The 55161-nt window shown below is 48.4% G+C and overlaps 1 protein-coding gene across 1 annotated transcript; it reads left to right on the forward strand.

Annotated features, from left to right (window-relative positions):
• Positions 1–7448: 7448 nt before the first annotated feature.
• Positions 7449–42311, forward strand: LOC146338612 (UDP-N-acetylglucosamine transferase subunit ALG13-like). The gene is made up of 4 exons (XM_084814150.1): positions 7449–7648; positions 35420–35582; positions 38133–38271; positions 42083–42311. Exons 1-4 carry the CDS (start codon positions 7568–7570, stop codon positions 42189–42191), a joined length of 492 nt encoding a protein of 163 aa, XP_084670276.1. The 5' UTR covers positions 7449–7567; the 3' UTR covers positions 42192–42311.
• The last annotated feature ends 12850 nt before the right edge of the window (positions 42312–55161 follow it).

Genomic DNA, 55161 nt, shown 5'->3' on the forward strand with positions numbered 1-55161 from the left:
TCCTAGTATGCTGGCTGGGGAATGCTGGGTGTTGAAGGACGTTTTTCTGTCTAAACATGCATAGGATTGTGCCCTAAATTGTTATATGGTATAGGTGAGGTGGGGTGGGGTAAACCTTCAATATAATTATTGCTGGTTTGATAGATACAAATGTTCCTAGGAAATTATTGTTTCTGATTAACCATTGCAGTGAATATGCTTCTATATGTCTAAATTACAAAGTGGCTATTTTTGGAGTGGCTGTTCAGACAGACATGGTTAATTGCCCCGTTGATTTGCTGGCCTGACCAAGCAGTGCAGGGTGGCCGACATGCGGCCGTGACCTAATTTCAAAAGTCCTCTGCATGTGGTCAGTTCTGATTCTGACCTCTGACAAAAGCCATCTGCCCTTTCCTTGGCAGCCCTCTGGGCGGGAAGGAAGGAGGAGAGGGAGAAAAGAAAGCGGTAGAAAGAGAGAGAAATGGAGATGAAAAGAAAGGGGAAAGGGGAAAGGGGAAAGGGGAAAGGGGAAAGGGGAAAGGGGGAAAGGGGAAAGGGGAAAGGGGAAAGGGGTGACCCCCCACCACCACTGGTTTTGGCTCCACCCACCACTGGCCCCCGTCCCCCGACAGATTACCCATGAGGGAAGGCATCCCTCAACTTAAAGAAGGCGGTGTCCACCCCTGAAACAGTGGATGTAAAATTTTATATGGCTCCAGTGTTGTGTTAATGAGTTTAGGATGCTTGTTTTATTTGCTGCTGACATGGCCTTTAATTCATTTTATTTCGTTCCTGCCTTTTCTCCAAGAAGCTCATGGTAATGTAGTTCATCCCCTCCCCCTCCATTTTATCCTCAGCACAACCCTGCGAGGTGGGTTAGCCTGGAGATAGTGACAGACCCAAGGCTCCCCTGCCCAGTAGGGGTTTGAAGCCCCATCTCCCCAGTCCTAGTTGGACATTTGTATCACTACATCCAACAGTAAATATTGGGGTTGGCTGGCTGGTTGATTTGATTGCAATAAGGACAGTCAAGGGATTCTGCAGAACCTGGCAAGATGTTCTGGCACTGAAGCCAAACAGAAGCGTGGCTGCCTTCCATTTTAGCTGGAAGGCCATTTCCGCCCCCACCCACCCCCGCATGTTTTTCTTTGAGAATGAGGAATGCTGCCAAACCGCCAGACATGGGATCCCCTTGAATGTCCTCACGGGGATGATGATTAAGAAACATCAGCCGTGATTAATGCAACCTGTCACAGCTTCATCTCCAGTTGCCCCTCAGACAAAGTTCATTCGCGGTGAGCTTCATCTTCCAGTCCTGTATTTTGAACTAGAAATGCTTTCAGACTATCCCCCCGTCAGTTTTAAGAGTCCTCTCACAGGGAGCTTCCCAATGCCCCCAGCTAAGGTGGAAGCAGCCTTCCGCAATGAGGATGCCAGTGTGTCCTCCTTTACAGACGAGAGTCCTCCATCTGAAGGGCTGTCAGAGGACACTCATCTTTTTGAAGGTATCCTCTTTTGAAGAGTTGTCCTGTCTGTTGTTTAAAGATAAAGCACCATAAGAAAGGTGTGCAGGCAGGGGATTTGAAGTTTCTTCACACAGCTCATAGTAAAACTGTGCAACTCACTTCCGCAAGATGTAGTGATGGCCACCACGAAAGTGGTGGGCCTGAAAAGAGAGTTAGACAAATTCCTGGAGGAGAAGGCAGGAATGCTGGACTAGGTGGACCCTTGGCCTGATCCAGCAGGGCTTTTCTTCTGTTCTTAAGTTGCTGATCAAGAGTTATAGCACCTGGACAGCAGGTTGAGCAAGGCACACAGGCCACCTGGTCAGTCTTCCTCACTATGGTGAGATGTATGCTATTTCTATTATATTTATTACTTCCAGAGACATCACCTTGCCGACAAAGTTCCGTCTAATCAAAGCTATGGTTTTCCCTGTAGCAACGTATGGCTGTGAGAGCTGGACTATAAGGAAGGCTGAGCACTGAAGAATGGATGCCTTCGAACTGTGGTGCTGGAGAAGACTCTTACGAGTCCCCTGGACTGCAAGGAGGTCAAATCAGTCCATCCTAAAGGAAATCAAACCTGAGTGCTCAGTGGAAGGACAGATACTGAAGCTGAAGCTCAAATATTTTGGCCACCTAATGCGAAGAGAAAACTCTCTGGAAAAGACCCTGATGCTGGGAAAGACTGAAGGCAAAAGGAGAAGGGGATGGCAGAGGATGAGATGGCTAGATAGCATCACCGATGCAATGAATATGAACTTGAGCACGCTCCGGGAGAAAGCGGATGACAGGGAGGCCTGGCGTGCTATGGTCCACGGGGTCACGAAGAGTCGGACACGACTGAACAACTGAGCAATAACAACAACAGGACTGCACTCTAAGAAGAGAGAAGAAAGGAGGGGGTCTTGAAGCTGCCCGCCCACAGCAGGCAGACAAGTCACCAGGTTGCAGGCTTCTCCACTATAATGAGATGTATCCATTTATATTCAAATTATAATTATTAGTTCAAAATTTGCATATGTGTGTATGTGTGTGTATGTGTGTGTGTGTGTGTGTGTGTGTGTGTATATATATATATATATATATATATAAAGAATATGCAAATTTCATGCAAACTATGTGTCCTCTCTTGTCCTGTTTTTGGGGGGTGAGACTCCTCCTCCTTTTTGGCGATGCATAACTGGCCGCTTATCAGGAGCTAGAGCTGTTGTTCCCCATCCTCCGCTTCTCGCAAACATGCCATTTGCCCTGCAATGGTTCTAAGTTCCCGAGGTTACGGGGCCCCCATCTAATCTTGCAAACTTCAAGGGCAAATGGAGGGTAGACTGCTATTCTCTAGGCAGCTCAGAAATGATGCTGCAAGAGAAGCCTGGTGCGGCTCTTTCTGATGCCCTCTTTTCACCGTAGATTAAGATCAAACCTGGAGCTTTTAGGCAGGTTCTGATCATCAGCGACAGAGGCCAGACAAATCAGGGAGCGCTCAACAGCAAGGGACCCAGGAATATATTTCAATCAAAGAAGTAAATTATTATAGCTTCCCAGAGAACTGAGTGGCAAACTAGGTTTCTAAATTAGAATTTCCGGCATTCCAGGTTTATTTTTAAAGTGCGTAAGACTCAGATCTTGCACACACAAAATCCTGCCCCTTGTGAATTTATGCATGCCCCTTTCCTGAACATGCCTCTTCTGAAGGTATTATACAGTTCTGTGCATCTGTGGCTGAGGTATTTTTTCTTATTGCTGTTTAGTTCCAAATTTTTACTCTAAATGTTTTGGGTTTTATAAGATGAAGGCTTAGTTTTGCTCAAGATATTGTCGCTTTAAAAGGGAGTTTCAGCCACCCCCTCCTGCTTTGTTTCTATGAAAGGTAAGGATTCACAAGTTTTCCATAGCCAACCATAGCTTGCCCTGGTGAAGAGAAGCAGGTCCAGGGGGCTCTTGTCAGTAAGACCCTTGCTGGGATGTGGGCCCTTGGCAGGTGCCTGATCATGCCAACCCTTACACTCCATGTTCAGCCAGGAGATTGCAACGTTTGTGTGCTTTTTATGAAGCTGTGCAAACATTTGTCTCCCATCCTTCCGTCATGGGGCTCACAATAGCAAAAAGAGGGCCCTTCCCCATTTGATCCTCCCAATAACCCTGCAACATAGTTGGGATGATATGTAATGATTTGTTCAAGGTCATTCAGGCAAGCTTCATTTATTCAAGCAGAGATTTGACCCCAGGTTCCCTGGTCCAAATACAACATTCTACCTAGTCAGCATTGGCTCTAGGTTTTGGGGGGCTGCACTGGTACCCCGGGCAGGCAGAGATTCCCTCCCCCCAGGCCTGAGGTTCAACACCTCTGAAAAAGGTAGTGGCATCTAGTGCTTCTCTTTTACAACACCACCTTTGCCTGGGCCAGGCTGAGAGGAGGGTGAACAAGCAGGTTGCAGTGGTGAAGAGGAACAAGCCCAGGAGGCTCTTGTCAGTGAGACCTTGCTGGGATGTGGGCCCTCGGCAGGCGCCCAACCATGTTGACCCTTGACTCCGGCCCTGTACCTAGTATACCACATGAGTTCTCATTTTTTTTCTGGAGAATGATGCAAGCCTAATGCTGTACCTCTGGGGAAAGAGGGGATTTCAACCCACAACCCCAGAGGTGCAACCTAAAGGAAATTACTTTGACTAAGCCAGTGAGGTTTTCACACTTGGAGAAAAACAATCTGGCCCTGCAGAGAGCAATTGGTTACATGTACAGTACAGGAACTGTGGAAATTGTTATTGAGAGTCTATTCAGAAACTGATCCAATAATCCTAGCTTATTGATTGATAAGATTAAGCTGTTTGTAAACCCACCATAAAATCTATTTCTCCCTCATTAAATAGGAAATAATTAGACTGTGGGGGGAAACAATCAATGCTCACCAGAATCCAGTCTCTCTCACTCTCTCTCTCTCTCTCTCTCTCTCTGGGAAATTGCTTAGTTTCAGGCACAATCCTAAAATAATGTCCTACTAAAATCATTGGATATGCCTGCAAGTACAAATTTAGTAAATGACAGTAAATGAGTGCATAAGTGTGATCTGCTCATTGATTTTATGCTGAGCTAAGAAAAAACATACAAAATGTTACATGCCAGCAAAAGCTGCATTAATTGTGGCGGACTTTTTTGTAAAGACGCGTCACAATGTGAAACACAGATGGAACAGATTAAACAAAATCCAGACATCCCTAGAAGACACTGGAAACATTTCCATGTCACAATGGTAACCATCCAGTGTGAGAGCTGCTCACCCCTGTCACACAAATTATTACTACAAGAATACAGTACTGGTGAAGATAAGAAGAGTTCTGCTGGATCAGACATAAGGTCCATCTAGTGCAGGGTTCTGTTTTTCACACTGGCCAGCCAGATGCTAACACAAACAGTGCATGAAACTGACAACCCTTTCTTGATGTTGTCTTATTTGCTTATTTATTTATTTAGGGTGCAATCTATGCAAGTTTAGACAGAAAAAAAGCCTACAACTCCCAGCATGCCCCAGGCAGCTTTACCTTCTGGGGCATGCTGGGAGTTGTAGGCTTTTTTTCTGTCTAAACTTGCATACCCCTTCGATTGTGTGGATCACAACAAACTGTGGCAAATTCTTAAAGAGATGGGGGTACCAGATCACCTTACCTGTCTCCTGAGAAACCTGTACAAGGGCCAAGAAGCAACAGTAAGAACCAGACATGGAACAACCGATTGGTTCAAAATTGGGAAAGGAGTATGACAAGGCTGCATATTGTCGCCCTGCTTATTTAACTTATATGCAGAGTACATCATGAGAAACGCCAGGTTGGATGAATCACACAGGTCGGAATTAAGATTGCCGGGAGAATTATCAACAACCTCAGATACACAGACGATACCACCCTAATGGCAGAAAGCGAAGAGGATCTAAAGAGCCTCTTGTTAAGGGTGAAAGAGGAGAGTGCAAAAGCTGGTTTGAAACTCAACATTAAAAAAACGAAGATCATGGCATCTGGCCCCATCACTTCCTGGCATATGGAAGGGGAAGAAATGGAAGCAGTGGCAGATTTTATTGTCTTGGGCTCCAAGATCACTGCAGATGGTGACTGTAGCCATGAAATTAAAAGACGCTTGCTCCTTGGGAGGAAAGGTATGGCAAACCTAGGCAGCATAGTAAGAAGCAGAGGCATCACCTTGCCAACAAAGGTCCGTCTGATCAAAGCTACGGTTTTCCCAGTAGCAACATATGGCTGTGAGAGCTGGACTATAAGGAAGGCTAAGCGCCGAAGAATGGATGCTTTCAAACTGTGGTGCTGGAGAAGACTCTGACGAGTCCCCTGGACTGCAAGGAGTTCAAATCAGTCCATCCTAAAGGAAATCAACCCTGACTGCTCATTGGAAGGACAGATACTGAAGCTGAAGCTCCAATATTTTGGCCACCTAATGCGAAGAGAAAACTCTCTGGAAAAGACCCTGATGCTGGGAAAGATCGAAGGCAAAAGGAGAAGGGGACGGCAGAGGATGAGATGGCTAGATAGCATCACCGATGCAATGAATACGGACTTCACTCCGGGAAAGAGCACAGGACAGGAAGGCCTGGCGTGCTATGGTCCATGGGGTCACGAAGAGTTGGACACGACTGAACGACTGAACAACAACAACAGAGTTGCATAAGTTTGCACCCTTAAAGTAGTTTTACCCCACTGCCCAACCAAAAAGCCTCCTGGAGTGACTTACATGCAATAAGAAAGTCCCTATCCACAGGTTTACAATTTAAAAAGTCACAACACACAAGGAAAAGGGGATGGGGAGGATAGAGGAAAAAAAATGAAGTAGTCTTTCTGCAGGGCTGGCCCCGCTTCCCCTCTTATCTCCTGCTCCCACCTCCCTCTGTATAGCTTGCTTCCCCTGCTTATGTATATGCAGCACAAACTGCAGAGAATCAGAGTAGCCTCAAGGTTTGCAGGACATCAGTCATTATCACCATCATCTGCAGGGAATAAAAAAACCTACACCACCCCCCAACCCCCCTGCTCCAATAACAACTCAGTGGCACAGAATATTCATTCTAAGCTGTTGGATAAGCTCAGTTTTTTTGGTAACTTTTTATTTAGTGTTGGATGAATTGGCCAACACTTTTATTATGTATGTACTTGCTTGTTTCTATTCTGTTTTTGAGGTGTGTATGTGTTTTTAATTGTTATATTTATTGCTGTTAATCTAATATGTTGCAAACTGCTTTGGGCACATGTATTTGGGAAAGCAGCACACAAATAAACAGGTGAGGAGGAGGCATACTGCCTCTGTAACTGGAAACTCCATTAGCTGCCCTTGGAAATCAATGCAGAAATCCAAGATTTTTACCACAGTTGTAACTGGACATCAGCATTCCCTCTCCCACCCACATTTAGCAGCCCTAAAAAAAACCCCGATCTTTCCAACTCAGGCTTTATTTTGTGTGAAATTTATTTATTGGGGGTTTTAGACTGGACCAACAACAAAATAGGGCTTCTGCACGCAACTGTGCACTGGATTCTGTATGGGGGCTTAAGGGGGCAATTTTAGTAGACTCCCCTTTGCTGCAACATGATGGGGGGGTGCATTGGTGGGGATATTAGAAAGCAAGACCAGCCTCAGCCCCACCTCTAAACCTGCAAATATTATTACTGGACTGCACTGCAGGATTGTTGTAAACCACTCGCTCCACGGGCAACATTTGCAGGGCTATTGTAAACCACGCTCTCATCCTCAGCCAGCAGCGTAGATTGCATTGGCATCAGAATTTGCATGCGCTATTAAAAAAAAAAAGTTAAGAAACTAAAACAAAAATTAATGTGTCCGTTGCGACATTAAAGTCTATGACAAAATAATAACTTCCCAAGTGAATTCGGAATTTCCCCATTTTGGTCAGTAAACGCATTACTCTAGAAGTCCTATTTCTAGGGCTCAGAGCCTCGGCGGACTACAGTAGATATTTCAAGTCCTAGAGCGACGCCGCGCGGCTTTTGTTTTACACCCAGAAGCGCAGCGGCGCGAGTGCCGCTCTAGCTTTTCTCCTCTCCATGATCGCGCCGCCTTTCCCTCGGCCATGAAATCCGCCTTCGTCACCGTGGGCACGACCAGCTTCGACGACCTCATCGCCGCCGTGACGGCTCCGGAGGCTCTGCAGGCGAGTCCCGCGCGTTCCGCCGTCCTTGCTGCCGCCATATTTCCCGCCAAGGCCCTCTGGGCCGCTGTCTCTAGGCAACCGGCCGGGCGAGGAAGGGCGGAAGAGGCCCGTGTCGCCGCGCGCGCATCACTTCCGGCGCCTTCCCCGGCCCGCCCCAGGCTGGACTGTCCTGCCCTTTCCAGACAGGGAGGCCCGGCCTTGGCCCCCCTGGCACGGGAAGAAGGGCGTGGGGCCGTGTGATGCGCGAGAGGCAGGCGTTCCCCGTCCCCGCTTCCCTGCGTGCTTACTCAGGGGTAAACCCCAGGTATTGCGTGGGGCTGACCCCTGGGCTTCGGCGTTCCCGCGCGGAGTGTTTTACTCACAGGTAAGCCCCACTTAGCTCTGTGGAGCTGGCTCCTAAGTAAAGGCGCCGGGAGGACAATGCCCATGTAGCGTGACCCTGAGTGTATTTAGGCTGAAACAAACCCGACTGCGTTACATGGGGCTGAGTGCTGGGTAAGCTGCAGCCTTCCAGCTCAGGCCAGAGCATTCTCCTCAGAAGTAAACCTCCCCCTGTTCCATGGGGTGACCTCTGGGTAAGGGTGCACAGAGCTGCAGCCTTCCAGTTCAGTCCAGAGCATTCTACTCACAGGTAGACCTCGCCCTGTTCCATGGGGTGACCTCTGGGTAAGGGTGCACAGAGCTGCAGCCTTCCAGTTCAGTCCAGAGCATTCTACTCACAGGTAGACCTCGCCCTGTTCCATGGGGTGACCTCTGGGTAAGGGTGCACACAGCTGCAGCCTTCCAGTTCAGTCCAGAGCATTCTACTCACAGGTAGACCTCGCCCTGTTCCATGGGGTGACCTCTGGGCAAGGGTGCACACAGCTGCAGCCTTCCAGTTCAGTCCAGAGCATTCTACTCACAGGTAGACCTCGCCCTGTTCCATGGGGTGACCTCTGGGCAAGGGTGCACACAGCTGCAGCCTTCCAGTTCAGGCCAGAGCATTCTACTCACAGGTAGACCTCGCCCTGTTCCATGGCGTGACCTCTGGGTAAGGGTGCGCACAGCTGCAGCCTTCCAGCTCAGGTCAGAGCATTCTACTCACAGGTAGACCTCGCCCTGTTCCATGGGGTGACCTCTGGGTAAGGGTGCACAGAGCTGCAGCCTTCCAGTTCAGGCCAGAGCATTCTACTCAGAAGTAAACCTCCCCCTGTTCCATGGGGTGACCTCTGGGTAAGGGTGCACACAGCTGCATCCTTCCAGTTCAGGCCAGAGCATTCTACTCAGAAGTAAACCTCCCCCTGTTCCATGGGGTGACCTCTGGGTAAGGGTGCACAGAGCTGCAGCCTTCCAGCTCAGGCCAGAGCATTCTACTCACAGGTAGACCTCGCCCTGTTCCATGGGGCTGACCTCTGGGTAAGGGTGCACACAGCTGCAGCCTTCCAGCTCAGGCCAGAGCATTCTACTCACAGGTAGACCTCGCCCTGTTCCATGGGCTGACCTCTGGGTAAGGGTGCACACAGCTGCAGCCTTCCAGTTCAGTCCAGAGCATTCTACTCACAGGTAGACCTCGCCCTGTTCCATGGGGTGACCTCTGGGTAAGGGTGCACACAGCTGCAGCCTTCCAGTTCAGTCCAGAGCATTCTACTCACAGGTAGACCTCGCCCTGTTCCATGGGGTGACCTCTGGGCAAGGGTGCACACAGCTGCAGCCTTCCAGTTCAGTCCAGAGCATTCTACTCACAGGTAGACCTCGCCCTGTTCCATGGGGTGACCTCTGGGCAAGGGTGCACACAGCTGCAGCCTTCCAGTTCAGGCCAGAGCATTCTACTCACAGGTAGACCTCGCCCTGTTCCATGGGGTGACCTCTGGGTAAGGGTGCACACAGCTGCAGCCTTCCAGCTCAGGCCAGAGCATTCTACTCACAGGTAGACCTCGCCCTGTTCCATGGGGTGACCTCTGGGTAAGGGTGCGCACAGCTGCAGCCTTCCAGCTCAGGTCAGAGCATTCTACTCACAGGTAGACCTCGCCCTGTTCCATGGCGTGACCTCTGGGCAAGGGTGCACACAGCTGCAGCCTTCCAGTTCAGGCCAGAGCATTCTACTCACAGGTAGACCTCGCCCTGTTCCATGGGGTGACCTCTGGGTAAGGGTGCACACAGCTGCAGCCTTCCAGCTCAGGCCAGAGCATTCTACTCACAGGTAGACCTCGCCCTGTTCCATGGGGTGACCTCTGGGTAAGGGTGCACACAGCTGCAGCCTTCCAGTTCAGTCCAGAGCATTCTACTCACAGGTAGACCTCGCCCTGTTCCATGGGGTGACCTCTGGGTAAGGGTGCACACAGCTGCAGCCTTCCAGCTCAGGCCAGAGCATTCTACTCACAGGTAGACCTCGCCCTGTTCCATGGGGTGACCTCTGGGTAAGGGTGCGCACAGCTGCAGCCTTCCAGCTCAGGCCAGAGCATTCTACTCAGAAGTAAACCTCCCCCTGTTCCATGGGGTGACCTCTGGGTAAGGGTGCACAGAGCTGCAGCCTTCCAGCTCAGGCCAGAGCATTCTACTCACAGGTAGACCTCGCCCTGTTCCATGGGGCTGACCTCTGGGTAAGGGTGCGCACAGCTGCAGCCTTCCAGCTCAGGCCAGAGCATTCTACTCACAGGTAGACCTCGCCCTGTTCCATGGGGTGACCTCTGGGTAAGGGTGCGCACAGCTGCAGCCTTCCAGCTCAGGCCAGAGCATTCTACTCAGAAGTAAACCTCCCCCTGTTCCATGGGGTGACCTCTGGGTAAGGGTGCACAGAGCTGCAGCCTTCCAGTTCAGGCCAGAGCATTCTACTCACAGGTAGACCTCGCCCTGTTCCATGGGGCTGACCTCTGGGTAAGGGTGCGCACAGCTGCAGCCTTCCAGCTCAGGCCAGAGCATTCTACTCACAGGTAGACCTCGCCCTGTTCCATGGGGCTGACCTCTGGGTAAGGGTGCGCACAGCTGCAGCCTTCCAGCTCAGGCCAGAGCATTCTACTCACAGGTAGACCTCGCCCTGTTCCATGGGGTGACCCCTGGGTAAGGGTGCACAGAGCTGCAGCCTTCCAGTTCAGGCCAGAGCATTCTCCTCACAGGTAGACCTCGCCCTGTTCCATGGGGTGACCTCTGGGTAAGGGTGCCCACAGCTGCAGCCTTCCAGTTCAGGCCAGAGCATTCTCCTCACAGGTAGACCTCGCCCTGTTCCATGGGGTGACCTCTGGGTAAGGGTGCCCACAGCTGCAGCCTTCCAGTTCAGGCCAGAGCATTCTCCTCACAGGTAGACCTCGCCCTGTTCCATGGGGTGACCTCTGGGTAAGGGTGCCCACAGCTGCAGCCTTCCAGTTCAGGCCAGAGCATTCTCCTCACAGGTAGACCTCGCCCTGTTCCATGGGCTGACCTCTGGGTAAGGGTGCACACAGCTGCAGCCTTCCGGTTCAGGCCAGAGCATTCTCCTCACAGGTAGACCTCGCCCTGTTCCATGGGCTGACCTCTGGGTAAGGGTGCACAGAGCTGCAGCCTTCCGGTTCAGGCCAGAGCATTCTCCTCACAGGTCGACCTCGCCCTGTTCCATGGGCTGACCTCTGGGTAAGGGTGCACAGAGCTGCAGCCTTCCAGTTCAGTCCAGAGCATTCTACTCAGAAGTAAACCTCCCCCTGTTCCATGGGGTGACCTCTGGGTAAGGGTGCACACAGCTGCAGCCTTCCAGTTCAGGCCAGAGCATTCTACTCAGAAGTAAACCTCCCCCTGTTCCATGGGGTGACCTCTGGGTAAGGGTGCACAGAGCTGCAGCCTTCCAGTTCAGGCCAGAGCATTCTACTCACAGGTAGACCTCACCCTGTTCCATGGGCTGACCTCTGGGTAAGGGTGCACAGAGCTGCAGCCTTCCAGCTCAGGCCAGAGCATTCTACTCACAGGTAGACCTCGCCTTGTTCCATGGGGTGACCTCTGGGTAAGGGCGCACACAGCTGCAGCCTTCCAGCTCAGGCCGGAGCATTCTACTCACAGGTAGACCTCGCCCTGTTCCATGGGGCTGACCTCTGGGTAAGGGTGCGCACAGCTGCAGCCTTCCAGTTCAGTCCAGAGCATTCTACTCAGAAGTAAACCTCCCCCTGTTCCATGGGGCTGACCTCTGGGTAAGGGTGCACACAGCTGCAGCCTTCCAGTTCAGTCCAGAGCATTCTCCTCACAGGTAGACCTCGCCCTGTTCCATGGGCTGACCTCTGGGTAAGGGTGCACACAGCTGCAGCCTTCCAGCTCAGGCCAGAGCATTCTCCTCACAGGTAGACCTCGCCCTGTTCCATGGGCTGACCTCTGGGTAAGGGTGCAGAGAGCTGCAGCCTTCCAGTTCAGGCCAGAGCATTCTACTCACAGGTAGACCTCGCCCTGTTCCATGGGGTGACCTCTGGGTAAGGGTGCACAGAGCTGCAGCCTTCCAGTTCAGGCCAGAGCATTCTACTCACAGGTAGACCTCACCCTGTTCCATGGGGTGACCTCTGGGTAAGGGTGCACAGAGCTGCAGCCTTCCAGTTCAGGCCAGAGCATTCTACTCAGAAGTAAACCTCCCCCTGTTCCATGGGGTGACCTCTGGGTAAGGGTGCACACAGCTGCATCCTTCCAGTTCAGGCCAGAGCATTCTACTCAGAAGTAAACCTCCCCCTGTTCCATGGGGTGACCTCTGGGTAAGGGTGCACAGAGCTGCAGCCTTCCAGCTCAGGCCAGAGCATTCTACTCACAGGTAGACCTCGCCCTGTTCCATGCGGTGACCTCTGGGTAAGGGTGCACAGAGCTGCAGCCTTCCAGCTCAGGCCAGAGCATTCTACTCACAGGTAGACCTCGCCCTGTTCCATGGGCTGACCTCTGGGTAAGGGTGCACAGAGCTGCAGCCTTCCAGCTCAGGCCAGAGCATTCTACTCACAGGTAGACCTCGCCCTGTTCCATGGGGTGACCTCTGGGTAAGGGTGCACACAGCTGCAGCCTTCCAGTTCAGTCCAGAGCATTCTACTCACAGGTAGACCTCGCCCTGTTCCATGGGGTGACCTCTGGGTAAGGGTGCACAGAGCTGCAGCCTTCCAGCTCAGTCCAGAACATTCTCCTCAGAAGTAAACCTCCCCCTGTTCCATGGGGCTGACCTCTGGGTAAGGGTGCACAGAGCTGCAGCCTTCCATCTCAGGCCAGAGCATTCTACTCACAGGTAGACCTCGCCCTGTTCCATGGGGTGACCTCTGGGTAAGGGTGCACACAGCTGCAGCCTTCCAGCTCAGGCCAGAGCATTCTACTCACAGGTAGACCTCGCCCTGTTCCATGGGGTGACCTCTGGGTAAGGGTGCACACAGCTGCAGCCTTCCAGCTCAGGCCAGAGCATTCTACTCACAGGTAGACCTCGCCCTGTTCCATGGGGTGACCTCTGGGTAAGGGTGCACACAGCTGCAGCCTTCCAGTTCAGTCCAGAGCATTCTACTCACAGGTAGACCTCGCCCTGTTCCATGGGGTGACCTCTGGGTAAGGGTGCACAGAGCTGCAGCCTTCCAGCTCAGGCCAGAGCATTCTACTCACAGGTAGACCTCACCCTGTTCCATCGGGTGACCTCTGGGTAAGGGTGCGCACAGCTGCAGCCTTCCAGCTCAGGTCAGAGCATTCTACTCACAGGTAGACCTCGCCCTGTTCCATGGGGTGACCTCTGGGTAAGGGTGCACAGAGCTGCAGCCTTCCAGCTCAGGCCAGAGCATTCTACTCACAGGTAGACCTCGCCCTGTTCCATGGGGCTGACCTCTGGTTAAGGGTGCGCACAGCTGCAGCCTTCCAGTGCAGTCCAGAGCATTCTACTCACAGGTAGACCTCGCCCTGTTCCATGGGCTGACCTCTGGGGAAGGGTGCGCACAGCTGTAGCCTTCCAGTTCAGTCCAGAGCATTCTACTCAGAAGTAAACCTCCCCCTGTTCCATGGGGTGACCTCTGGGTAAGGGTGCACAGAGCTGCAGCCTTCCAGCTCAGGCCAGAGCATGCTACTCACAGGTAGACCTCGCCCTGTTCCATGGGGTGACCTCTGGGTAAGGGTGCACACAGCTGCAGCCTTCCAGTTCAGTCCAGAGCATTCTACTCAGAAGTAAACCTCCCCCTGTTCCATGGGGCTGACCTCTGGGTAAGGGTGCACACAGCTGCAGCCTTCCGGTTCAGGCCAGAGCATTCTACTCACAGGTCGACCTCCCCCTGTTCCATGGGGTGACCTCTGGGTAAGGGTGCACAGAGCTGCAGCCTTCCAGTTCAGGCCAGAGCATTCTACTCAGAAGTAAACCTCGCCCTGTTCCATGGGGTGACCTCTGGGTAAGGGTGCACAGAGCTGCAGCCTTCCAGTTCAGGCCAGAGCATTCTACTCACAGGTAGACCTCACCCTGTTCCATGGGCTGACCTCTGGGTAAGGGTGCACAGAGCTGCAGCCTTCCAGCTCAGGCCAGAGCATTCTACTCACAGGTAGACCTCGCCCTGTTCCATGGGGTGACCTCTGGGTAAGGGTGCACACAGCTGCAGCCTTCCAGCTCAGGCCAGAGCATTCTACTCACAGGTAGACCTCGCCCTGTTCAATGGGGCTGACCTCTGGGTAAGGGTGCACAGAGCTGCAGCCTTCCAGCTCAGGCCAGAGCATTCTACTCACAGGTAGACCTCGCCCTGTTCCATGGGGTGACCTCTGGGTAAGGGTGCACACAGCTGCAGCCTTCCAGTTCAGTCCAGAGCATTCTACTCACAGGTAGACCTCGCCCTGTTCCATGGGGTGACCTCTGGGTAAGGGTGCACAGAGCTGCAGCCTTCCAGCTCAGGCCAGAGCATTCTACTCACAGGTAGACCTCGCCCTATTCCATGGGGCTGACCTCTGGGTAAGGGTGCGCACAGCTGCAGCCTTCCAGTTCAGTCCAGAGCATTCTACTCACAGGTAGACCTCGCCCTGTTCCATGGGGCTGACCTCTGGGTAAGGGTGCACAGAGCTGCAGCCTTCCAGCTCAGGCCAGATCATTCTACTCACAGGTAGACCTCGCCCTGTTCCATGCGGTGACCTCTGGGTAAGGGTGCACAGAGCTGCAGCCTTCCAGCTCAGGCCAGAGCATTCTACTCACAGGTAGACCTCGCCCTGTTCCATGGGGCTGACCTCTGGGCAAGGGTGCACACAGCTGCAGCCTTCCAGTTCAGTCCAGAGCATTCTACTCACAGGTAGACCTCGCCCTGTTCCATGGGGTGACCTCTGGGTAAGGGTGCACACAGCTGCAGCCTTCCAGCTCAGGCCAGAGCATTCTACTCACAGGTAGACCTCGCCCTGTTCCATGGGGTGACCTCTGGGTAAGGGTGCACACAGCTGCAGCCTTCCAGCTCAGGCCAGAGCATTCTACTCACAGGTAGACCTCTCCCTGTTCCATGGGCTGACCTCTGGGTAAGGGTGCACAGAGCTATAGCCTTCCAGCTCAGGCCAGAGCATTCTACTCACAGGTAGACCTCGCCCTGTTCCATGGGGCTGACCTCTGGGTAAGGGTGCACACAGCTGCAGCCTTCCAGTTCAGTCCAGAGCATTCTACTCACAGGTAGACCTCACCCTGTTCCATGGGGTGACCTCTGGGTAAGGGTGCACAGAGCTGCAGCCTTCCAGCTCAGGCCAGAGCATTCTACTCACAGGTAGACCTCGCCCTATTCCATGGGGCTGACCTCTGGGTAAGGGTGCGCACAGCTGCAGCCTTCCAGTTCAGTCCAGAGCATTCTACTCACAGGTAGACCTCGCCCTGTTCCATGGGGCTGACCTCTGGGTAAGGGTGCACAGAGCTGCAGCCTTCCAGCTCAGGCCAGAGCATTCTACTCACAGGTAGACCTCGCCCTGTTCCATGCGGTGACCTCTGGGTAAGGGTGCACAGAGCTGCAGCCTTCCAGCTCAGGCCAGAGCATTCTACTCACAGGTAGACCTCGCCCTGTTCCATGGGGCTGACCTCTGGGTAAGGGTGCACACAGCTGCAGCCTTCCAGCTCAGGCCAGAGCATTCTACTCACAGGTAGACCTCGCCCTGTTCCATGGCGTGACCTCTGGGCAAGGGTGCACACAGCTGCAGCCTTCCAGTTCAGTCCAGAGCATTCTACTCACAGGTAGACCTCGCCCTGTTCCATGGGGTGACCTCTGGGTAAGGGTGCACACAGCTGCAGCCTTCCAGCTCAGGCCAGAGCATTCTACTCACAGGTAGACCTCGCCCTGTTCCATGGGGTGACCTCTGGGTAAGGGTGCACACAGCTGCAGCCTTCCAGCTCAGGCCAGAGCATTCTACTCACAGGTAGACCTCGCCCTGTTCCATGGGGTGACCTCTGGGTAAGGGTGCACAGAGCTATAGCCTTCCAGCTCAGGCCAGAGCATTCTACTCACAGGTAGACCTCGCCCTGTTCCATGGGGCTGACCTCTGGGTAAGGGTGCACACAGCTGCAGCCTTCCAGTTCAGTCCAGAGCATTCTACTCACAGGTAGACCTCACCCTGTTCCATGGGGTGACCTCTGGGTAAGGGTGCACAGAGCTGCAGCCTTCCAGCTCAGGCCAGAGCATTCTACTCACAGGTAGACCTCGCCCTGTTCCATGGGGTGACCTCTGGGTAAGGGTGCACAGAGCTGCAGCCTTCCAGCTCAGGCCAGAGCATTCTACTCACAGGTAGACCTCGCCCTGTTCCATGGGGCTGACCTCTGGTTAAGGGTGCGCACAGCTGCAGCCTTCCAGTGCAGTCCAGAGCATTCTACTCACAGGTAGACCTCGCCCTGTTCCATGGGCTGACCTCTGGGGAAGGGTGCACACAGCTGCAGCCTTCCAGCTCAGGCCAGAGCATTCTACTCACAGGTAGGCCTCGCCCTGTTCCATGGGGCGACCTCTGGGTAAGGGTGCACAGAGCTGCAGCCTTCCAGTTCAGGCCAGAGCATTCTACTCACAGGTAGACCTCACCCTGTTCCATGGGGCTGACCTCTGGGTAAGGGTGCGCACAGCTGCAGCCTTCCAGTTCAGTCCAGAGCATTCTACTCACAGGTAGACCTCGCCCTGTTCCATGGGGCTGACCTCTGGGTAAGGGTGCACAGAGCTGCAGCCTTCCAGCTCAGGCCAGAGCATTCTACTCACAGGTAGACCTCGCCCTGTTCCATGCGGTTGTTAGATAAAAAGTCTTTGCTTTCGGTTTAGAAGAAAAGAATGCCAGGCAGGCAGCAGTGGATCCAACACTATTTTATTGAACGTTTTGCAAAACGGGTGCAGAGCAGTCTGGACCCCGAGACACGTGTGCAAAAGCCTTTTATATCATATCGCTTCTATTGTTCTCACCAGTAACCAATGAAACAGTTAGTACATCGGCTCACTAAGTTAATATCTAATAAACAGTCACTATCAGCTTACCAAGCCGTTAGTCATGAGTGCGTCAGTATGATTCTCTTTTTGCTCCGCCTATATTTTCTCGCCACTCGGGCTCTTACGTAACTTGAGACGCCAATGGTTATGGAGTCTCCTTTTTCTAACAATTCCCTCCTTTAAGTCTTTATTCACGTCTTAAAGCATTTAAAACGGAGTTTCTTTATCAGCACAATAAAGCAAGAGCATCTGTTTTGACAGAGCGGTTTCAATTAACCGCTGGGATAAGCTTCTAGCGCAGGGGATAATGCAACAACCAAATAACACTAAAACTCCTATCATCACTACAAGCGAAATAAGGATTGAGGCTGCTAGGTGTTTCCATTTTCCAAACCATCTCTCTAACTAGTCAGTCACGGGGTTGTTGATCCCTGAATTCTCGGCTAATTTTTCAGACAAGGCGGTGAGACCCTGCAAAGCCCTTGTTACCGTGCCATCTGGGGCAGTGTTGTTAGGGATGAAGGTGCAACACCGTCTACCTAGCATGACACAAACCCCTCCTTTTTCTGCTAACATCATATCAAGAACACGCTGATTTTCCCAAGCCATTTGGCTGGTGGCATCTAGCTGCTCAGCCAATCTTTTTACAGCATCTCGAGTATAGTTTATAAACCTCTGCTGATTATAATAAGCGTAATTGATCCAATCTACATTTTTGTTAATGGTCACCCACCAAAACAGGGTAGATTCAAATCTTGCAGAAATTTGATTTCTTCCTTTGAACTCATCTGGCACTCCCCTTGGTACTCCTATGGAGTCAATATATATTTGATCATCAAAAGGGGTTACTGATCGTTTCTGCCGGGGTTGGCCAGTCTTCTCTGCTGGATGGTATGCAATTGAAAAGGGGACTGCCAACTGAACTAACCCACAAGCTCTGGACCAATTGGAGGGCAATACCTCATACAACTCTAGGCCACCACAATACCACCAGAGATCAGCTCGTGGGATTGAAAGGGAATTATTCCTAAAGCGAGTAGAATTAACACATCTTACTTTACTCGTCAGGTTCCCTATACGCCCCTCTGTGTCTGCAAGGTTTCGGTGTATGCATCCGGTATGGTTTCTTCTTTGCAGGAAGACTGTGGAAGGTCTGACACGATCCTTTGATTTGAGTGGGGGGTATAATTTATTGAGGGTTTGGCATTCCTCCTCTCCCCATGCATCAGGGTGTTGGAACAAACGGATCACGCAGGTGAGGAGGGAAGGAGTGTCCCATCCCAGTGGAAAGGGCAGCACCTTTGCCACAGATCTCCCTGTGGCACAAACAAAACAGTCAGACTTATTTAAAGACTTGGCTGTATACTTTATCCACTCTAACCACACATTATCAGTTTCCTCTGTTATTGGGATCCCTAACCTGGTTCTCCAGGGACGCCTCTCTTTCTCAGGGATCTGTACCAGAAGTGGTCTGAGGGGTGTTGGTGTGACATTTCGGGGTTTTATCTTAAAGCTGTCAAGCCCAAGTCCTTGAGGTATCACCATCCACGTTAATATTTCTTTAACTAACATTACCAACACCACCCACAATACTTGCTTCATATTACAAGTTTTTTGTAATTCGAACCCGAGCTTTTCCCAGATGTTGTGACTTGTATATTACAGGCGATTGTGGCTCCTGGATGGCTTCTTCACCTGTGTCCTTGGCAGCTTCCAGAGGGGTGCCAGGGAGCAAAGGACCGTTGCCTGTGTCCTCCTGTTCTTTCCAAGTGACAGAAGGAAGCGAGGGTCGCTTAAATGGCTTTATCCGGCTGCAATGTGTCCATTTATTAGAACCCACAAGCTTTACACACGAGTGGCTGGTTGGTCTCACCAAATAAGGCCCCTCCCACCCTTCTTTTAAAGCTTCTTTATTCCACTTTTTCAGCAACACCTCGTCTCCCGTCTGGAAGAGATGGATAGGTGCATCTAACGGCAGTCTCTGAAACGGAACGGAATAAGCTCGTAGCTGTGAAAGAACAGACTGTAGAGAAGTCAACTGATCCCTTAGCATCTGATCACCCACCTCCCACTTGACTTCCTCCCTCCTTCCGCAGTGTACCCGAGGCGGGAACCCAAACATCAGTTCAAAGGGGGACAATTTTATGTCCTTTCTTGGCATCCTTTGAAGCTTCGTTAAAGCTATTGGCAGAGCCTCAACCCAAGTGAGCTTCACCCCTCGTTGGAGTTTGGTTAAAGTCTCCTTGAGGCTCCGATTGATTCTTTCAACCTGCCAACTTGCCTGGGGCCTCCAGGGGCAATGTAAATGCCACTCTATTCCCAGAGCTTGTGCCAGCCCCCGTGTAATAACTGAGGTGAAATGTGAGCCCTGATCGGACTCTATAACTTCGGGCAGGGAGAACCGGGGCACCACCTCCTGTAACAATTTAGCAACAACAGTTTTAGCTTGGCAGTTCCTACATGGAAACGCCTCTACCCACCCTGTCATTTGACATACTATTACAAGCAAATACCTGTAACCCCTACATGGTGGCATCTCAGCAAAATCAATCTGCACCCTCTGGAAAGGATAGTAGGCCCATGGTCGCCCTCCTTTTGGAGGAGGGGGTGCCCTGGGAGGGTTGGTTTTCTGGCAAACTTCACAGGTTGCGGCTAGTCGGTGGGCGCATACAGTTAAGCCAGGGGAGACAAACAGCCTCTTGCAATAGTCGATCATGGCTGATGCTCCAGGGTGTCCAAGAGAATGGTGAACTTGCTCTAGAACAACCCTCTGCAGGGTCTGTGGAAGAAGCAGTCTTCCATCTGTCATCTGGATCCATCCGTCATCACAGGGACTTATTCCGTGTTCTTGTGCCATTCGTAACTCAGCAGGGGAGTATGTGGGGCGCTCTTTTCTTTTGGGTAAAATGAGGAATGTTCCTTGGATTCCCTCTCTGGCTGCTCTTTTTGCGGCCTCATCTGCCTTCTGATTTCCCTGTCTCTATTTTTCCTCTTTTTCTTTCCCATGGGCTCGGACGTGGACAACAGCTACTTGTGAGGGTAGCTGGAGGGCATCCAGAAGATCCACTATTAGGCCGCCATTAGCCACTGGAGATCCGTTTGCTGTAAGGAATCCCCTCTCTTTCCACAGTTGCCCATGAGCATGCACAACGGCGAAGGCATTTTTGCTATCGGTATAAATATTTACTCGCTTTCCCTTGCTGGCTTGCAGGGCTCTTGTCAGGGCTACCAGTTCAGCGGATTGGTCGGAGAAATGTGGAGGCAGCCTTTCCTCACGCACACTCTCCTCTAGAGTAACGACAGCCGCGCCTGTGTAGCGCCTTCCATCTAGCATATAGCTAGATCCATCTACAAACAGATCTCTGGCTCCCTCTATTGGTTCATCCTCAAGGTCCGGTCGGCCTTTGGTGTCCAGGTCTAATACTTCAAGGCAGTCATGATCTGGGAGTCCTGATCCGTTTGTGCCCAGTAATGTTGGCAGCAGTGTGGCGATATTAAAGCTGGAGCAAGCCTTAAAAGTGAGGTTTTCGTTTGTTAGTAAACCTATTTCATATCGGGAATGCCGGGCTGGGTTGAGAAATTTGCTTCCTCCTCCTGATCCCAAAATTTGTGGCACTCCATGCGGCACCCAAATTTCAATGGGTCCTCCCATTGTCAATTTCTCCGCTTCAGCGCAAACCAGAGCCGTTGCCGCTACTGCCCTCAGGCAACTTGGCCATCCTCGCGCTACGACATCTAGGACCTTGGAGTAATATCCCACGGGTCTCCAAGAGGGCCCTTTTCGCTGGCAAAGCACTCCCGAAGCTATGCCCTTATTTTCATGCACATAAAGTCTAAATGGCCGGCTGGGATTTGGTATGGCTAGAGCAGGTGGTGACACAAGAGCAGCTTTAAGACTGAGAAAAGACTTATTCATTTCCTTAGTCCATTTCCATTTATCCAGTCTATCTTTCTGCAGCGCCTCATACAGCGGCCGCGCTGTCTCCCCATAGTTTGCTATCCATAGTCGGCAGAATCCGGTCAGCCCCAGGTAGGCCCTCAATTCGCGGGGGGACTTAGGGACAGGAGTGTCACGGATGACTTCAACTCTTTCTTGCCCTAGGCTCCGAGTCCCCTTAGTTATGTGGTAGCCTAGGAATTTTACAGTTGGTTGGGCCAACTGTACTTTTTCTTTTGACACTTTATACCCCCCCCCTGCTAGATAGTTGAGGAGGGAAACCATCCCACTCAGGCACGCATTCTTGGCCTTGGCTGAAATCAGGAGGTCGTCACAGTACTGGAGGAGATGCACCTCTGAGTGCTGCTGGACCCAGGGTTCGAGATCCTTTTGGAGCTGCTGGCCAAAGACCACCGGTGAGAGATTCAGCCCCTGAGGGATGACTGTCCATGCTAATTGAACTTTTGACCCCCCCCCCGGGCTTTCCCATTCAAAGGCGAACAAAGGCCTTGAATCAGGGTGGAGGGGGATGCTGAAAAAGGCGTCTTTTAGGTCTATGACAGTGAACCAGGCGTGCTCTTCCGGAATTCCTACAAGGAGGGTGTGTGGGTTGGGGACCACAGGATGGGGGGCCTCGATCTGCTGATTAATGAGCCGGAGGTCTTGCACTAAGCGGTAGCCCTGGCCCCCCCCTCCCCTTTTTGGCACAGCGATGATGGGCGTGTTATAGGGAGACATTATCTCAATGAGCCGGCCTTCTTCTCGGAGCTTTGTTATTACTGGTTGTAGGCCCTCCTTTCCTTGGCGGGAAAGGGGATACTGTTTCACATGAACAGGCCTCGCTCCCTCCTTGAGGGGAATTTTGTATGGTGCTGCCGACTTGGCACGAGAGGCCCCTCCAATCCCGGCCCAAGCTAGAGGGTTGACTCTGTTTTCTATTAAGCTCCAGTCCTCGGTGGCCTCTGGGATGGATTCTTCTGCAACCTTCAAAAGGGCCATTTGGTAGTTACTACTCTGCTGTTTAGGGAGCCGTATCTCCATCCTTCCGTCAGGAGTAAAAGCAATCTCAATTTGGAGTTTAGTCAATAAGTCCCTCCCTAGCAATGCCACCGGACAGGAGGGGGTACAGACAAATGCATGTTCTAGGTGTGTTTTCCCAACCTTGGTGAACAGGGGACGAGAGAGGGGCACTTGGGTTGCCCTTCCCTCGACCCCCATTATGGTGGTGAACCCCCCACCTCCCGTTGGGGGCTCACTGAGGGGGAGGACGGACAGGGCGGCCCCTGTGTCCACAAGGGCTTTGTAGGAGCGGCCCCCAACCTTTATTTTGACCATGGGGTCCCGTCTTGCTTCAGAGACGGCTAAGAGGGGGCCGGGCCCCGGTCTGTCCTAATCTCTTTCCTGTTCATACAGAACTCTCTGCGCTTCTCCCGTATTTTCCCCTCTCTCTTTCTGCTTCAAAGCCTCACAGTCACGCTTCCAGTGCCCCATTTTCTTACAAAAGGCACATTGATCTTTCCCCAGGGGAGATCCTTTCCTTTCCCCTTTCCTCCCCTTCCTAGCTCCCTCCTTGTCAGGTTTAAGAACCGCAGCAAGGAGCTTGGCCTGCCTTTTGTCTTTTTCTTTTCCTTCTTCTTCTTCTCGCCTCTCATAAACCTTTTGAGCTACTTCAACTAAAACTCCTAAGTCAGCTGCCAACCCTCCTTCAACTTTTTGCAACTTCTTTCTGATGTCCTGGCAGCTATTTCCCACGAACTGAGTCGTGAGGATCCTTAAATTATTTGGATCATTCAAGTCAATGTCTGTATATTTAGCGAAGGCTTCCCTCAGCCTTTGGAGGAACACAGCAGGAGGTTCGTTTTTGTCTTGCTTTAGAGTCAGGACTTTTTGCAAATTGGGGGCCCTTCTCGCGGCTTGCTTCATGCCTGCTAAAATGAGTCGAAAATAGTCAGCATGTAAGCGTCTATGTGCCGCTGTGGCCACCCCCCAATTGGGTCGCCCTGTGGGCAGAACCTCCACCGTCTCCTCCTCAGTTGCTTGGGGATTTTCCTCCCTATACTTGGCTCGTGCCCCTGCAAGGATGGTTGGCTTTTGGCTGAGAAAACAGGTGTTCAATAGCATTTGTGTATCGTCCCATGTGGGGTTGTGAGTAAGCCTCACATTCTCCATCAGAGACAGGAGTGGCCCGGGATCCTCTTCAAAGGAGGGGTTAAATTGTTTCCAATTATACAAATCAGATGTTGTGAATGGGACATAAACAAACATCGTCCCTTGAGGATGTTGGGCGGTAGGGTCGGGGACTTCTCTGATGGGGAAGGTGAACTTCACTGGTGGTTGGGGGTCCTTTCGCAGGTTGTAGTTAGGTCCCCCTTTTGCCTCTCTCTGTAGGACCTCCAATTTTTCCTCTAGGGAATATAGACGATCTTGGAGAGTGTCCTGGCGTTCAACTAGAGGGGTGGGGTCCTCCGGTACTATTTCATGAGAGGGGTCCTTCTCGGGGGCATCTAACCGCTGGGCGGGCCCCTCAGGAGAGGGTGGTGGTTGCAACGAGCGCCCTGCGACGGCTGTCCCGTAGGGAGGAGGAAGCAGTAGGTCCTCCGGTGCCGTGGCCACGACCCTGGGTGGTCCTTCTTTCGGTGGTTTCCTTTTGACCACCATGGGAAGGGCAAGGGACATGCATTTAACAACCCACGGAGCAGGCCTGCCGCCAAGGGGCACACAAGTTGCCCACGAATCAATATAAGGGAACTGGTCCCAACTTCCCCTCTGTGCTACTATTGTTCGCACATCAGATACCAAGGTTGGGTCAAAAGACCCCTCGGGTGGCCATTTGGGTTCTAATATTGGCCATTCCCGGGTGCAAAAAAAGACAAGACGATCCTTTGTCATCTTAGTTCCATAATCCTGCTTAAAATGTGACCAATTGCGCAAACAACACTCCAAGGGCGTATGGGACTTCTTCGCAGACTTAGATTGGGACCCGCCCATGACGGTGGGAATTTCAGTCAGCAATTCTTGCGCTTCGCCCTCCTCTGACCTAGCCCGTCTCCGGGGTAAGGAAATGCAGATCGGGGCTCCCCACTCGCTTCGCCCATAGGCGTCTCACACAATCACAAACACACCACCGTCCCGCGTTTATCCCCTGATGTAAGCTGTTTCACTTACCCCAAAAGCCTCTTCTGTCCCGCCCGCAGCTGCGTCCAGCTGCTTTATTGATCCACTGCCGGTGCCTAAAAGGAGTGATCACGTCTCCCTCTTCCTCTGGCGTTGGTCCCCAGGCACTTCTGCCGCCACCGTCGTGAGGAGAAGGCAGTATAAAACAACCGCCTGTGGCCACTTCTCCTCCGCGGCCCCTCGGCTCAGCGCGAAGGGGACGCGCCCCGAAGCAGGATCCGAGTCACGGCACCAAATTGTTAGATAAAAAGTCTTTGCTTTCGGTTTAGAAGAAAAGAATGCCAGGCAGGCAGCAGTGGATCCAACACTATTTTATTGAACGTTTTGCAAAACGGGTGCAGAGCAGTCTGGACCCCGAGACACGTGTGCAAAAGCCTTTTATATCATATCGCTTCTATTGTTCTCACCAGTAACCAATGAAACAGTTAGTACATCGGCTCACTAAGTTAATATCTAATAAACAGTCACTATCAGCTTACCAAGCCGTTAGTCATGAGTGCGTCAATATGATTCTCTTTTTGCTCCGCCTATATTTTCTCGCCACTCGGGCTCTTACGTAACTTGAGACGCCAATGGTTATGGAGTCTCCTTTTTCTAACACGGTGACCTCTGGGTAAGGGTGCACAGAGCTGCAGCCTTCCAGCTCAGGCCAGAGCATTCTACTCACAGGTAGACCTCGCCCTGTTCCATGGGGTGACCTCTGGGTAAGGGTGCACACAGCTGCAGCCTTCCAGCTCAGGCCAGAGCATTCTACTCACAGGTAGACCTCGCCCTGTTCCATGGGGTGACCTCTGGGTAAGGGTGCACAGAGCTGCAGCCTTCCAGCTCAGGCCAGAGCATTCTACTCACAGGTAGACCTCGCCCTGTTCCATGGGGCTGACCTCTGGGTAAGGGTGCGCACAGCTGTAGCCTTCCAGTTCAGTCCAGAGCATTCTACTCAGAAGTAAACCTCCCCCTGTTCCATGGGGCTGACCTCTGGGTAAGGGTGCACAGAGCTGCAGCCTTCCAGCTCAGGCCAGAGCATTCTACTCACAGGTAGACCTCGCCCTGTTCCATGGGGTGACCTCTGGGTAAGGGTGCACAGAGCTGCAGCCTTCCAGCTCAGGCCAGAGCATGCTACTCACAGGTAGACCTCGCCCTGTTCCATGGGGTGACCTCTGGGTAAGGGTGCACACAGCTGCAGCCTTCCAGTTCAGTCCAGAGCATTCTACTCAGAAGTAAACCTCCCCCTGTTCCATGGGGCTGACCTCTGGGTAAGGGTGCACACAGCTGCAGCCTTCCAGTTCAGGCCAGAGCATTCTCCTCACAGGTAGACCTCGCCCTGTTCCATGGGGTGACCTCTGGGTAAGGGTGCACAGAGCTGCAGCCTTCCAGCTCAGGCCAGAGCATTCTACTCACAGGTAGACCTCACCCTGTTCCATGGGGCTGACCTCTGGGTAAGGGTGCACAGAGCTGCAGCCTTCCAGTTCAGGCCAGAGCATTCTACTCACAAGTAGAACTCACCCTGTCCCATGGGGTGACCTCTGGGTAAGGGTGCACACAGCTGCAGCCTTCCAGTTCAGGCCAGAGCATTCTACTCACAGGTAGACCTCGCCCTGTTCCATGGGGCTGACCTCTGGGTAAGGGTGCACAGAGCTGCAGCCTTCCAGTTCAGGCCAGAGCATTCTACTCACAGGTAGACCTCACCCTGTTCCATGGGGCTGACCTCTGGGTAAGGGTGCGCACAGCTGCAGCCTTCCAGTTCAGGCCAGAGCATTCTACTCAGAAGTAAACCTCCGCCTGTTCCATGGGGCTGACCTCTGGGTAAGGGTGCCCACAGCTGCAGCCTTCCAGTTCAGGCCAGAGCATTCTACTCAGAAGTAAACCTCCGCCTGTTCCATGGGGCTGACCTCTGGGTAAGGGTGCACACAGCTGCAGCCTTCCAATTCAGGCCAGAGTATTCTACTCACAGGTAAACCTCACCCTGTTCCATGGGGCTGACCTCTGGGTAAGTGTGCCTGGGATTTCAGCCGTGAAGCATGAGCGGTTCATCCTACTGTGACTGAAGGGTCTGTCTTCCTGGTAAATGTGCATAATTGCCTCTGCACAATCCATTGTGTTTTTACTTAGAGGTAAATCCCACTGTGTTCCATGGGGCTGACTCCTAGGGAAGTGTGCATGAGAGTACAGTGCAATCTTCAATGTGTTTACTCAGAAGTAAAGCCCAGTCTATTCCAAATAAATGAATATTAAATAAATACACATAGGGATTGTAGGCTCTAAGTTTGAGCCTGTGTATGCTTATACAGAAGTGATGCCCGATGGGCCTTATGCCCAGGTAAGCAGCCTTACCATTACAGCTTTAAGGTGTTAGAAGTCAACCCCCACCCCTTTCTTCCTCCCTCATTTGTTTAATGCTCTTGTTTCAGAATATTGTAACCCCATAAAATTCCTGGACTTGTTTATATTAAGTACACAGTTGGTTACTAGGCCGACAGCTTGATCCATTCAGAGATGAAAGCGCCTAAGCCCATCTGAGTCAATGGGCTTAAGGGTGTAACTCTTCATAGGATCAGGCTATAAGAGGCCAGCAGGATTGCACGGCAAAATATGTTTCTGCTCCTTAGCTGCAAATACCCATATGTTTCCCCTGCCCTTTTTTCTCTTGCACCACAGACATAAGGTTCTGCTCATATAAGGTTCTATCTTAATATCTGGAATAACTTTCACCCGAACTTGCTGCTAACACCTTCTCCCATTCCCTCCTGTGCAGTGCAATCCTAAGCATGTTTACTCTGAAATAAATTCTGTTGACTTCAAGGGAACATCCTCTCTGCTCAGTGGGTAGTATCCAATGTTAGTTCTTTGTAGAGTAGAAGCATTGAAATGAATGGGACTTAAGTTAGTCATGATTCAAACCAGGTGATGTTCTCTTCCCAGATACTGAGATGTGGGACCTGATCCAGTCATGTTTTACCATTTCCTTATCCCAGAGGGGAAATTTGCAACATTATTTTCACATACTTTTATTTATTTATTACATTTATATTCCACCTTTCTTCCAAGGAGTCCAAAGCAGTGTGTGCTTTGCAACAACTCTGGGAGGTAGGTTAGGCTGCAGACACGGTGGGCTCCTCCCACTGCTTCCCCTGCTCACAAACTATATTATTATTTAGTCATTATTACCCCTAATTAGAAGGTGCAGTGCAGCTGGGAAGCTTCTGCTGTTATCAGCGATCTGCTGTCCCTCCAATTAGTCACTACTTTGCTCCAGTGCTAAGGAGGAGGGAAGCTTTTATGCATGTTCCACTGTCCTGCTCGGCACAGTTCTGATAACAAAGAAGGCATTCAGCAGGGTGCTGGAGAACACTGAACTCAGTAAATGCTATATAAGGGCTTGATCATCCCTCCCCCAAGGCATCCTCTTGAGCTGTCTTTCACTGCAGGAGAGGAAGCGTCTGGGCACTAGATCCATCACCCCAAAGCCAATTGCGGGTGGGTGTTTTGGTCAGGCATGCATGGAAGAGGCAGTAACCAATAAGTAGGGGAAGAGTGGTGGCCATATTCTGCCAGCACTGAAAGCAACAGCAGCAGCGAGGCAGGAGGACTTGGTTTTATAAAATAAAATACAAAGTGTGTGCGTTGCACAGCAGCAGCTCAGAACAGATGGATGATGATGATGATTCTTATTATTTATTACATTTCTATACCTCCCCATAGCCGAAGCGCTCTGGGCAGTTTACGAAGATTAAAAACCATCAAAAATACCATATACAAAGTTTTAAAAACCATAAAAACACACAAGAAAGACAACACACATCCAAAAACAACTTTAAGCAATCCACCATAACCATAAGACAAATATAGGCCCTGGTTAGAACTCATCATATGCTGCCAAATGCCTGAGAAAAGGGAAAAATCTTAACCTAGCACTGAAGAGATAACAGTGTCTGCACCAGGTGGGCCTCATTAGGGAGATAGTTCCATAATTGCTGGTGGGGACGGGACACCACCGAGAAGGCCCTCTCCCTTGTTGCTGCCTTCTGAGTTTGTCTCATAGGAGGCACCCTGAGGAGGACCTTAGATGCTCAGCATAGTGTATGGGTACGTTCATGTCGGGAGAGGTGCTCTGTCAGGTAAAGGATCTAATTCCAGACATTTTAAAATAAGTATTTATTCTCTTTTTGGGTTTTTTTTTTTAACCTCTTGGTTTTCCTCTGAGAAGCTCAATGGAGGAGTGGGGTTATATCCCCATTTGGGCACTTACTACAGCCAGGGCTGCTTACTTACAACTAAGAGCCACATAAGTTTCCTATGGACAGAATCTGAAGGTGTGAGGCCACTTTTCCTCACCCCTGGCAGGGCAAACTGTGACATATCACCCTTCCACCACCTGTGATTATTTTTGCCACTCCTCATAAATATTTTTACAACGCCAAGTACAAATTCTAGCTCCAGAATGTCAGTCCCTCTACATTCGCTCAACCTCTTCCTTGAGATAATACCTCAGAGCGACTATCACCTCAGCAACCACTGCTGTTGTGTTTTTCTCTTTTTCTTTTTTTTTTTTAAGAAAACCTTTTTATAAACCTTTATTAGGATGCTGCCACCACCCTCTTCATCATGAGAGACCCTTCCATTTTTGTGGGTGTAAATTCATAGGCTATGGCTTATTTCTTTCATGGTTTCATCGAACCCTTTTTCTGGTAACAAACAAGGCCGAGAATGGTATGTTTTGAAAGAACAGGTCAAACCTGAAACTTTTTACAAAGGATAAGACGTTTCAATGCAGTTTGAGTTTCATGTGGTAAAAATTATTGTTTCAAATGTTTATTAATTCCTTGCCTTCCCTACCCCTGCTGACAATAAGACGTTAAAATGATAAATATGCCTCCCAGGGGAATCTATCCCCCCTGCCCACCCGCCAGCCACTGGAGCCCAGCACCCTAATCCCACCCCTCAGAAAGCCAGTCCCCGTCTCCCCCTCTCAGAAGAACCACGAGCCTGTTGTTCCCTCCCTCTCCCAAGGGAAAAAGCAGCAGCCAATCAGGAGACACCATTTAAAATCTGAACAATCTAACTCTCCCCCCTCCATTACCATAGTTGTAAAGAGAAAGGACATCAAGCACTGTCAGGGTGGAAACCGAGCCCATAGAACCCCAGAGCAGTTCTGATTCTGAGGAGGAACAGCAATCCGTGGGAGAGGAGCTCGCTCATCCCTCACAGGCACAGCAGCTGGCAGAGATTCCTCCTCCTGGCATTCTTGGGATAGATAGTGACCCTGGCAGCGAGAGAGCGCTGGAGGGGGGCTTGCTGGACGCTCCGTGCAGACGCAGGGAGCAACGACAGATGGAGGGCGTGGAAAGGAGGCGTAGTGCCCATTTGGCGCGCAAGCAACGGTTGTGTCCCGTGGACCCAAGGGAAAGAGGGAGGAACTCTCCCTAGCCCATAAGTTCAGGGTCTGCAAGTGATTCTCCTTCAAACGGGGATCAACTGCCTACTCGGAGCATAGGCTACTCTGCTGTTCATTGCTTAGTCGCTGGTGATAGCATCTGAAAGAGTCATTAAGTTGTAAAAGGATTAAAGCCTTGAAAAGAATCCTTTTGTCTGTGTCTTGAGTTGGCTATTGGAGTAGACTGAAAGAGGCTGCTAGGGCGCTCCTGACAAGCACGCAAACAAAACTTTCGGTCACCATTAAACGACTAAACAAAATACCTTTTCATCCCACAAACTAAAAGTTCTGCATAGTTTCCCCTACCCTTGTGTCAATGTGTGTGCCCCGATTCGGATCGAGACCATGGTGCTCCAAGAGAGAAGAGGGGTTATATTTCTTCTGCATGCCAACACCTTTTTTTTTCTTTTTCTTTTTTTACTGAAATCCCCCTCCTGGGGGTAGGGGGTGGGGCGTTACACAGATTTTTTTTAAGCCTTTTTTCTTTAAGTCTTTTTTCCCTATTGTTTAACACCCCTCCGGGGGGGGGGGGGAATGGGTGTAAGCAAAAAGTTCAACCCCCCACCCTTCCCGGAGCACCATGGCCCTGATTCAGAACCTTTTCCTTTGCCGCCCCTCAGTGGTGGAAAGACCTGCAGGTGAAATGCTCTTGCTGACTTCCTTGAAGGTTTTTAAGCAGGCATTAAAGATGCTATTCTTCCAGCAGGCCTTCCCGTTTCAGAACTCCTGTTAGTTCTGCTGACTTTTGTATATTGTTTTAAGCAGTGTTGTTTTAAGCTGTGTTTTATTGGTGGATTTAAAAAAATAATGTTTTGAGTTCAAAGTTGTTTTAGTTATATGTTGTTGTATGTACTGTCCATATGTTTTTATGTAAATGGTTTTTAAAGTTTGTATATTGTATTTTAATGTTTTAACTTTTGTAAACTTCCCAGAGAGGTTTGGCTATGGGGCGGTATAGAAATATAAAAACATAAATAAAATAAAACAGGGCTGAGCTTGCTTACCCAAGAGTAGGGGAAACTATCTGGCTTTATCAGCAGACTAACAAGCAGGAATCAAAAGGTGGAGTTTTCCTGGAGATGCAGCAAGGGGGCAAAGCTTTCCCTGTTGTATGTCTGCCAGTCCTGCCAGAGAAAAAGATGGTTGTGGTGGAATCTGGGGTTAGATTGGGGTGCTGGCTCTTGAATGCAGAAGGCGTCGTCGGTGGGTTCCGCTGCAGCCCGGGAGAGAGGGAGGATCTTCTGTAGTGGGTTGGTTAGTGAGCAGAAAATGTGGACTTCACTGAATTCCTAAATACATAGAGACCTGTGTAGTTTAGTACAGTTAGGATGCAATCTTATGCATGTTTAGACAGAAAAAAGCCCTACAACTTCCAGTATAGCTGGCTGGGGCATGCTGGGAGTTGTAGGACTTTTTTCTGTCTAAACATGCATAGGATTGCACCCTTAGTAGACTTTAGCAGGCTTATAGAGGTAGGCCCCTTAATTGGGGCCCGTGGGTGGGGTGGGGACAATGTCTATAGTGAGCCTCTCACATACTTTTAATTAGTATCAAGCCAGTACAGTTTTGAAGGGGGTGTCAGAAAGAGAGAAGGGGTGTCGGGGGGGAGTGTCAGAAAGAGAGAAGCAGTATCAGAGAGAGAAAGAGAAGCAGTATCAGAGAGAGACAGAGAGAGGAGGGGGTGTCAGAAAGAGAGAGAGGAGGGTGTCAGAGAGCGAGTGAGCAAGAGAAGGGGTGTCAGCGAGCGAAAGAAGGGGTGTCAGCGAGCGAAAGAAGGGGTGTCAGCGAGCGAGCGACAAGTAGTGTTTATTCTTCTTTCCCTCTGTCACCAACATCCTGTCCTCTTTAGGTAAGAAGCCACAAGATAATTGTACTTTAGTTGTGAGTGGTCATACATGAGAACTGGTATAGTGCAGTGGTGAAGTGACTGAGCTCAGCTAGGAAGTCTGGTTTGAATCTTGCCTCTGCCATTAACTCATTAGGTGACTTAAGGCCAGCCACACACCCTCAGTTCAGTCCCCCCGCCCCCACCTTATGCAATATGGGAGGTAGTAACCCTACTTTACAGGCTTGTTGGAAGGATACCACTACTGCCGTATTTTGTAATGTTGTTGTATTTTTTATGAATTGTTGTAAACCGCCCAGGGAGCTTTGGCTATGGGGCAGTATAGAAATGAAATTAATAATAATAGTAATAACAACTGTGCATATGCCTGGCTATTTCACCCTTTTCTCATAGAGGGATGGCTTATCTCACCCATGGCGTGGGAAGATTTCACTCCTAAGTAGGAAGGCTAGTGGCTCTCTCTTAAAAAAAAGTAATTAGATTTCTAGGCTAAAATGCTGGAGGACCTTCGAGGGGGAGGCAGGCTCCCCCCCCCGCCGCCCCCGCTCTTTCTGGGAGGGGAGTATATTTGTGTGTTTCTCCCTGTCAGCTCCTAAGCTGAGGGAGAAAACTATAAAAGCAAGTGGGCGAGTTTTGATCTTCGGTCTCGCTCTAAAGAGAAATATGCATGCTACCAGCGTAGAGAAATGTGCAGTCCTGAGGAACAGCCTTAGTCTATCTTGGGGACTCAGGGAGACATTCAGGGTGTGGCAAAGATCTGGTTGCTCACCTAAAAGGAGGTGTGAACTTTCTTTGCATATGTATTCTGCATCCATTTTCTATCAGTAAGTTCTCATCTTTTGCACAAGTAGCTTGATTCATCTTGGTAACCAAAAGAATCTGATGCCTGGGATCTGACAGAATCAGGACCCCAGATCAATACATCTTCCTTAGTGGGTCTTCTCCGCCCCCATATACAGGATCATTGTCCGCCCCCTGTCCCCTTCCACTGTCACATGGGTGGGGCGCTAGGACCCCGTTGCTGGCAAAGGTGCTCTGGGTGGGGTGTTGGACCAGCAATCTCTGGCCAGGAGAAAGGGATGGGATGCCCAAATCAAACCCAAGTACATGGATGAGTTGTGTTTTTTTCTCCCCTGGATGATGCAGGTTTTGCATGTTTGCCTACTTTAACTTGTACAGGATTTTCTTGGCTATGTGTCTGCTTTGGCCAAGAAAATGTGGTTAATGGTTGAGGGGAGGGGACCCACAGGAGTGATGGTTCCGGTGAACAGTATGGTTTTGTGGTTGTGGGTGATTCAGCGTTTTTCATTTCAGGGAGAGAAAAGGGGTGGGGAGGCCATTCAGCAGGAGCTGTGGCCAGGAGAGTGGTTCAGATATTAAGAATAAAACTATGCTCAAATTCATCATCACAAGGACTAGTAAGGATCTGTTTTTCGGTTTTCTTAGTTCTATCTGGCCATTGAATTGTGTGGTTTTTTCAGTACGTGACTTTCGATTAGAGTTCAAAACTGCGAGGATCCAAGCATTTCAAGTACAAGTACCAATCAACTGATGAGGTTCCTTTCTCTGTCTCTCATTTATCCTCCCCTGCCCCAGCTATCTCTGTAATCTTCCTCTAAAAACAAACTTTACAGAAACTTTCTCCCCACCTTTCCAAGTTTTACCTTTATAATCAAATTATTCATCCTTATTTACACTTTTTAATTAATATTTTTAAAGGAAAAAAGAGAACTTTCATAGAGAATCTAGGGGCAGGGGTGTTTAAAGACAGAGAAAAATATTAATGATATTGCATCTTAAAGGATTAGTGTGACCTCATAGAAGGGAAAATGTTTGAAAATGTTTTCGTGATTTTTTTTATTCAGAATTAAGAGCATGGGAATAAAAAAGCAACTTCTTGAAATGCTTTCAGCCTTTTGCTTCCTAGCTATATTAATCTCTAGATCCAGTAATCTGAAAAAAATTACCCTGGAGGATATTTTAAAATATAATATTCAACTTTGCTACCTGGTGGTTCTTAGTTTTATTAGGCTCGTCATAGAATGAGCCGAAAATGTAAACACTGCTATGAGACAGCTTTCTTTAAAATGAAAGTATAGTGGCCTGTGCATACATTGAAATACTACCACTGTAACTTTGGCCCTGAACACATCTTGTAGTCAAGACCCATGCATTTCACAGTGGGATTTACCTCCAACCCATTGGCTAAATTTCCTAAACACTTTCCTTGATTCACAGATTCCACTTAATTGGTTTCCAAGGCTATGATACTAATGCCACAATACTAAATCAGTATTGTTAATTAATATTAAAGATTACTAAGGGTGAGAACAGTTTGCTCCTAAACATGTTTGTGAAAGTAAGTCCCACACTAAAATCAGTGGTACTTACTGCTGTATATATGTTCAGCATTTCAGATCAAGGCTGAAATCTCTAGTCATTCTTAGATTAAAGGATGAACAATAAGGTTTTAAAAGTTGAAAGTGACTTGAGAGAGAAATACTGTGATGTGAACGCATTTCTTTTTGGTCAGCTCTTGTCAAAACAATTTTGGAAATAATCTTGAGACTTGTTTAAAGTGCACATCCCACGAGCAGCTATCCCTCTTTCAGACCAAATCACTGAAAAAGCAGCTACCATCACCTGTTTCCAGCCTAACACTACATTGCTTCTAGGGTATAATGTATGTCCACAGACCTCAAACCCATTGATGAAAAGAATACTGGAGTAAATGCATGGTACAACTGTGTGTTTAATACTTCACTTTTAACCCAGGAGTGTTCCCCCCGCCCCCCAACAGTATAAACTGCTGAACGTAATCTCAGTACAAATATCTAATAATTATGACAAAGAGTCTTGTGGTACCTTGAAGGCTAACAGTAGGAACCTACATGTCAACTTACAAATAAACCCCACTGTGTTCTGTGCAACTGCTCCCAGGAAAGTGTGGCTAGGACTGCTGCATTCTCTGCATTCTTTGGCTAAATGCAATAGCATGCAGGAGAACTACTGCTTTCTCTCTGTAGAAAGCTACTGTTTTCTCTCTCCCAGGGTAGGGGCAAAGCAGAAGAACAGCAGGGTTTGATCCCCTCTGAATTAGGAATGTGAACAGTGCTCCTTGGTATTGTCTACATCAGGGTGGGCAGACTTCAGTCTTGTGGGATCTACTTTGCATTACTTCCCAGTGGGTTGTGCTCACAATCAAGCTTGGGAATTAAATTTTCTCAGAGTCAGATTAGCTAATGAGCCTGAGATGGGTGAGTGTACTTGAGGGTTTTCCTTTCCTTCAGAATGTGGCTGGGCTCACTTGCTGGATTCAGCTGCAGAAAACAGGAGAGAAGGTATTCACAAGTGCATGAAAATGCTTTAATAAGCCTGACACTGTTCTGAAAGGTATTTCCTTCCTCAGGGGCCATTTGCCTTTCTCCATGTATATTTTGAGAAATCTTACCGATGCTTCCTCTAAGCATCAGGCTTATTAGAGCATTTCAAATAACTTCTCTCCTGTCTTTTGACTACCTTAGATCAGGCCATGATGCAACTTCAAGTCCCAACCCACCTAATCCCCTGTAGTTCAGTGCAGATTACCATTTTACCACAGTAGCACATGGACTAGATATAGTGATGGCCACCAACTTGGATGGCTTTAAAAGGGGATTAGAAAAATTCCTGGAGGAGAACCTATCAATGGCTACTAGTCCTGATGGCTATATGCTACCTCCAATATCAGAGGCGGTATGCCTATGTACACCAGTTGCTGGGGAACATGAGCGGGAGGGTGCTGGTGCACTCATGTTTTGCTTGTGGGTTTCCTGTGGACAGTTGGTCGGCCACTGTGTGAACAGAATGCGGGACTAGATGGACCCTTGGTCAGATCCAGCATGGCTCTTCTTATGTTCTTATGACTTAACAATTATCTTTCTCACCAAGAGAATGCAGAATCACTGTGATAAATTAACCATTTGTGGAGTGGTATCTGTATGCCCCCCCCTTTTTTTTCCAGTTGGAAGGGTACCAAGTTTGAACCTAAGTTCCTTTCCGTCTGCAGGTTTTACAGGATCTTGGCTACAGCAAACTAGTCCTCCAGGTTGGCAGGGGCACCCTGTGTCCAGATTCAGTCAGCACGGCTACATTTACCCTGGAAGTGTTCAGGTTCAAGAACTCTCTATCCAAAGATGTGCAAACAGCGGATCTTGTCATAAGTCATGCAGGTAAAATGCTTCAGGGTTGAATTAGCAAGATCTCATTTGGCAACAAACAGAATGCCAGAAAGGCAAGTCCAACTGAATGGCACACTTTGCTCATGCAACAAAATGATAAGGAGAAAGTTGGGGGGAGAACAGTTTTTCCCCATACGTGGAAAGGTAGAGTAAATCACTTGCCTCCCCTTTCATAAGCTCCGTAAGGTGCAATCCAATATATGCTTAGACTGTCTAAACTTGCATAGGATTGCACCCTTATTTTATTTGTTTGTTAGATTGCTCTATTCTGCAGGCTCAGAGTGGCTTACAGCAGTTTTTTAAAATGTTAACGTTATTAGGCTCAATATGAATTTCTGGCTGCAGTCATAACCCATAAATATGCTAGTACAGCACAACATTTGAGAGACCTTAACTCACAATAAACAGCTGTACTGAAAATAGCAGCAGGGGTTAAACTAGTGTTTATAAACTTTACAGATCAAGTTTCAGTGTGATCTCTGTTTCAGTGCTCAAGTGAGATACCGCATTAGAATGTGTTCTACATCTTTCTTGACCCCTTGAAAATAAGCTGATGTTTGAGCTAGAAGTATAGAACATGCACAGTAAATTTTATTCAGATATCTTAATATTCAATGGAAACTGTATGTTATAAGCAAACATTATTGAATAGATGAGTTGAACTGAAAATCTCACTTCATTCAGCCAATGACTTGTATGTGCGATACATTCCAAGACACAGGCTGGGTTCAGACAACATGATAACACACATTCAGAGGTTGAGCGTGGGTTGTTGTTGAACCGTGTGTTGTTGTTGAAACATGAGTTAGCATGTTGTCTGTACCCAGCCATGCTAACAAACCATGGTTTGTTAACCATCTTAACAGTTTCAGTAAAAAATAGCATGCATTTAAGCAAGTATTCATTAACCTTTTAAGTTAAGTTTTAATTTTTGTGAACCGCCCAGAGAGCTTCGGCTATTGGGCGGTATAGAAATAAATACATACATACATACATACATACCTTTAATTTCTGAAGGTGGAAAACTGCTTAAGGCCTCTTGAAGGTAGGTGCATGCCTTTTTGGAAGGTTCCACTTTAGAAGAATGAGGCAAGGCCATCTGCTTCAAAGTTGGCCACATCCTGCCTCTACCTAGCCCCTTGTTTGAAACTAATATCAACAATGAGAGAGGAAGATGTTGTGTGCCATAAGTGTATACTTCTAATGTGGATCTGTTTGGGGCATTTTGTATGTTTTTAAATCGAAGCAAGGCATGAAGCAAACTATGGAGTCTGTGGAGCACTCTTTTCTCAATTTTTAGCATGTCTTGCTTCCAGTTTCGAAATACTTTTTTTTTTCAGAATTGCTTTTTTGGCCTTTAGTACTTGGTAGCAGTGATAGTGGGGAAGAGAGAGTAGGATGTGAAAAGCTGAAGGAGGAGCCAACAGTGTTATGTTTATAGTTGGCCACAAAACCACACCCTCCCACTTGTGTTCTCCAGCAAGTAATACTGCCTCCAATACTGGAGGTTACAGATAGTAATCAAGAACTGGGCATGTTTAGCCTTGAGAAGAGAAGACTGATGGGAGACATGATAGCGCTCTTCAAGTACTTGAAAGGTTGTCACAGAGAGGAAGGCCAGGATCTCTTCTCGATCATCCCAGAGTGCAGGACACGGAATAATGGGCTCAAGCGACAGGAAGCCAGATTCCGGCTGAACATCAGGAAAAACGTCCTGACTGTTAGAGCAATACGACATTGGAACCAATGACCTAGGGCGGTGGTGGGCTCTCCCACACTGGAGGCATTCAAGATGAGGCTGGACAGCCACCTGTCAGGGATGCTCTGACTTGGATTCCTGCATTGAGCAGGGGGTTGGACTCAATGGTCTTGTAGGCCCCTTCCAACTCTACTATTCTATGATTCTATGAAGAACCCAACAACAAACCATGTGGGCTCTCTTCATGGTTTGTTCATGGTTAACAAACCATGGTTTGTTAGCATGGCTGGGTTCAGACAACATGATAACCCACAGTTCAACAGTAACCCACACTCAACCCATACTCAACCCCTGAGTGTGGTTATCATGTTGTCTGAACCCAATCACAATATATGTATTCGGACTAAGCCCATTTCTTCCTTAGTATCGGCCATAATATGTAGTTTGAGGGATGGAGTTTTTCAGAATTCTAATTCACAACTGAGTGCTGGATTCTTTTCACTGAAGCTTTGCCCTAATATATAAAATTGTTGCTTTCAAGGCAAAACATCAGAAATTTGGAAGACTGTGCACCATATCAGTAGGGTCAACTTTATTTAATTTATTTATATCCTGCATTTTAATGTTAAATAAGTCAAATTAATGGAAGACTGGATCTTTGACAATAGGTTAAAAAGAGCTGCCTTCTGGGGTCGGGGGGAGAAACTCACTTTAAAACGAGCCGTTACAGGAATTAGGGTTTTAGACCTGGTGCTCTTTGGTATGAATGTTTGTTGGCTTGTGCTACTAAGTGAACTTGAATGATCCAGCTTAAACTCTTCATTTCTGTTTTACTTCTCCAGGTGCAGGCAGCTGCCTGGAAGTACTGGAAGCTGGGAAACCGCTACTGGTTGTTGTAAATGACAAGCTTATGGACAATCATCAGCTAGAACTGGCAAGACAGCTTCATAGAGATGGGCATCTCCTTTACTGCACTAGCAAGTATGGCTCTTCTTTGACACCGTTTGGTTGCCCTTATATAAACTATCCTTGGCGTCTTCCAAATGCACATACTGCTGCTGCAATTAGACCCCAGATTCACTGGCTATCAGGGCTCTCCTGGTGCAGAGGCCACTGAAAGGGATGGACTCAGAATCCTTTAGAATCTGAACAAACTGAGAAGGGGAAGCTCTTATCTTGCACCCTGGACCTAAAGATATTAGCCCTGGTCCAGACATCAGTTAGGGAGGCATCACAAGCAAAAACAACAACCAGGTCCTCTGCCCCCTCCCCCTGGCTTTTCCATATATGTGGTTGGTTGTCTTGCAGATGAGCAGACTTGGCTAGAACTAGGAAACAAGCAGCAAGCTGTAGCAGCTGCTGGCATGCGTGGCAAATGCTCCTCCTATTCAGTGCTCAGCTGTATATTCCCAACAGCTCAAAAAGGAACACTCGGAGAGAAAAGTATATAAAGTTATGGTGAGAAACCGTGGCCATCTTGTTGACCTCTCTGGAAGTAAGCCTGTGATGATACATGTCTGAAACCAGTGGACCACAACCAGAAAAACGGTGTTTAGAGTCAATCAGAGTGCAAGCCTATGCATGTTTAGACAGAGAAAAGGCCTACAACTCCCAGCATGCCCCAGCCAGCATGGCTGGCTGGGGCATGCTGGGAGTTGTAGGCCTTTTCTCTGTCTAAACATGCATAGGCTTGTGCCCTAAGTCTCTTATCATCATTAAGAAGCCTTCTCTGAAAAGCCCCAGCCAAAATTCGGACTCTCCATGTGGAATTCAATTTGTTTGTTTACAAGTATTTATAAACTGCTTAGATTTTAAGATTTCCAAGTGGTGCACACAAATAATAAAAACATCAAAATAAAGATCAGTACATAGAATATATTGTGTCTACATCAGATGGTAGGCGACCCTACACTGGGAAGGCTCGTATAAAGAGATGGGTCTTCCCCATTCATCGAAAACTAAAAAGTGTTGGCCCATGTTTAATCTCAGGGGCGTGAATGATTTTAGTGATTTGAACTAGTTTTACTGTGTGCTTTTGTTTCATGCACTTCTTTGAAAGCCACTCTGAGATTATTTTATACAGAAAGGTGGCATACACGTTTTAAAATAATAAATATTGCATAAGGAACAGTTTGCACCTGCGCTGCTCCCAGTTGTCAAGACTTGTTGAACCATAAATGCCTGGGTGAACAGATCACCTTAGACTATGGGAACACAGTAATCCTTGGCGAGAACCATTACTTCAGGTGCAGTGACTCCATGGAAGTCCAAGATGGATGCCATTCAAGGACAAAGAGTAGGGCCATGGCTCGGTGGCAGAGCCCCTGCTTTGCATGCAGAAGGTTCCAGGTTCAATCCCCAGCATCTCCAGGTTAGGGCTAGGAAAGAATCCTGCCTGAAACCCTGGAGAGCAGCTGCTGCCAGTCAGTGTCAGCAGTACTGGGCTAGATGGACCAAGGATCTGACTCAGTATAAGGCAGCTCCTATGTCCTACATGCAAGCCAGGCTGTAGGGCCAGAGGGATATGATGGAAGACCTCCAAGTCACCAAGGAGTTGGCTCAACAGGAACTCTCTGCCTGAAGTCCTCACGTTCATCTCGCAGCTTGAGCTAACAGAGGAGATGAAATAGTTTGCTGAGCCAACTTTTAAAGGCGTGTTAAGCTCAGCAGCAGAAAACAAAGCTTCATTAAGAGATGTCCTAGATCAGGGGTGCACAACCTTTGGCCCTTAGGAGAAATCTGACCCTCTTGGGGTCCCAATCTCACCCTCTAGTATTCCTCAAATGGCCATGGCCCCTTCTCCTTTCCCTGGACTGCTGATCGTTTGGTAGTTTCCCCTTTTTTACACATGTTCCCCATTCTAAAAGGTTGAAATGTCTCTCCTAAATGCCACTGAGAGCTTTAAGCTGAAATTTGCTGGCATTTTTGGTATTTTGTCCCTACCTATGTTGCCTTTGGCCCCCAGCCACCACTGGAATGCGGCCCCCGAGAGCTCCTTTGGGATTGAATTTGGCCTCAGGCTGAAAGAGGTTCTCCACCCCTGGTCTAGATAGAGAAGAATCACCAGAAGGAGAAGGTCCAGGAAAAACAACCTGGAGAAGGCCAAAACATTATTTAGGTGCTAAGCTGAGCAACTTCCATTCTCAGAGTCTACACTGGGAGCTATACCCGATTCTTCTCAGCCTGACCCACTTGGATACCTTCTGCTGAACTCATTTCACAGGTTGCTGGACTCATTTCACAGGTTTTTTTTTTTCATTTCCCTTCTGCTGGACTAATTTCACAGGTTGTTTCCTTTTAGGCCTTGTTCAGAACCAGTTCTGTTCCAGAGCTTTCTTCCAAGTCTTTCTGAAGGTGGCTGCAAGGGAACATATATATATTTTTCCCCCGAGGAATGAAAACTTCCCAATCTGCTTAAAGACCAAGAAACACCAGTACCGCTGGCTGCAATCCCCCCTCCCCCAAACCATTAACCTTGGCATATCGCAAGATGGCTTCAAACCTTGCCACAAAGTTAAGAAACGACAGTGCATACTTCAAAAGATGTCAGTGAAGTGATGATGTGGCTTTGCAAGGAACACCAGAGAGGCCATAAAATGAGTCCGTAGAACAATTTGTTTTCAAAGCTCATGCACCAGTCTCCTGGCCCCTCTTTTTATTAAATAATGCAGTTTGATCAGATTTTCGACCTGTTTGTTCTCTGAAGGGCTGTTTTTTCTTGTGGATTGGAGTCATTTTTCAAATATCCCAGTCAAGAGGTGGGAACAACCAAGTAGTAGAAGTGTGATAGAGGAAAGAGAAGCCCGTCATCTTCCACTGGCTGTCCAGGATGCCTGTGGTGGTATATTTTTAATTCCTCTTCCTGCACTGTTGTTTTTATTATGCTTATTTTTAATTATTGTCTCATTGTTAAATTGGGTGTTTTGTGCTTTATTATTCTTGGCTTTGAGAATTTTTAAATTGAAGAGCAGACAGTCTTCATAGCAATAAACTAAATATATTTCCCACAATACCTACAGACCGCTGTGCCTCTGGATAGCCCATCTAGAACCCTTGTCCCCCTGTCTTTTTGAGCAGGGAGTACGCCACCTCTTCCCACTCCCAAACATCTCACTATTTTTGTCCAGAAGCTACAAGGAAATTCCCTATTCTCTATGTCTTTTTTCTTTCTATAGCAGAAGACAGAGAGTTCTGTAGTCTATATTTATTTTTGGTTCTTTATTCTTCTGAAACCATTACAGTAGATGCAGTACTGCTGCTGGAAAAAGAAACGGCAACCCTACGTCTCATTCTCGCAACTCTCTCTGATTACTAACAGTGCAAAATGTGTGATGGAAAATAATTGCTCTGTAAGTTTTTCTCTGCCCCACAAGCACCAGCCAGCGAAGTGGAAGGCAGGGAAAGCTGAAGCACAGTGGGATCGCATCACGCATCTTATGTTGTTAGATATAGGGAAGAGGAGGAGCAGCACTGCTGTTTTTGGTGGCAGCAGTGCGTCTGCCGTAATTTCAAGTGCCCCCCATGGAAACCTTGTCAATTTGATTACTGAATCCAGTACTGTCTTGAAGTAGGGGATCAAACCCCTGCTTAGCCAGGAAGCTCAGCTAGTGCCTTTGGTCAAGTCATTATCACTTAGCCTGATCTACCTTGGAGGGTTCTTAGGATGATAAAAATGAGTGAATACTATTTGCCCCCACCAAATAGTTCCAATTTTCCTTGGAGGAAAGGCAGGATACGAGCATGATAAATCTCCCATGCTAATTTTGGTGTGTGTTCTGTTGTTTTCCTATAGGACCCTTGTAGAGACTCTTCAGTCAATGGATTTGTCAACTCTGAAGCCTTTTCCTCCTGGCCAGCCAGAAAAATTTGCTGCATTCATGGACAGAGTGATGGGCATTTGAAGAAATGGGCTATAAAAGAAAGCTCACACATTTTAAACTAATGCTATTTGCATAAGTTCAGCATGGCTGTATGCATGTGCATTTGTAACACCAAATGAATTAAAATTATGGACCAAACCATTTGCTGGACAGAGTCAATTTGAATAGAAAGGAGTTTGGCGCAAAAGGGCTTTGGATAAATGCAGGCTACATTGTACAACATAACTGAGCTGAAGAAACAATGGCTGCATTCGGACGATTGCAGGGGCGAAAGAAGCCACCGTGGCTTTCCCCCCGCTTGCGCTACATGCGCAACTGCGATTTGCACAATTACCCACAATGCAGCATGGCTTGCCATATTATCCGAACCTAGCGCAGTGTGCAGCAGGAGTGGCTTCTTATCAACACCACAACCCCTGCTACAAACCATGGGTTGTGGTATGGGTAAGCCACCCCTGCCGTGCACTACATCGGGTTCAGATGACATGGCAATTATGCAAATCGCTGTCGCGCATGCAGGGGAAGAAGCCAACATGGCTTCTTTCGCCCCCTGGTTGTCTGAACCGGTCAAACTAAAGCAAAGGGATCATACCCTTGTGAATAAAATATCTTGTGAAAGCTATTTCTATTAAAAAATACATTTGCAACAGACCAGGTTAGTTTTGGTTTTAAGATTTAACTGCGAGAACAGCTCCAATAGCGCCCAATAATAGTCTTCACAAATGTAGGAAGAAAACCAGACCATGAAGCACATGGTCTTCGATGTCTATATACTAATGCCCAGAGTATGGGAAACAAACGGAACGAACTTGAACTCTTAATACAGAAGGGAAATTATGACTTGATAGGTATAACTGAGACTTGGTGGGATGACTCTCATGACTGGAATAGAGCAATTCAAGGATATAACTTGTTCAAAAAGAACAGAAGGAACAGAAAGGGAGGTGGGGTTGCACTATATGTGAAAAATACGTATCTCTGCACAGAAATACAGGAGGATGAGCTTGGTAGCCCTATCGAAAGCACCTGGGTTAAAATAAATTGAGCAAAGAATGAAAGGAACATGGTAGTCGGAGTCTACCCAATTAAGGCCACCCAATTAAGGAGAAGACGAGGATGAAACTTTTGAAAAGCAAATAGCCAATGTTTCAAGGAAGCATGATGTAGTAGTAATGGGGGACTACCCCGATATTTGTTGGGAGACAAATGCTGCAAAACATGGCCCCTCCAGGAAATTCCTGACTTGCGTGTTGGATAACTTCCTCCTACAGAAAGTAGAGGAAGGAACTAGAGGATTGGCTATCCTTGACTTGATCCTAACTGACAGAGATGACTTAGTGGGTAAAGTAGTAGTTACAGGAACTCTGGGGAAAAGTAACCATGGTATACTTGAGTTCTTGGTTCTAAGGGAAGCAAAAGCCGAGTGTAGCCAAAGCCGTACCCTGGATTTTAGGAAAGCTGATTTTAATCATCTCAGAACAATGATCAGTAAGGTCCCATGGCAAGCGACGCTAACGAGAAAAGGAGTCCAAGATGGGTGGGAGCTTTTAAAAGAAATTCTCAAGGCCCAATTACAAACAATTCCAACAAGAAAAAAACGTGGAAGACAACAGAAGAAGCCAGTGTGGCTTCACAAAAAGCTAAGAGATGACCTGAAAACAAAGAAGTACACATACAGGAAGTGGAAAGAAGGCCAAGCAACAAAGGAAGAGTACAGGCAGGTAGCACAGAATTGCAGGGATGGTGTCAGGAAGGCTAAAGCTGAGAACAAGCTGAGGTTAGCGAGGGATGCTATAAAAGCACAAAAAAGCTTTCTTCAGCTATGTGCATAGTAAAAGACAGAGGAAAGAAATGATGGTTGAGCTATTAAATAAGGATGGCAAAATGGTAACAGATGACAAAAGGCAGAGGTGCTCAATTCCTACTTTGGCTCAGTCTTCTCCCAAAAGAGGCTCTATGACCCCATGGCAAAGGCGAAGTACAGGCTGAAGGGGCAGGATTGCAGCTTGAGATCGATAGGCATATGGTCAAGGAACACCTAATGACTTTGAATGAGTTCAAATCTCCAGGGCCGGATGAACTGCACCCTAGAGTAATAAAGGAACTGGCAGAAGAACTCTCAGAACCACTGTCTATTATCTTTGAGCAATCATGGAGGATGGGTGAAGTGCCAGATGACTGGAGGAGGGCTAATGTTGTCCCTATCTTCAAAAAGGGCAAAAAGGAGGAAACTGGGAACTACAGACCAGTCAGTCTGACATCAATCCCTGGGAAAATTCTGGAGCAGATGATAAAGCAATCCATCTGGAAGCACCTTGAAAACAATGCCGTGATGACTCGAAGCCAACATGGATTTGTCAAGAACAAATCCTGCCATACGAATCCGATCTCATTTTTTGATCAAGTAACCTCCCTTGTGGACTATGGGAATGCTGTGGACATAATATACCTCACCTTCAGCAAAGCTTTCGACAAAGTGCCCCATGATATCTTGATGAGCAAACTAGCTCAAAGTGGACTAGATGAAACAATGATCCGGTGGATCCACAGTTGGCTACAGAATCAGACTCAAAGAGTGCTTATCAATGAATGGGATCTTCTCAAACTGGGGAGAGGTAACGAGCGGGGTACCGCAGGGCTCAGTCCTGGGCCCAGTGCTCTTCCACATTTTTATTAATGACTTGGAAGAGGGGGTGCAGGGAATGCTGATCAAATTTGCAGATGACATAAAATTGGGCGGGATAGCTAACACCTTGGAAGACAGAAACAAAATTCAAAGTGATCTTGATAGACTGGAGTGCTGGGCAGAAAACAACAGAATGACATTTAATAGGGATAAATGCCAAGTTCTGCACCTAGGAAAAAGAAACCAAATGCAAAGTTACAAGATGGGGGATACATGGCTCAACACTACAAGCGAGAAGGATCTTGGAATTGTTATAGATTGTTGTAGTTAATAGATTCATAGAATAGTAGAGTTGGAAGGGGCCTATAAGACCATCAAGTCCAACCCCTTGCTCAGTGCAGAAGTCTAAGTCAAAGCATCCCTGACAGAAAGCTGTCCAGCTTCATCTTGAATGCCTCCAGTGTGGGAGAGCCCACCACCTCCCTAGGTAATGGGTTCCATTGTCATATTGCTCTAACAGTCAGGAATTTTTCCCTGATGTTCAGCCGGGATCTGGCGTCTTGAGCCCATTATTCCATGTCCTGCACTCTGGGATGATTGAGAAGAGATCCTGGCCCATCCACAACAACATTCAAGGTGGAAACTGAGCCAATGGAACCCCAGAGCAGTTCTGATTCTGAGGAGGATCAGCAATCCGTGGGAGAGGAGCCAGCTCATCCCTCACAGGCACAGCAGCTGGCAGAGATTCCTCCTGCTGGCATTCCTGAGATAGATAGTGACCCTGGCAGTGAGCAAGTGCAGGAGGGGGGCTTGCTGGACGCTTGACGCAGACACAAAGAGTGACGAGTGATGGAGGGCACAGGAAAAAGGCGTTGCACCCGTTTGGCACGCAAGCAACGGCCACCTCCCGTGGACCCAAGGGAAAGTGGGAGGATCTCTCCCTAGCCCATAAGTTCAGGGTCTTCAAGTGACTCTCCTTCAAAGGGGAATCACCTGCCTACTCGGCTCATAGGCCACTCTGCTGTTCCTTGCTTAGTCGCTGATGATTAGCATCTGAAAGAGTCATTAAGTTGTAAAAGGATTAAAGCCTTGAAAAGAAACCTTCTGTCTGTGTCTTGAGTTGGCTATTGGAGTCTACTGAAAGAGGCCACCAGGGCGCTCCTGACAACAACCATGTTGTCTGGGGATGCTTAACAGAGGAAACTAGAGCTGTGCGCAAATGGTCTCTCAAAATTCTCCACCTTATTTGTGGGCAGAGAAATTTGGGAGACAATTTCACCAAATTTCTCCAGGGGGAGGAGAAATTCTCAACAGTTTCTCACAGGCAGGGCTCCCCATTGACAGCGCTTGTAACAGAGCTTCTTTTTTCAAAAGGGGGTTTGGGTTTTTCGTACTGCAACAGCATCAACTGTGATGGCAGATGGGCCCCCATTTTGCATTCATCACAATGCAGGTGTGAGTGGGAGGCAGTGTTGTATCTAGCTGAAGGCCAAAATCTGTCCTCCACTTTCCTGAAAGTTTTCTTCCCCCATGAAAGAGGCTTTCATTGTTCTGCCTCATTCTCAGGATGTTTTATAGGGGAGTTTGTGGCATTTTTTAGCTTATCTAATCATTGCTACCCTCCCTGGCTACCTACACCATCCGATCTGAAAAGGCCCCATGGGAGGAATTACCTCATGGTGCTTTCAACTGGGCTTTAATTTAGAGCTGTGCATAAATGGCCTCTTGAAATTCTTGAAATTGAAATTATTTGTGGGCAGAGACATTTGGGAGATAATTTCATAGAATTTCGCCAGGGGGATGAGAAATTCTCAACAGTTTCTCCAAGGCAGCGCTCCCCATTGGCAGGGCTTGTAGGACAGCTTCTTCCTTTTTTGGTGTTTTGGGGGTTTTCATGCTGCAGCATCATCAATTGTCTTGGCAGCCTGGCCCTCAGTCTGCATCCATCACAATGCAGGTGGAGGCAGTGTTGTGTCCAGCTCCAGGGATGAGATGGAGTTAGTGCTCTGCCAAAATCTGTCCTCCAATTTCCTGAAAGTTTTCTCCCCCCATGAAAGAGGCTTCCATTGTTCTGCCTCATTCAGAATGTTTTATCATTTATTTTTGTGGTGTTTTTTGAGCTTACCCAGTTAATGCTAGCCTCCCAAGTAGCCTGCACGGCCTTATCTGAAAAAGCCCTATGGGAGGAATTACCTCTTGGCGTCTTAAACTGGGCTTTGACTGAAGTGTAGGAAGCTGAGGAGGCTACATGTGGCCAGAGAGATGATTGTTCAATGAACAGCAGGAGACTCACACACACTCCTAAGCCACCTTCTAAGTAAAGTAAGCCCAAGAAACCCAAACCCAACCCATAAGAATTTCTCCACAATTTCTTCACCGTTCCATTTCTTTTTGGAAGCAATTTATCTTCTATCAAATTAAATAAGCATGGTTGACAAAATGTGGGAGAAATTTTCGGCACAGCACTAGAGGAAACTGCCTTATGTTCATTGAGAACGCTGGTCCACCTAGTCCAGTATTGCAGACACTGACACTACAGTGGTTCCAGGGTTTCAGGCAGGAATCTTTCCTAGCCCTACCTGGAGATGCTGGGGATCGAACCTGAGACCTTCTCCATTGAAAGCTACTGAGCTAGGGACCCTTCCAATTTGTTGTAGTCCAACACATCTGGAGACTGTCAGGTTGGGGAAGACTGGCACGGTGGCCAAGAGGGTCAAGACGTAGACTGGGTTCAGTTCTTTCCTCAGCCATAAAGCTCACTGAGCGGCCTCAGGCCAGCCTACGTTCTTCTCCTAACCTGCCTCACAGGGTTACTGTGAGAATAAAGGAGAGGAAAGATCATATGTGCTCCTTAGAAGGACAGAATAAAAATGAACTCGCCGCCACCACCACCACCCTTCTGCATACACTTCAGTTCCCTGATTTCAATGGAAATTTATGTACTGTATCCAATGTTAGCCCTACTTAGAAATGAATGGGACTTAAGTTAGGCATTTAAAATGAATGGGACTTAAGTTAGACGAACACTGGATATAACCCAAGGATCTACCTGTGTCCTGGGTTATAGGCTCCTCACTCCCCACTCCTCAACACACAGACTCAAATCCAGAGGAAGTTAGTTGTGCTTCAGTCCCATTCATTCCAATGGGACCTTAGCATAGGAGTGGGCAATCTCAGGGAGTCTAGGGGCCTTTTTTGATTCCCCCCCCCCTCCCCATAGGCTGCATTCCTGATGCTGCCATGCCACTGAATTTGGTAGTAGTGGCAAAAAGAATCACAATTTTCCACCAAATTAGGGTGGCAAACCATTACAGAGGGGTGAAAGGGGCAACTTTAGGTTGTCTTCAGGTTTTTTACAACCATGAACTTCAGTGGTGTGACGGTGGTGAGCAGTGGGGGCTGCATGTTGCCCACCCCTGCTTTAGCATGACTAACTTTCTGTGGATTTGGATCTTGAGTTCCCAAGCAAGTCCAACGGGGGCTTACCTCTAAGGAATCACGCAAGGATTCCAGCCGTTGTATTAAATAACCAGTTAGAAAAACTGGCCAAAGCCGAATGAACATGATCAGGGGACTGGCAACAAAGCCCTATGAGGAGAGACTGAAATAACTGGGCATGTTTAGCCTTGAGAAGAGAAGACTGAGGGGAGCTAGGAATAGATAGGGCTGTTGAAGGACTTGAGAGGTTGTCACAGAGAGGAAGGCCAGGATCTCTTCTCGATCATCCCAGAGTGCAGGATGCGGAATAATGGGCTCAAGTTACAGGAAGCCAGATTCTGGCTGAACTTCAGGAAAAACTTCCTGACTGCTAAAGCAATACGACAATGGAACCCATTCCCTAGGGAGGTGGTGGGCTCTCCCACACTGGGGGCATTCAAGATGAGTCTGGACAGCCACCTGTCAGGGATGCTCTGACTTGGATTCCTGCACTGAGCAGGAGATTGGACTCAATGATGTTGTAGGCCCCTTCCAACCCTACTATTCTATGATTATGTTAAGCTAAGCTAATGGCGATGAACCTTTTTGGCAGATGCGCTAAAAGTCAGGTATTTGACAGTGCCACTATAAAGCCAGCTGCTGTCCATTTACCTACCCACCCCCACTACCTGAGACAATTTTGCCTCTAAACCAGGCAGTGTGGGAGACGCAGAGAGGAGTGAAATCAAACTCCTCTGCCTATGCCATAGGTTCCATTCCCTGTGCATTGAGAATAACTTCAGTCAAGCTATGCAGAGAACTGGAAACAGAGCTTCCATAGTTCCTGCTGTACAAGTTTTTTGTTTTTTTTTCCTGTCCCACCTTGTTCTTTGGTATACAAGTTTCTGCAGCTATTCAAGCAGGACCCAGGAAAAGTCTCCAACACTGCAATCCTATGTATGTCTACTGAAAAGTAAGGCTTACTGAATTCAATGGGACTTATGGTAAGTGCGCATTGGATCACTCCCTAAACTAGCTTCCAGCAGCACAGCCAGAAATTCACATGACCTTTTTGTTGAGACTGTCGGGTGGCCCAGTGGGCAATGCTATTGTAATATTCTTTCCCTCACTTGTGCAAGGAATAACTTTTTTGCAGCTGTTTTTAACAATATTTACTAAAAGTACATTAAGGGCACAATCCTATGCATGTTAAGACAGGAAAAAGTCCGACAACTCCCAGCATTGGCTGTGGAATGCGGGGACGTGTAGGGCATTTTTCCATCTAAATGTGCACAGGATTGTGCCCTGAACGATGTACACACATGCAGCTCTTTTAAAAGAAAAACACAGAAGCACAAGGTTACTTCTACTCCGCAATGTCCTGCTATTCACAAAAATTCTCTCTCTCTCTCTCTCTCTCTCTCTCTCGAGAGAGAGAGAGAGAGAGAGAGAGAGAGAGAGAGATTATGTTAGGAATGAAATTGACGAGACCAGCAGCTGCTGAAAATATTATCTGGTAATTTTCAGCACCCATGATGACTAGGAGAAGCAGCTGCTATTAGGATCTGGAGAAAAGGAAAACAAATCGATAGTGACATATCTGATGCTTTGCAAGCAGAGGTTCCCATGATTAATTCTCGGCATCTCCAGATAAAATCACTACATTTAGCAGAGACCCTGGAGGTCAGCAGCCTCTCTGAGTAGACTAGGGGTGTGGAATCTCTTTCAGCTGAAGAGCCAAATTCCACTTCAAAGATGCTGTCAGGGCTGCATTCCACCAGTGGTTGGGGAAAGGGTGAGGGGGGGGGACATACTAGCACATTTTAGCTTAAAACTTATTAACAAAGCCTTAGGAGAGGCATTCCAGCCTTTTAGAAAGGGGGAAAACTAGGGATGTACGAATCCCTTACCTTGTTCCGGTCCGTGGTGGTGGGGAGGCGATCCGTCCCTCCCCCTGGAATCCTCCCCAGCCGGCTCCGCTCTGCGGCGAGTCCGCGGAGCTGCCGGCCAGGGCCGGCTGCTGCCTGACTTCTGGCCACGGCCGGTCTTTGGACGCAAATGGCATCCAGCGTAGCGGACACCATTTACATCCCCTGCCTTTTCCCATGATAGGCTACATAAATCTTTACGTAGCCTATCATGGCAAAAGGCAGGGACACAAATGGTGTCCGCTACACTGGACACCATTTGCGTCGGAAGAGAAGCAGTGGCAGATGGTGGAGGGCAGCTGGACGCACCAGACCTGCTGACGATCAGGTAGGGTCCGTCCCGGGGGGATTCCGCGGGGTGGTGGGCGGGGTAGTCCGTTCCGCCATGGACTCCAGGGGGCCGGATTCTTCTCTGGATTTCTCCGCCATCCCTAGGGAAAACTGTACAAACCACCAAAGGAACAGTGGTCAGGGGAAGAGGGCATGACTGGATTGGGACCCCAGGAGGACCAGATGTGGTCCCCAGACCTGAGGTTCTGTACCCCTGGAGTAAACTATACTGGGTTAGACAGACAAGTGGTTTGATTCAGTCAGTGGAAGCTGGTGGCTCCGATATCAGTGGGGCAATGAATCTGCTCTGGGTTTCAGTCAGAACTCTAAAGGAGCTATCCAAGGTGTTTTGCACCTTGGATAGCTCCTTTAGAGTTCTGACTGGTTCTGACTGAAGTCTGGAGTGGATTCACCGCCCCACTGTGATCAGAGCCACCAGCTTCTGCTGGATTCACTATATAGTGGCTTTGTATGTTATATAAGTATTCAAAATTGACCATGTTTTTTTTCCTGTCACTCTTTCCCATTGCATTTGTAATAGGGAAGGTCTGTGTCAGGGTGGACACTGAGCCCATAGAATCCCAGAGTAGTTCTGATGCTGAGGAAGAGCAGTCGCTCCTTCGGGAGAGGACTCCTTCCTCTCCCGAAGGAGCGACTGCTCTTCCTCAGCATCAGAACTACTCTGGGATTCTATGGGCTCAGTGTCCACCCTGACAGTCTGGATCAGAGGTGCTGTCACGACTAGAGTTGCCAAAAATAACCTGGCTGGCTCGTTTCCCTTTAACAGAGGTTCTGATCTGCAGAAATCAGCAGGTGATGCTTTTCATGGGATGAAGCCAGGCCTGCCCAGAGAGGGCGGGGGCAAAGGGGGCAGTTTGCCCCAGGTCCCATGCAGCGGGGCGGGGTGGGGGGCTGGGCAAGCATTATTTTATTTTCATAAAATGCGAGCCATTCACATGAGCCAAGGCAAGCAGAACACTTTTTTAATTTCGAAAAACGTGCTTGCACATGCTCAGAATGTTCCTGCTGTTGAGAGCCTTTCCCTGGACCGGAGAGGCTTTGGAGTCTGCCTGGTGCCCAGCGCCAGGCAGTGCTAGCTCCCTAATTAAGAGGGGGAGTGGGGTACTCTAGGGTGATGGAGGGAGGGGTTACATAGAGGAAGAAAGACTGGCTAATTGACTGGCCAGTAAATGGCTGGCTGGTCAGTCAGTGGCCAATCAGAGCCACTTGTGGGTGTGCTGGGCGGTCCAAGCCCAGTTAAATGGAGCAGGTGGAATAGCTTAGGCACAGTATCTGCTTTATTTCCACTCTACCCTTCTCTGCGTGTAGAAAGGGAATGGTGGGTGGGGAGAGAAAGATTGAGGAGACCAGAACAGACCATCACTGTTTATTTTTTTGTATTTATACCAGTATGTTCTTCATTTAAAAATCTTTCCAGTCTCTATTTTGGGTGTTTGGAGAAATTCATAGGTGGTGCTGAGTTGTAAAAGGCAACAAAAATCTTTGTTCCCATCTTGTTTACACCAACCCCCCCCCCCCCATGACTCAAAAAATTAAAAAAAAGTTACATGGCCTCTGCTAGAAATTGCTTTCTCTGCGTTGCTATTCTGGATAAATTGAGGTGAGGGTGAGCTATGGTGGTCTGAACTGATTTTAAATTGGGGCCTTTTTTGTCTTCCGTTATACTTGCCTTAAGTAATTAGTTGGTCTCCATTTTGTGGTGCTATACAATGTTTCTCAGTCTGTTTAATGCCTTAGAACATATATTTCTGGCTAAATTCCTCCTGTTTCTTATTTGCTGTATTTGCTGTTTTTAAAAATTATTATTTTAAGCCCTGTGATTATGTAACTCAGACTAAGTATTGACTTCAATTGCGTGCTGCCTTGTTTTCCTGTGGGTGAAATGCGTTCCCCCTCTCCTCCTCTGATTCCAGTCATTGATAATTGGCCTCTGCAGAAATTGCTTTCTCTGTGCTGCTATTCTGGATAAATTGGGGTAGGGGGTGGGGGTCTGAACTGCTTTCAAATTGGAGGTGTTTTATTACCTGTGAATCTAATGCCACTCTCAATTCCATCAGTTTGGGTCAAAGAGTTGGAACCAATTACCCTAGGTAAGATATTGATCCAAGTTTGCCCTAAAAGTAACCCAACATATTTTGGTTATTTTGACGTTACCTTTAAAAAGGATTATCACTGGTCTGAGACAAGTCAGTTTTCCATTTTTTCCTTTGCTGTAAGTCCTACTTAGACTGGACTCATTTAAATGAATGGGACTTAAGATACACTAACATGGGATACAACCCTATATATATGGGAGGAAGTATCTTGTTCTCTGGTATGTATTATGATCTGTTGATTAATTCATTCTGATTGATTGATTATTTTCTTTATCAGCAAGCACTGAAAGGAAATTCAGTACCACTGAGAAAAATTAGAAGAATTTAAGATTTAAGGCTGTGAATCTTGATATACAATTGGAAAGCTTGGCTATGTGGCTTCTGAAGCCACAAAATACACACCCTCCATGCTGGCTGGAGAATGCTGGGAATTGTAGGGCATTTCCTGACTAAACATCCATAAGATTGTACTCTAAGTTGTAAGAGCATTTATGCTGGAAATCTTGGCTGTACAGGGCCAGCATGATACATTTTGCCAGGACTGGCCCTAACATTAGGCAGAGTGGGGCAGCTGCCTCAGGCAGCAGATGCTGAGGGGTAGGCAGCATTGAGGTGTTGCTGTCCCCTGGTGCAGTGGACACTGTCCCATTGATGGTATTGAAGCAGGATTCAACTTTAACTCTTGTTGGCTTCTGTATGTAGAATGGGAGGAGTGTGATTTTATCCTTTGCATCAGGCAGCAACGTATCTTGGGCAAGCCCTGCATTTTGCTGCCTGAGGTGGGACAACAAGGGGACCACCCTGAGTCAAGGCACATAACAATACCCAAGGCAGAAAAATCCCACAAAAATCCCTCTATTCCTCCCCCAAAAATAATACTATAGTAATAAATCAACTAACAATTTGCTACCCTTTCATGACATCCAAAATCAGCTGCCTACAGCAGTTGATGAGCCTGAAATGAACACACAGTCCCCAGAATCCTGCCCCAGGGTTGGGAAAGGGGGGCTGATTGCTCCCGTCTCTGTAACAGGAGTTTGATTATGTAGCAGGAACCAGCAAGTGAGGCTTTGCTGGAGGTCACATGATCACCTGCTAATTGCTGCAGAGCTGAAGAGACGTTACAGGGGCCGGTTTAAAGCTGGCCACCCTAGCTCAGCAGGACAGGCTTGCAGAGTGACCAGCTCAAAGTGTGCTTCTGAGTCCGCACAGAGTGCGTCCTAGAATAGGAAAACTGCAGCCTTTCTCTTTAGAAGTCACTGCTGCCAAGTCTGCATGTGAATAGCAAGTGCCGTCTGCTTTGGGGACACATAGCAGCTTTAGTTTAAGTGTCACAAATTCACAATGTACACATAACCAGAGAATCAGCCACCCTTCCGCAGGGGTGGGGGCCGGGGCACAGCCCCTTTAACTCCCTCGCCCTGCCTTCAACCTTGACTGACTGACCTGGACCAAGCTGCTGCTCTGCAAGGGGGCTCCAGAGGGGCCCTTCAATCCCCTCCGCTCTGGCCACAGGGTCAACAAGAACATTCTGAAGCCTCCAACTGACTTCCCTCAATACAAACAAATGGGGGGGGGGTTTTGAGGGGGGAAGCTCATACCTTCCCCAGTCCTTGACCGACTGAAATCTTGCTGGATTTCAACCTCGCTGCTACTTGGCCCATTCTCTCCCAGCCTGGCAAATTTGGTGGCTTTCTATCCATATTTCATGCAACAGGCAATTGGTCACATCTTTCCACTCTTTTTTCTCAAATTTTCATTCTCAAAAATAATAATAATCTACCATAGCTATTTCACAAGAAGAACTCCCTATGGGCCAATATCTTAATATCTCAAATGGCAATGCTAACTTAGGTTCATAAGGCCCTATATGTGGGGCTAATCCTTTTTCCCTGTAACATCCCATAATAAGCTTCACTATGCACCAAACCTAGCTAATCTGCTAGCAAATTCCCATAGCTATGTGGAACCTGGTGGAACAGAGAGAACCAGCTGGATATGGACATCTCTAGTTACTCAAAACCACAATAATAGACGTTTCTGACCTCATGGTCCCCCCCCCCCCGGGCATCACCACACCTGAGTGCAGGTTAGGAAAGGTAGCACCAAGTCCAAGATGTCACTGGCATGGTTAACGAGCAGAGTGAAGGAAGCTATTAGGGAAAAGAAGGCTTCCTTCAGAAAATGGAAGCCTTGCCCAAGTGAGGAAACAAAAGGGAGCACAAGCTTATACAAAGTCGATGCAAGCAGACAATAAGAGATTTAAATGAAAGCATTTTGAAGAGCATGTTGTTATTGTTGTTCAGTCGTTCAGTCGCGTCCAACTCTTCGTGACCCCATGGACCATAGCATGCCAGGCCTTCCTGTCCTGTGCTCTCTCCCAGAGTGTGCTCAAGTCCATGTTCATTGCATCGGTGATGCTATCTAGCCATCTCATCCTCTGCCATCCCCTTCTCCTTTTGCCTTCAGTCTTTCCCAGCATCAGGGTCTTTTCCAGAGAGTTTTCTCTTCGCATTAGGTGGCCAAAATATTTGCGCTTCAGCTTCAGTATCTGCCCTTCCAAATGAGCAGTC

The sequence above is a fragment of the Heloderma suspectum genome, chromosome 9, assembly GCF_057233095.1.
Source record: "Heloderma suspectum isolate Gila_16-S chromosome 9, 16-S_ref, whole genome shotgun sequence".
NCBI classification, from domain to species: domain Eukaryota; kingdom Metazoa; phylum Chordata; class Lepidosauria; order Squamata; family Helodermatidae; genus Heloderma; species Heloderma suspectum.

Excerpts from the sequence above, each read along its gene's own strand:
- LOC146338612 (XM_084814150.1), top strand. The coding sequence starts at position 7,568 with ATGAAATCCGCCTTCGTCACCGTGGGCACGACCAGCTTCGACGACCTC. Across the intron at positions 7,649-35,419 it reads CGGCTCCGGAGGCTCTGCAG|GTTTTACAGGATCTTGGCTA; the intron begins GCGAGTCCCGCG and ends TTCCGTCTGCAG. Across the intron at positions 35,583-38,132 it reads TCTTGTCATAAGTCATGCAG|GTGCAGGCAGCTGCCTGGAA; the intron begins GTAAAATGCTTC and ends TTACTTCTCCAG.